Genomic DNA, 72,089 nt, shown 5'->3' on the forward strand with positions numbered 1-72,089 from the left:
AGGAATGTGCCTAAAAACTATTATATGCTGCTTAATGTCACTGTTCCACCAGTGGAACACTTGAGGTTTATTTCAATATATTGCAATAAAATTCCATCCTAATCATGACAAACTATATATTTTTGGAAAGCTCTAAGCCTCTAGAATACAAATCTGACAAGTATTTGACTATATATATTATATAGCTGCAGTAATTGATTCATTTATCACTAGAGTGTGCATAAAGTGCCTGTTCCACCAGTGGAACAGTGATAATTATTTCAATAAAATTCCATCCTAATCATGACAAACTATATATTTTTGGAAAGCTCTAAGCCTCCAGAATACAAATATTACCAGTGTTTGTCAATATAAATTATGTAGCTGCAGTAATTGATTCATTTACAACAGGAGTATGCATACGAAATATATGGTACTTATTATCAATGTACCACCAGTTGAACACTGATGCTTATTTCAATATTTTGCAATAAAATTCCATCCTAATCATGTATTTGTCATAAATCAAAATAAAAAAATCATTTTGTAATAAAATTTATTTTATGTCATTACTTGTCTTGTCATTGCCAACTCTAAATTTCCTAAAATGGGAAGACAAGACTGTCTCTGTCACCAAACAGTCTCTGTCACCAAACATCCACGGTTACCAAGACTCTCTTTACTTTAGCATATGACATTCAGCCAATGATCCTTTGGCTGACAAAAACATCATCAAATCAAATCACCTGTATAACAAAACGATCACACCGGTTTGAAGTCCCACTGATTGTTTGTAAACGTGGGCAGCTGAAAGCCCTGATGCAGACTGCACATTTCATTCTGCTCTTCACACAAGATGGCTTCAAGACCTAAAAAGCGTTACACTGTTTTGGAAGTTATTGAGGAATTGTACAGGTCGAGCGATGAAGCACAAGCTCAGTCCAGTGATGATGAGGCAGATATGCTTGTACCAGATGAGGAGACTGATTCAGCTCCAGAATGGTGAGTGTCTTGGGCTCTAAAAGTCTGTACTTATTTTAGTGGGCTATCAGTAAATGTGAAATACACTATGAAATCATATTATTATGTGAATTTATCAAACGCAATGTATACTAGATCTGTGTATATTGAAAACATGTATTACATGTCCTATTAGCTACTATATTCAGTTTGTACTGTATTTTTGCAGTGGGAATGAAGATGGAGATTTGGGTGAGGCCTCTGCTGAACCTTCATCTTCCTCAGCATCGACATCAGGCCTTTTCAGCAGTTTAGGAAATTATGGAAGAGGCATAAGGAAAGCACATATGACAGAGAAGAGACAAAGCAGCAGAACAAGAGAAAACCGATTGAAAGAAAGAGGCAGTGGAGGAACGAGCAGTATAGGCAGAGGCAGAGGCAGAGGCAGAGGAAGAGGAAGGCAGACTCCACCTGTGGCCTTGAATACTGCTGAAGTAAGATGGAAAACTGCTGATGAAGCTGACATTCCACCAGCCGAAACCATTTTCAGACCAGCTCGAAATCCTGGACCTCAACTCATCATGACTGAAGTCTACAGTCCTCTGCAACTGTTCCAGCTGTTCTTTTCATCCGATGTATGCCACACCATCATTCGGAACTCAAATGCTTATGCAGCCGAGCATCAGGATACCATAAGAAAACCCTGGCAGAACATGTCCCTGAAAGACCTATATTCATATCTGGCTCTGGTAATATATATGGGTCTGGTAAAGTTGCCAGCAATGTCTGACTACTGGAATGGGTCAAGGCTTTACAGTATTGTCTTTCCTCCAACTGTAATGTCGAGCAGGAAGTTTCATGCCATATCTGCAGCACTTCATCTAAGTGACCCTAAGGTGGATGCTGAAAATATGAAGAAGAAAGGGACCCCTCATTATGATCGGCTTGGGAAATTGAAGCCAGTGTATCAGAAGATACAGGATGCCTGCAAGACCTTCCACCATCCACATCAAAACATCGCCATAGACGAAAGGATGGTGGCATCCAAGGCAAGAATCGGTATAAAGCAATACCACAAAGAAAAACCGACAAAGTGGGGCTACAAACTTTTTGTTTTAGCCGACTCCCTCCATGCCTATACATGGAATTCCACATGGACTTCGTGGATATCGGAGTGGTGAATGCGTTCATCCTTCATCGTCAGATGGCTGAAATACGGAACCAGAGGCCAAAAACCCAAAAGGAATTCCGTGAAGCGTTGGTCCTGGAACTTGTGGACTGGATGCCTCACAACGACACCTGCTCCAGTTCTGCTCCTCCTCCAGATCCACACAAGAGGCCTACAGCAGGACACCACAGGCCAAAGCACATCCCACAGTCAAGGAGACGATGCAGAGTGTGCCATCAGAAAACCACTGTTTTCTGCCAAGACTGTGACCTGTTTTTATGTTTTCAGGCTACACGGGATTGCTTCAACCCCTATCATGATGATAATTTGTTGTAAATATTTTTATATAGATTCATGATACTTGTGAAGTGTTATAAATATGTAAATAGTTTCATTTTTCTCATACATGTTTCAGTTTTCTGATAGGATTTTTGTTTCTTTTTCCTATTTATATTTAAATTTTTACTGTAGGTTTGTGTTTTATAAATTGGGTTTATGCATGAGAAAGTAAAAAAAGTGAAAAAAGCTTCTCAGCATGTGTTGTGTTGTCTAGGAAGTATTGATGCATTCATGTCCCCCAAGTGGACACTTACGGTACATCAGTTTAAAGTGTTACAGAGATTACAGATTTTATCAAAACAAGCTCAAATTCAGTACACAACTTTGTTACACTTGTGGCTTGGAATTTCAAGAATTTTTTTGCTGAAACAAATATTTATTTACATAAATATATATGTATAAATACCTATATATAAATATTAATTTTCATTACCATCATATTTAACTTACAATAACTTAAATTTTTTTATATTTTATTTAAATGATTCCACTTTAGCAATATTCTACTAAATGTCTTCTTTCAAACAAGACCAACCTTAGGTCTGTACTCCAAAGCATTCATGATTTATAACCATTTTAGCTTGGATAGTGCATTTTCAAGAAAATGCTCAAAAAGGGCTATGACGCTGAACAGGTTAAATCGTACCTTACAAACAGAACTTTTTCTATCAATATAGGTGATCATTCATCTAAAAGTGCTGTCTTAACATGTGGGGTTCCCCAAGGATCGATTTTGGCTCCCATTTTATTTTCTTTATATATGCTCCCATTGGGTTCAATTTTTAGAAAATATGGACTGGATTTTCACTGTTATGCGGATGACACGCAAATTTATCTGCCTATTAAACGAAACTCTAATGGTGTCGATGCCCTTCTTGCCTGTCTGTGTGATGTAAGGGTATGGCTATCGATGAACTTTCTGAATTTTAATGAAGATAAGACCGAAATCACTATATTTGGACCGTCTGACTCTGTGGCTGCCCCCAATATAAATCTCGGTGGGCTGTCCACTTGTGTCAAGCACCATGTAAAATATCTGGGTGTTATCTTTGATGAACACTTGAAGTTTGATAGGCAGATAAATGTAGTGGTAAAATCATCATTTTTCCAGCTGAGACTCCTGTCAAAGGTAAAGACTTTTCTCTCGTTTAAAAACCTTGAGAAAGTCATTCATGCTTTTATTACGTCAAGACTGGACTATTGTAACTCACTATATTTTGGGATCAGTCAATCTTCTATGTCCCGGCTACAATTGGTCCAAAATGCAGCAGCTAGATTTTTAACTGGAACCCATAAACGTGCTCATATTACTCCTGTTTTAAGATCTCTGCATTGGTTGCCCGTGTGCCATAGAGTAGTTTTTAAACTCTTGCTTATTGTTTTAAAATCTTTAAATGGTCTGGGTCCCTCCTACATTGATGATCTACTGGTTGAGAGAAAGACTTGTAGATCTCTTCGGTCTTCCAACGATCAGACTCTGTCTGTTCCCAAGATGAAACGAAAGCGTATGGGCTTCCGAGCCTTCTCATATGTTGCTCCTCAACTTTGGAACTCACTGCCAATGACAATAAAAAATGCTCCATCTGTGTCTTCTTTTAAGACTAGGCTAAAGACCTATCTCTTTGATAAGGCTTTTGATAGTTGATTTGTGTATCTTTATTATTATTTCTTTCTTATCACACTGTATAATATTGCCTCTTTTTTGTTAAAGCACATTGGTCAACCTTTGGTTGAAATTAATAGTGCTATATAAATATTGCCATTGCCATTGTAATTGCAGACACGCTTTGCGGACAGCTGTCTGCTGCGGTCAGTATTTTCGTGACCCAAAAAACGAACAACTTGTTTTGCCAGCTGGACTTTGGAGACATTTACTTTGTGTTTTTTTTTTTCTCTTATCTTTTAAACTGGAAACAAAGGCCTGCGCACCGGTAAATTTGGACATGGCACAACTATGCCTCTTTTTTCTTTTTTTATCTTTTTAAACTCATTAAATATTGGCCTTATGCCATTGAGGTCTTCTGATTTGAGGCTTCTGTTTTGAGGGGGAATTGCTGTTTGCGTGGATGGAAATTACCCTTGGGCGTTATCACAACAGGTTCACAGTTCCTAATCAACCCAACATAATATTTTCCTGTTCCCCGAAGTTGTACGGGCACCTTCCCAAAATTTCTTCATTAATCTTTTTGTGTGTGAAAACACTTCAAGTCCCCTTGTTGCTGACAGACAGGCATGATTCTCACGATGGGCGTGCAACAAATTTGAATATTGCACGTCGTCCCTTTTAACCCATTCTATGGCGTGCGCATATTTGGCAGCAAAACACCCACAGCTCCCCACACCATTGCAATCAACGTCATGAGGCTCTGTGAGGCAATACATTCTACATCATACTTACGTAATTCAATATTACATCGTACAGCTGTACGAGCGCTGCACACGGGTCGTGTTGGTATCATGCTCAATCTGTCTTCATACACATTATGACTCTGCACAGCAAATCAATCGGGCAGCAGTCAGACATGAGAAACCTGTGTTGAAATTTGACACTCCCCAACTCGCATTGCACCCTTTTGACATAAATTATTCTACATTAGAGCCACTAGCATTTAGGGAAAACACAGCTAGTTTAGACTCTGGCAAATTTAAACACTTCTTGTGAATCACAGTAGGCTATTTGTTGCCCCCGAATCTATCAAAAAATCAAGCAGTTTGTTGCACACGAGCATTGTGCATTTTAGCAAAGTTCAGAAAGCGTTTTCATTCATCATGGAATGTGAGCTAAGCAGATCTTCATTGCATACAGTAGGAAAAAGCATTTCTTCATTGCATATGCTAAGGGAAATCATACTCACCACCCTCGGAATGATGCCTCACCTCCTCACTTCCATCTACCTTTTCTCTTGACCTCCGCGATCTCAGAGGCTCAGGACAATCATTTCGCCAGTGCCCCGTCTTTCCGCAATTGAAACATTTCTCTGGATCATAGGTGCTAGAGGGTTTAAAACCTCCTCTTCCACGTCCACCCCACTGACCTCCTCTCCTCCCGTTTCCTCTTCCTCCATGCTCTACTCCGATATTCATTAGAGCCATGTGGAGTTCTTCATCTTGTGTGTTTTTCTTCTGAAGCTCTTTCTTGCCTGTTTGTCTTTCGGCGTGTACAGCATGACGGACGATCTCGCTCATTCTCGCACGATCTGGCTCGATGCACGATTTTTCCACTTCTCGTCTCAGCTCTTCTCTGAGATTCGCAGAAAAGTGGATCTGAGATGTCCTATGAACGGACCAATGTCCGGTCCGTCTGAATCAGGTTGAAGTCCAGAATGTTCTTTAAATACTTCCTCCACAGGCCATTTACCCTGTAACTTTCTTAGGTCAGATGGTTTCAGTTTGACTTTCAACAGTCTCTCTAATTCTTTCATTGAGGGTGAGAATTCTTTGCAAAATGTCAAAAGTTCTTTATACGTCGGTGCTGGTTGCGCTCTTTCCTGCTTTTGACACACCACGGGCTGTGGCATGTGTGGCACTGGTGCTGGTGGAGACACTGGTGGGGGCACTGGAGCTGCCTCAATCGGGTTCAGATGTCGGTGAGGAGGGACACAATCATCCTCCGGTTGGTGTTTGTAACAAGTCATAGATGGGGGTAAAGAAGTGTGGGAATTAAGATCAATATATAGATCGATATAAAATTGGATGATTAATTTTGTTTAAATCAGATGTATTTTCGTACATGACATGATTGTGAACAAAAGCTTGAAGTTGAGAGTCCTACAGTTGCTAGATGTTGCCTGAGATCGGAATTTGGTCAGTAAGTGGGGGGTTGCATGTTCTGCTTATGTGTGTGTGTAATAAGAACTACATTTTCTTTTTGGGGAAGAAATGGGTACACTTAAGGATCTTATTGTGGTATTAAACATGCCTTTAAATTTAATATGCTTATGATTCCATTGTTGATTAAAACTATGCATAAAATGTTGAAAATATAACCAAGTGTGTTAGTTGGTGTTAACCTAGAATTCAGCGCTGATTCTGTGGGATACTGTGGGGTTTTTTCCACAGGAAATTGCTATGTGTGTGTGTAAAGATTAGATTACACGGGGAGCCCCATGGAATGGGTGAGGGTCTTGTGTGCAAATTTGTTACAGATGTCGGGTTTGAAAAACAAGGCAGTGAGCTAGTTGGCTGAGACAGGACAAAGAAGGGAAAGCGGATTGGACCCAGGCTGAAGAAGAGATTCGGCGTGAAATATAAAACCATGTGTATGTGTTTTCTGGTGGTCGATCCTTTGTGAGACGTTTTTGTGTCTGAGGATCCACCGAAACAGCTGTTTGTTTGAGACTTCTGATCAATAAATTTCAACGTTTTCTGAACTGGCCTCTCTCCAATTTTTGAACGCGCAGAACATTGTTTTAATGTTCATCAGAAGACAGAGGGGTTAAATCATTATATTCAAGCAAAACAGGGTACAATGGAGTTTTCGGTGGTGGCAGTTCTTCCAATGCCTTTTCTTTAAAAACATAGTCACGTCTATTTGCTTCCCTCTCCCATAACTCTAAACATTTACACGCTTCATCATATTTTTCCCTTTCTTTTTTGGACATTTTAAATGTCTTTTTTCCCCATATGTTCTCTTATTTTCTCTAATTTTGTGGTACTAAATGTACCGTTTTCTGGAAAGTTAGCTTTTTCTATTAAATAGGGTACACCTTGTAAACTTCCCGTTCCCCAATTTTTCCTCATTTCTCTGTATGTTGGTTTATCCATATCATTTCTTAGTAGTCCCCCAGACTGTTTAGAATCTCTCTCGATTCTGAGTAGTCTCCCCTCTTTAACCAGAGTGTTTTAAGCAGTCCCCCAGACTGTTTAGAATCTCTCGATTCTAAGTAGTCTCCCCTCTTTAACCAGACTGTTTTAAGCAGTCCCCCAGACTGTTTAGCGCTAAGTAGTCTCCCCTTTTGTTCCAGACTGTTCAGAAATCTATCTGACTCACCACTTTTCCTTTTTGTGCCTTGCACTGAGTTCTTTTGGGATCACGTCAGCTTGGGGTCCGGAGTAGATTTCTCTCGTCCCTGTATGGGGTTAGAGCTGGATTTGCTATGTCCAGGATGATCAGTCAACTCTAGTCCGTTCTCCGTCAGCCTTGTGATCCCATACTTCGTCGCCAAATTGTTGTGGAATTTTCTTATTCCTTAATCAAGGTGAGTCAATTTTGACAAACGCAATATACAGAGACATCAAGTACTTTGCAAAGTATTTTATTGTCGTTTAATCTGCATCATGAGCAATGAGCATGGTGCAGAGCAAAGGTGCTCTTTCCTCCTGCACCCAGAGTATATGTATGATTAAAACGTGACACCCCCTCCCTTTGCCCCCTAACAAGAATCCCGAGCTGGTTTACGGGAAGTTCCGTTATTCCAAACAGAACATCTTGGCCTCTGCTCGAGGGCAAAGGCAGATTGGTATGACGTGTTTAGAGAAAAACATGATAACATTAGAAAAGAAAACATAGATAAACACTTCGTAAACATATAGACAGACACATCAAGAAGCTAGACTAGAAAATTTCCATTACAATGACTAAATGTAAATTTTATGAAATGTGTAATGTCATGTGTAATGTGTAATGTGTAGTGTGTGGCCTTGAAATTTTAGCATGTCTACGTAATCATGAATAAATGCTTCTTGAGACACACAGTGTTGCTTCTTTGCATGCATCAAATGAATTGTTTCTGGCTATATCCATCCATGCATTAGTTTGATAAGGGTGGAAATGGGACACTTGGGTGAAACAAAACTGCCCCCCACTTTAAATACAGTTTTTTCTAAGTCAATTTGGTACATTTCTCTGATCCGATTTGAAATTCTCAAAACTTCTTGTTCAATCCTTACATCCTTGTGTCACGTGTGCACATCAAACAAGCATTTTCTAATTTCTTTGAACAAGTTGCAAATGCTTTGGTACATCCATGCAAATGATTATGACAAAATTCTGTGCAGATTCCTACATTATCAATTGCTTATGTCATGTTGATCAAAATGCATTATAATGGGTCTCTGTAGAATAGTATAATCCCCACGACATTTAAGCACTAGTTTTACAATATACAGTAAGTATACTTTAAGTAAACAGTGGCATTTTATTTTACTCAATTTAGTGTTTTGCATTGCTATATTCTTTCCACATAGGACTGCAAGACAACTTCACTGTGTTGCAGACGGCCCCTTTTCAAACCTAAACAGTCTTTTGACACTCTCTACAGAGATCTCATCCCTGAACAAGAGAGGGGGCAGATTGGAGATGACCTGCCAAAGTACGTGTAAGTTTGGGACAATGTCAGTTTCCATTGCTCCAACATCATCAGGCAATGGTTTGCGGCCCACAACAGGATGCTGGTGGAGTTCCTCTCACCCTACTCAACCCCGTTGAGGAATTTTTCTCAGCATGAAGATTAAAAGTATATGATGGCCAGCCGCATACACAGATGACCCTTCTGGCTGCCATGGATGTAACGTGTGATGACATCACAGCTGATGCCTGCAGAGGCTGGTTTAGACACTCTGAAAGATGATTTTCACGCTGCATCGCAAGAGAAGATATTTGTTGTGATGTGGATGAGAATCCGTTGCCCAAAAGACAGGAACGTCAGGAGGTGTAGGAAGACTGCACTGTAATTCCACTGCACTGCATGTACAGTTTTCCCTAAGGAGATTGTCTTATGTTCAGATTTCTACATTTGTTTGTGCTATGCAGTGCTGTCTTTTCCTGTCTGCATCACAATGACACTGTCTGTCAATAAATTATTGTACAAACAGTAAAAGCGTTAACGTGAATCATGTGCCGTCTCTTGCAATCAAACAATCAAAACCAGAAATGCACTTACTGTTTTGCAAATGACAAGGATGATTCGAGAAATGCTCCACTCATCACTCTCAGGTCACTCCGCTGCACACGTCTGATCACTTCTTTGTCACGCCCGACCTCACCGCTCCAGACAACGCAGATGTCTTACCGCTGGTCACTTTCCGGCGCTACCTACGGTCCCTCCCTCCTGCTTTTCCTCTGCTGTCTTGTCTGCACTCCCCCCCTCTGAGGAGCTCTCTCTTTTGAATACCAACAGTGCCAAAGACACTCTGTGTTCCACGCTTACATCCTGCTTGGACAACATATGCCCTCTTACATCTGGACCAGCCCGTGCATCCCTGTCTGCCCCCTGGTTATCGGATGTACCACGTGAGCATCGCACCAGCCTCCGGTCAGCTGAGAGAAAATGACACAAGTCAAAAGACCATACTGACCTCTCTCTCTCTACTTTCTCCGTTGACGTCACCTCTGCAAAAACTGATTATAACCACTCGAAGATCAGCAACTCTCCTGACTCTCGCACACTCTTAAAAACCTTCTCTGCTCTCCTCTGTCCGCCTGCTCCCACACCTTCATCGGAGTTAACGGCTGATGATTTTGCATCGTTCTTCGTAAAGAAAACTACCGACATCAACAGCCAATTTTCTACACCACCATCACCCGCCTTTTCTCCTATGTCTGAAGATGATGTTTCCAAGGTCATTGGTTCCAACCACCCTACCACCTGCCCACTGGATCCCATCCCCACCCATCTCCTCCATGCCATCTCTCCAGCAGTTGTGCCTGGTCTGAACCGCATCATCAACTCTTTGCTCACCACTGGGACATTTCCCACTGCTTTCAAAGAGGCCTGCATCACACCGCTACTGAAGAAACTCACTCTCAACCTTATACTGCTAGAACACTACAGGCCGGTGTAGTGTTTGAAAATGCATATCTTCCGTCAAAATGTAGATGACTGATTTTAACCTCTTATTATTTTCTGTCTTCTTAAAAAAATATTTTTTTACTTACCTCACTATTCTTAGCTTTGTATACTGTGCTAGGCTAAGATGGACTGGATTTAATTAACTTATGCATTTTGTTGCCTATATTGTTATAATTGCTTCCAATGATTCCTCGTCTGTAAGTCGCTTTGGATAAAAACGTCTGCTAAATGACTAAATTTAATTTTTATGAAATGTGTAATGTCATGTGTAATGTATAATGTGTAGTGTGTGGCCTTGACATTTTAGCATGTCTACGTAATCATGAATAAATGCTTCTTGAGACACACAGTGTTGCTTCTTTGCATGCATCAAATGAATTGTTTCTGGCTATATGCATCCATGCATTAGTTTGAGAGGGGTGGAAATGGGACACTTGGGTGAAACAAAACTGCCCCAAAAGTACCCCCCCCCACTTTAAATACAGTTTTATCTAAGTCAATTTGGTACATTTCTCTGATCCGATTTGAAATTCTCAAAACTTCTTGTTCAATCCTTACATCCTTGTGTCACGTGTGCACATCAAACAAGCATTTTCTCATTTCTTTGAACAAGTTGCAAATGCTTTGGTACATCCATGCAAATGATTATGACAAAATTCTGTGCAGAGTCCTACATTATCAATTGCTTATGTCATGTTGATCAAAATGCATTATAATGGGTCTCTGTAGAATAGTATAATCCCCACGACATTTAAGCACTAGTTTTACAATATACAGTAAGTATACTTTAAGTAAACGGTGGCATTTTATTTTACTCAATTTAGTGTTTTGCATTGCTATATTCTTTCCACATAGGACTGCAAGACAACTTCACTGTGTTGCAGACGGCCCCTTTTCACACCTAAACAGTCTTTTGACACTCTCTACAGGGATCTCATCCCTGAACAAGAGAGGGGGCAGATTGGAGATGACCTGCCAAAGTACGTGTTAGTTTGGGACAATGTCAGTTTCCATCGCTCCAACATCATCAGGCAATGGTTTGCGGCCCACAACAGGATGCTGGTGGAGTTCCTCTCACCCTACTCAACCCCGTTGAGGAATTTTTCTCAGCATGAAGATTAAAAGTATATGATGGCCAGCCGCATACACAGATGACCCTTCTGGCTGCCTTGGATGTAACGTGTGATGACATCACAGCTGATGCCTGCAGAGGCTGGATTAGACACTCTGAAAGATGATTTTCACGCTGTATCGCAAGAGAAGATATTTGTTGTGATGTGGATGAGAATCCGTTGCCCAAAAGACAGGAACGTCAGGAGGTGTAGGAAGACTGCACTGTAATTCCACTGCACTGCATGTACAGTTTTCCCTAAGGAGATTGTCTTATGTTCAGATTTCTACATTTGTTTGTGCTATGCAGTGCTGTCTTTTCCTGTCTGCATCACAATGACACTGTCTGTCAATAAATTATTGTACAAACAGTAAAAGCGTTAACGTGAATCATGTGCCGTCTCTTGCAATCAAACAATCAAAACCAGAAATGCACTTACTGTTTTGCAAATGACAAGGATGATTCGAGAAATGCTCCACTCATCACTCTCAGGTCACTCCGCTGCACACGTCTGATCACTTCTGTGTCACCCCCGACCTCACCGCTCCAGACAACGCAGATGTCTTACCGCTGGTCACTTTCCGGCGCTACCTACGGTCCCTCCCTCCTGCTTTTCCTCTGCTGTCTTGTCTGCACTCCCCCCCTCTGAGGAGCTCTCACTTTTGAATACCAACAGTGCCACAGACACTCTGTGTTCCACGCTTACATCCTGCTTGGACAACATATGCCCTCTTGCATCTGGACCAGCCCTTGCATCCCTGTCTGCCCCCTGGTTATCGGATGTATCACGTGAGCATCGCATCAGCCTCCGGTCAGCTGAGAGAAAATGGCACAAGTCAAAAGACCATTCTGACCTCTCTCTCTCTACTTTCTCCGTTGACGTCACTTCTGCAAAAACTGATTATAACCACTCGAAGATCAGCAACTCTCCTGACTCTCGCACACTCTTAAAAACCTTCTCTGCTCTCCTCTGTCCGCCTGCTCCCACACCTTCATCGGAGTTAACGGCTGATGATTTTGCATCGTTCTTCGTAAAGAAAACTACCGCCATCAACAGCCAATTTTCTACGCCACCATCACCCGCCTTTTCTCCTATGTCTGAAGATGATGTTTCCAAGGTCATTGGTTCCAACCACCCTACCACCTGCCCACTGGATCCCATCCCCACCCATCTCCTCCATGCCATCTCTCCAGCAGTTGTGCCTGGTCTGACCCGCATCATCAACTCTTTGCTCACCACTGGGACATTTCCCACTGCTTTCAAAGAGGCCTGCATCACACCGCTACTGAAGAAACTCACTCTCAACCTTACACTGCTAGAACACTACAGGCCGGTGTAGTGTGTGAAAATGCATATCTTCCGTCAAAATGTAGATGACTGATTTTAACCTCTTATTATTTTCTGTCTTCTTAAAAAAATATTTTTTTACTTACCTCACTATTCTTAGCTTTGTATACTGTGCTAGGCTTTAATGGACTGGATTTAATTAACTTATGCATTTTGTTGCCTATATTGTTATAATTGCTTCCAATGATTCCTCGTCTGTAAGTCGCTTTGGATAAAAACGTCTGCTAAATGACTAAATTTAATTTTTATGAAATGTGTAATGTCATGTGTAATGTGTAATGTGTAGTGTGTGGCCTTGACATTTTAGCATGTCTACGTAATCATGAATAAATGCTTCTTCAGACACACAGTGTTGCTTCTTTGCATGCATCAAATGAATTGTTTCTGGCTATATGCATCCATGCATTAGTTTGAGAGGGGTGGAAATGGGACACTTGGGTGAAACAAAACTGCCCCAAAAGTACCCCCCCCCACTTTAAATACAGTTTTATCTAAGTCAATTTGGTACATTTCTCTGATCCGATTTGAAATTCTCAAAACTTCTTGTTCAATCCTTACATCCTTGTGTCACGTGTGCACATCAAACAAGCATTTTCTCATTTCTTTGAACAAGTTGCAAATGCTTTGGTACATCCATGCAAATGATTATGACAAAATTCTGTGCAGATTCCTACATTATCAATTGCTTATGTCATGTTGATCAAAATGCATTATAATGGGTCTCTGTAGAATAGTATAATCCCCACGACATTTAAGCACTAGTTTTACAATATACAGTAAGTATACTTTAAGTAAACGGTGGCATTTTATTTTACTCAATTTAGTGTTTTGCATTGCTATATTCTTTCCACATAGGACTGCAAGACAACTTCACTGTGTTGCAGACGGCCCCTTTTCACACCTAAACAGTCTTTTGACACTCTCTACAGGGATCTCATCCCTGAACAAGAGAGGGGGCAGATTGGAGATGACCTGCCAAAGTACGTGTTAGTTTGGGACAATGTCAGTTTCCATCGCTCCAACATCAAGTCAAGTCAAGTCAGCTTTATTTATATAGCGCTTTTTACAATTTTCATTGTTACAAAGCAGCTGTACAAGAAAAAATGACTATAAGTAAAACATAAAAGGTTATGGAATTCAAAACACAGGTCAAATATCAGACACACAATAAATTCCTATATGCAGTGTTAATTAAATAAGACTACCAAATTCTAGCAGCCCCCCCGGCCAGGCAAAACAGTGCAAAACAGTATGCAAACGGTGGCGAGGAACCCAAAACTCCATTGGAGGAGAAAAAAAACCTCGGAGGGAAACCAGGCCTAACCAGGGGATTCCAGTTCCCCTCTGGCAAAAACTGCAGCCTCTGCACAAGCTCAACAGTGCTGCACAACAAGGCGAAAATAAAAAATAAAAATTAGATTTAAAATTATCATTAATAATCTAATAGTGGCTGAAGTTTTGTAGGGACGTCACTTCCTTCGTCCAGCATTTGTCAGGTCTAGGAATGGATTGCGCCCTGCCCGCTCCGCTCTTGTAACCTTGGAACAATGAGACAAGACTGGCTGAGAGTAGAGTACTGTTCTGCACTCTTTGATGCAACAAATGCATCAGTTGTTATTGGAAGTGTCCCTGGTTCCGGTTGATCTAACTAGTGCAGCCTAGATCTTTGAAATACATATATTATGATAATCTAGTGTATGCAAGATTAAAAAGATGCGTCTTTAGTCTAGATTTAAACTGACAGAGTGTGTCCGCCTCCCGGACATTGCAGGGAAGACTGTTCCAAAGTTTAGGCGCTAGATAGGAAAAGGATCTGCCGCCTGCACTTGATTTTGAAATTCTAGGTATTACCAACTGACCTGACGCCTGAGAGCGTAGTGCACGTGATGGACTATAATACGTAAGAAGTTCTCTCAAGTAGTGAGGAGCTAAACCATGCAAGGCTTTATAGGTAATAAGCAAGATTTTAAAATTTATGCGATGCTTTATAGGTAACCAGTGCAAGGTTGACAGAACCGGGCTAATATGCTCATACTTTTTTGTACGTGTAAGAACTCGAGCTGCCGCATTTTGGACCAGTTGGAGTTTTTGTAATAGGCCTGCAGGGCAACCACCTAATAGTGCATTACAGTAATCTAGTCTTGATGTCATAAAGGCATGTATAAGCTTCTCCGCATCTGATGATGACAGCATATGACGTAATTTAGATATATTTTTAAGATGGAAAAACGCAATCTTACAGGTTTTGGCGACCTGGTTCTCAAATGACAGAGTACTATCGAATATAAAGCCAAGATTCTTAGCTGAAGATGAGGGTTTTATGGAACATCCATCAATAGTTAAGCAGTATTCTTGGTTGTTACGTAGGGCGGTTTTCGGTCCGATAAGTAACACTTCAGTTTTGTCCGAGTTCAGTAATAAAAAATTGCTACTCATCCACTTTTTTATATCGACAATGCATTCCACTATTCGATGGAATTGCTGTGTTTCGTGAGGCTTCGAGGAAATATAAAGTTGCGTATCATCAGCATAGCAGTGAAAGCTTATTCCGTGTCGCTTTATTATATCTCCTAGGGGTAACATGTATAATGCGAAGAGCATAGGCCCTAGTACTGAGCCCTGTGGTACACCGTACTGGACTTGCGATTTGCGTGATACCTCATTGTTTATTTTTACATATTGGAAACGGTCGCATAAATAAGATCTAAGCCATTTCAAAGCTATTTCCTTAATACCGACATCATTTTCAAGTCTATGTAGGAGCATGCTGTGGTCAATGGTGTCGAATGCAGCACTAAGATCTAGCAGCACCAATAAGGAGATACAACCTCGGTCGGACGCCATAAACAGATCATTTGTAACTCTAATCAGAGCAGTCTCTGTACTGTAATGTGCTCTAAATCCAGACTGGAAATCTTCATTAATCTCATTCCTTTGGAGGAAGGAACATATTTGAGTTGAGACTACTTTTTCCAGAACTTTAGATAAGAAAGGTAGATTCGAAATAGGTCTATAGTTAACTAGTTCTCCAGGGTCCAGATGGGGTTTTTTGACAAGGGGCCTTATAACAGCCACCTTATATGCTTTAGGCACATGTCCTAATGTCAGAGATGAGTTAATAATGCTAAGTAGAGGATCTATAATTTCTGGGAGCATCTCTTTCAGAAGATTTGTAGGTATAGGGTCTAGCATGCATGTAGTCGATTTAGATGATCTAATGATTTTCGATAGTTCATCGTGATCTATAGTAGAAAATAAACATAATTTCTCCTTAGGGGTGCTGTAGTAAGTCGTTTGTTCAGCGGGTTTCGCATCTGGTTGCATAGTTATAATTTTCTCTCGAATATCTTGGATTTTATTTGTGAAATAGTTCATAAAATCATCACTGCTATGCTGGTATACAGCATCAGAAGTCGCTGACGATTTATTTTTGGTTAATTTAGCCATTGTATCAAATAAAAACCTAGGGTTATGCTGGTTTTCTTCTATTAGTGATGAAATGTAGGCGGATCGAGACGTTTTTAGGGCTTTCCTGTATTTTTTTGTACTATCCTTCCAGGCAGTACGAAATACCTCTAATTTAGTCTTTTTAAAGTTGCGCTCCATTTTTCGTGCCGCTTTCTTTAGAGCCTGAGTGTGTTCATTTTTCCACGGTGTCGGTCTGTCATTTTTAATCTTCTTTAAGCGCAAGGGAGCAACTATGTCTAGCGTTTCCGAGAAGGTGGCATTAATATTTTCAATAGTAAAGTCAAGATCTTCAACGTTATTACTCATGCTAGAGATTTGAGACAATTCAGACAAATTATCAAGAAACGCACCTTTTGTAGTCGAAGTTATTGTTCTACAATATTTGTAACTTGGAGTTTGATTTGCCACCATTGGGTATTGAAGCAAGCATGATACCAGATAATGATCTGAGATGTCTTCGCTCTGCTGAAGGATTTTAACATCGACCACGTTTATACCGTAAGACAAAATTAAATCTAAAGTATGATTACGAAGGTGAGTAGGTCCTGACACATGTTGACTAACGCCCATGGAGTTAAGAGTGTCTTTAAAAGCCATTCCTAAAGCATCGTTATCATTATCTACATGAATGTTAAAGTCACCAGCAACAAGGACTCTGTCTGCAGACAGTACTAGTTCTGATAAGAACCCACCAAAATCTTTAATAAAATCTGTGTGGTGCCCTGGAGGCCTATATACAATAGCCAGAATAAATTTTAAAGATGTTTTGTCCTTAATATTAGGTATTGATGCATCAAGTACCATGACTTCAAAAGAATTATATTTAGGATTAGACTTCTGGGAAATGCTAAAAGAGTTACGGTAAAGTGCAGCAACACCTCCCCCTCTGCCTTTTAGGCGAGGCTCGTGTGTATAATAATAATCTTGGGGGACAGACTCATTTAACGCAATATAATCATCTGGCTTTAGCCATGTTTCTGTTAGACAGAGCATGTCTATTTTATGATCTGTTATCATATCGTTAACAAAAAGTGCTTTATTAGAGAGAGATCTAATATTTAGCAATCCGAGTCGTAACAGTTGATTATCTGTATTATGTTCATGTTTAGTTAGTTTAACGTTAATTAAATTACCTTTGAGAGGTTTACGCTTTATTTTATGTTTACTAATCCGGGGGACAGACACAGTCTCTATTTTATGATGTTTGTGAGAAAGTATTATCGCATGTAGTGTATTATGTGTGTTCTGCAACGTGAGACGGCAAGCAGACCGTTGGTTAAGCCATTCTGTCTGCTCCCTGACCTGGGCCCCAGTGAGTCAAGTTTTAGCATTAAGACTATGTGCCATATTTCTAGAGAGTAGAGAAGCTCCAGCCCAGGAGGGGTGGAGACCATCTCTTTTCAACAGGTCAGGTCTGCCCTCAAAACTCTTCCAGTTATTTATAAAAACAATATCATTCTGCAGGCACCACTCAGACAACCAGCCATTTAGTGATGATACTCTGCTATGTATCTCATCACCACGATAAGTGGGGAGGGGGCCAGAGAATATTACAGTTTCTGACATCGTGCTTGCGAGCTCACACACCTCTTTAATATTATCTCTAGTGATCTCCGATTGACGGAGTCGAACATCATTTGTGCCGACGTGAATAACAATCTTACTGAATTTACGATTAGCCTTAGCCAGCACATTTAAATTTGACTTGATGTCAGGCGCTCTGGCTCCCGGTAAACATTTGACTATGGTGGCTGGTGCCTCTATGTTAACGTTCCGAACAATAGAATCACCGATAACTCATCAGGCAATGGTTTGCGGCCCACAACAGGATGCTGGTGGAGTTCCTCTCACCCTACTCAACCCCGTTGAGGAATTTTTCTCAGCATGAAGATTAAAAGTATATGATGGCCAGCCGCATACACAGATGACCCTTCTGGCTGCCTTGGATGTAACGTGTGATGACATCACAGCTGATGCCTGCAGAGGCTGGATTAGACACTCTGAAAGATGATTTTCACGCTGTATCGCAAGAGAAGATATTTGTTGTGATGTGGATGAGAATCCGTTGCCCAAAAGACTGGAACGTCAGGAGGTGTAGGAAGACTGCACTGTAATTCCACTGCACTGCATGTACAGTTTTCCCTAATGAGATTGTCTTATTTTCAGATTTCTACATTTGTTTGTGCTATGCAGTGCTGTCTTTTCCTGTCTGCATCACAATGACACTGTCTGTCAATAAATTATTGTACAAACAGTAAAAGCGTTAACGTGAATCATGTGCCGTCTCTTGCAATCAAAACCAGAAATGCACTTACTGTTTTGCAAATGACAAGGATGATTCGAGAAATGCTCCACTCATCACTCTCAGGTCACTCCGCTGCACACGTCTGATCACTTCTTTGTCACCCCCGACCTCACCGCTCCAGACAACGCAGATGTCTCACCGCTGGTCACTTTCCGGCGCTACCTACGGTCCCTCCCTCCTGCTTTTCCTCTGCTGTCTTGTCTGCACTCCCCCCCTCTGAGGAGTTCTCTCTTTCGAATACCAACAGTGCCACAGACACTCTGTGTTCCACTCTTACATCCTGCTTGGACAACATATGCCCTCTTGCATCTGGACCAGCCCGTGCATCCCTGTCTGCCCCCTGGTTATCGGATGTACCACGTGAGCATCGCACCAGCCTCCGGTCAGCTGAGAGAAAATGGCACAAGTCAAAAGACCATACTGAACTCTCTCTCTCTACTTTCTCCGTTGACGTCACCTCTGCAAAAACTGATTATAACCACTCGAAGATCAGCAACTCTCCTGACTCTCGCACACTCTTAAAAACCTTCTCTGCTCTCCTCTGTCCGCCTGCTCCCACACCTTCATCGGAGTTAACGGCTGATGATTTTGCATCGTTCTTCGTAAAGAAAACTACCGCCATCAACAGCCAATTTTCTACGCCACCATCACCCGCCTTTTCTCCTATGTCTGAAGATGATGTTTCCAAGGTCATTGGTTCCAACCACCCTACCACCTGCCCACTGGATCCCATCCCCACCCATCTCCTCCATGCCATCTCTCCAGCAGTTGTGCCTGGTCTGACCTGCATCATCAACTCTTTGCTCACCACTGGGACATTTCCCACTGCTTTCAAAGAGGCCTGCATCACACCGCTACTGAAGAAACTCACTCTCAACCTTACACTGCTAGAACACTACAGGCCGGTGTAGTGTGTGAAAATGCATATCTTCCGTCAAAATGTAGATGACTGATTTTAACCTCTTATTATTTTCTGTCTTCTTAAAAAAATATTTTTTTACCTACCTCACTATTCTTAGCTTTGTATACCGTGCTAGGCTTTAATGGACTGGATTTAATTAACTTATGCATTTTGTTGCCTATATTGTTATAATTGCTTCCAATGTTTCCTCGTCTGTAAGTCGCTTTGGATAAAAACGTCTGCTAAATGACTAAATGTAAATTTTATGAAATGTGTAATGTCATGTGTAATGTGTAATGTGTAGTGTGTGGCCTTGAAATTTTAGCATGTCTACGTAATCATGAATAAATGCTTCTTGAGACACACAGTGTTGCTTCTTTGCATGCATCAAATGAATTGTTTCTGGCTATATGCATCCATGCATTAGTTTGAGAGGGGTGGAAATGGGACACTTGGGTGAAACAAAACTGCCCCAAAAGTACCCCCCACTTTAAATATAGTTTTTTCTAAGTCAATTTGGTACATTTCTCTGATCCGATTTGAAATTCTCAAAACTTCTTGTTCAATCCTTACATCCTTGTGTCACGTGTGCACATCAAACAAGCATTTTCTCATTTCTTTGAACAAGTTGCAAATGCTTTGGTACATCCATGCAAATGATTATGACAAAATTCTGTGCAGATTCCTACATTATCAATTGCTTATGTCATGTTGATCAAAATGCATTATAATGGGTCTCTGTAGAATAGTATAATCCCCACGACATTTAAGCACTAGTTTTACAATATACAGTAAGTATACTTTAAGTAAACAGTGGCATTTTATTTTACTCAATTTAGTGTTTTGCATTGCTATATTCTTTCCACATAGGACTGCAAGACAACTTCACTGTGTTGCAGACGGCCCCTTTTCACACCTAAACAGTCTTTTGACACTCTCTACAGGGATCTCATCCCTGAACAAGAGAGGGGGCAGATTGGAGATGACCTGCCAAACTACGTGTTAGTTTGGGACAATGTCAGTTTCCATCGCTCCAACATCATCAGGCAATGGTTTGCGGCCCACAACAGGATGCTGGTGGAGTTCCTCTCACCCTACTCAACCCCGTTGAGGAATTTTTCTCAGCATGAAGATTAAAAGTATATGATGGCCAGCCGCATACACAGATGACCCTTCTGGCTGCCATGGATGTAACGTGTGATGACATCACAGCTGATGCCTGCAGAGGCTGGATTAGACACTCTGAAAGATGATTTTCACGCTGTATCGCAAGAGAAGATATTTGTTGTGATGTGGATGAGAATCCGTTGCCCAAAAGACAGGAATGTCAGGAGGTGTAGGAAGACTGCACTGTAATTCCACTGCACTGCATGTACAGTTTTCCCTAAGGAGATTGTCTTATGTTCAGATTTCTACATTTGTTTGTGCTATGCAGTGCTGTCTTTTCCTGTCTGCATCACAATGACACTGTCTGTCAATAAATTATTGTACAAACAGTAAAAGCGTTAACGTGAATCATGTGCCGTCTCTTGCAATCAAACAATCAAAACCAGAAATGCACTTACTGTTTTGCAAATGACAAGGATGATTCGAGAAATGCTCCACTCATCACTCTCAGGTCACTCCGCTGCACACGTCTGATCACTTCTTTTTCACCCCCGACCTCACCGCTCCAGACAACGCAGATGTCTTACCGCTGGTCACTTTCCGGCGCTACCTACGGTCCCTCCCTCCTACTTTTCCTCTGCTGTCTTGTCTGCACTCCCCCCCTCTGAGGAGCTCTCTCTTTTGAATACCAACAGTGCCACAGACACTCTGTGTTCCACGCTTACATACTGCTTGGACAACATATGCCCTCTTACATCTGGACCAGCCCGTGCATCCCTGTCTGCCCCCTGGTTATCGGATGTACCACGTGAGCATCGCACCAGCCTCCGGTCAGCTGAGAGAAAATGACACAAGTCAAAAGACCATACTGACCTCTCTCTCTCTACTTTTTCCGTTGACGTCACCTCTGCAAAAACTGATTATAACCACTCGAAGATCAGCAACTCTCCTGACTCTCGCACACTCTTAAAAACCTTCTCTGCTCTCCTCTGTCCGCCTGCTCCCACACCTTCATCGGAGTTAACGGCTGATGATTTTGCATCGTTCTTCGTAAAGAAAACTACCGACAACAACAGCCAATTTTCTACGCCACCATCACCCGCCTTTTCTCCTATGTCTGAAGATGATGTTTCCAAGGTCATTGGTTCCAACCACCCTACCACCTGCCCACTGGATCCCATCCCCACCCATCTCCTCCATGCCATCTCTCCAGCAGTTGTGCCTGGTCTGACCCGCATCATCAACTCTTTGCTCACCCCTGGGACATTTCCCACTGCTTTCAAAGAGGCCTGCATCACACCGCTACTGAAGAAACTCACTCTCAACCTTATACTGCTAGAACACTACAGGCCGGTGTAGTGTGTGAAAATGCATATCTTCCGTCAAAATGTAGATGACTGATTTTAACCTCTTATTATTTTCTGTCTTCTTAAAAAATTATTTTTTTACTTACCTCACTATTCTTAGCTTTGTATACTGTGCTAGGCTTTAATGGACTGGATTTAATTAACTTATGCCTTTTGTTGCCTATATTGTTATAATTGCTTCCAATGTTTCCTTGTCTGTAAGTCGCTTTGGATAAAAACGTCTGCTAAATGACTAAATGTAAATTTTATGAAATGTGTAATGTCATGTGTAATGTGTAGTGTGTGGCCTTGAAATTTTAGCATGTCTACGTAATCATGAATAAATGCTTCTTGAGACACACAGTGTTGCTTCTTTGCATGCATCAAATGAATTGTTTCTGGCTATATGCATCCATGCATTAGTTTGAGAGGGGTGGAAATGGGACACTTGGGTGAAACAAAACTGCCCCAAAAGTACCCCCCCCCCCACTTTAAATACAGCTTTTTCTAAGTCAATTTGGTACATTTCTCTGATCCGATTTGAAATTCTCAAAACTTCTTGTTCAATCCTTACATCCTTGTGTCACGTGTGCACATCAAACAAGCATTTTCTCATTTCTTTGAACAAGTTGCAAATGCTTTGGTACATCCATGCAAATGATTATGACAAAATTCTGTGCAGATTCCTACATTATCAATTGCTTATGTCATGTTGATCAAAATGCATTATAATGGGTCTCTGTAGAATAGTATAATCCCCACGACATTTAAGCACTAGTTTTACAATATACAGTAAGTATACTTTAAGTAAACGGTGGCATTTTATTTTACTCAATTTAGTGTTTTGCATTGCTATATTCTTTCCACATAGGACTGCAAGACAACTTCACTGTGTTGCAGACGGCCCCTTTTCACACCTAAACAGTCTTTTGACACTCTCTACAGGGATCTCATCCCTGAACAAGAGAGGGGGCAGATTGGAGATGACCTGCCAAAGTACGTGTTAGTTTGGGACAATGTCAGTTTCCATCGCTCCAACATCATCAGGCAATTGTTTGCGGCCCACAACAGGATGCTGGTGGAGTTCCTTTCACCCTACTCAACCACGTTGAGGAATTTTTCTCAGCATGAAGATTAAAAGTATATGATCGCCAGCCGCATACACAGATGACCCTTCTGGCTGCCATGGATGTAACGTGTGATGACATCACAGCTGATGCCTGCAGAGGCTGGATTAGACACTCTGAAAGATGATTTTCACGCTGTATCGCAAGAGAAGATATTTGTTGTGATGTGGATGAGAATCCGTTGCCCAAAAGACAGGAACGTCAGGAGGTGTAGGAAGACTGCACTGTAATTCCACTGCACTGCATGTACAGTTTTCCCTAAGGAGATTGTCTTATGTTCAGATTTCTACATTTGTTTGTGCTATGCAGTGCTGTCTTTTCCTGTCTGCATCACAATGACACTGTCTGTCAATAAATTATTGTACAAACAGTAAAAGCGTTAACGTGAATCATGTGCCGTCTCTTGCAATCAAACAATCAAAACCAGAAATGCACTTACTGTTTTGCAAATGACATGGATGATTCGAGAAATGCTCCACTCATCACTCTCAGGTCACTCCGCTGCACACGTCTGATCACTTCTTTGTCACCCCCGACCTCACCGCTCCAGACAACGCAGATGTCTTACCGCTGGTCACTTTCCGGCGCTACCTACGGTCCCTCCCTCCTGCTTTTCCTCTGCTGTCTTGTCTGCACTCCCCCCCTCTGAGGAGCTCTCTCTTTTGAATACCAACAGTGCCACAGACACTCTGTGTTCCACGCTTACATCCTGCTTGGACAACATATGCCCTCTTACATCTGGACCAGCCCGTGCATCCCTGTCTGCCCCCTGGTTATCGGATGTACCACGTGAGCATCGCACCAGCCTCCGGTCAGCTGTGAGAAAATGGCACAAGTCAAAAGACCATACTGACCTCTCTTCTCTCTACTTTCTCCGTTGACGTCACCTCTGCAAAAACTGATTATAACCACTCGAAGATCAGCAACTCTCCTGACTCTCGCACACTCTTAAAAACCTTCTCTGCTCTCCTCTGTCCGCCTGCTCCCACACCTTCATCGGAGTTAACGGCTGAAGATTTTGCATCGTTCTTCGTAAAGAAAACTACCGCCATCAACAGCCAATTTTCTACGCCACCATCACCCGCCTTTTCTCCTATGTCTGAAGATGATGTTTCCAAGGTCATTGGTTCCAACCACCCTACCACCTGCCCACTGGATCCCAGCCCCACCTATCTCCTCCATGCCATCTCTCCAGCAGTTGTGCCTGGTCTGACCCGCATCATCAACTCTTTGCTCACCACTGGGACATTTCCCACTGCTTTCAAAGAGGCCTGCATCACACCGCTACTGAAGAAACTCACTCTCAACCTTACACTGCTAGAACACTACAGGCCGGTGTAGTGTGTGAAAATGCATATCTTCCGTCAAAATGTAGATGACTGATTTTAACCTCTTATTATTTTCTGTCTTCTTAAAAAAATATTTTTTTACTTACCTCACTATTCTTAGCTTTGTATACTGTGCTAGGCTTTAATGGACTGGATTTAATTAACTTATGCATTTTGTTGCCTATATTGTTATAATTGCTTCCAATGATTCCTCGTCTGTAAGTCGCTTTGGATAAAAACGTCTGCTAAATGACTAAATTTAATTTTTATGAAATGTGTAATGTCATGTGTAATGTGTAATGTGTAGTGTGTGGCCTTGACATTTTAGCATGTCTACGTAATCATGAATAAATGCTTCTTGAGACACACAGTGTTGCTTCTTTGCATGCATCAAATGAATTGTTTCTGGCTATATGCATCCATGCATTAGTTTGAGAGGGGTGGAAATGGGACACTTGGGTGAAACAAAACTGCCCCAAAAGTACCCCCCCCCACTTTAAATACAGTTTTATCTAAGTCAATTTGGTACATTTCTCTGATCCGATTTGAAATTCTCAAAACTTCTTGTTCAATCCTTACATCCTTGTGTCACGTGTGCACATCAAACAAGCATTTTCTCATTTCTTTGAACAAGTGGCAAATGCTTTGGTACATCCATGCAAATGATTATGACAAAATTCTGTGCAGATTCCTACATTGTCAATTGCTTATGTCATGTTGATCAAAATGCATTATAATGGGTCTCTGTAGAATAGTATAATCCCCACGACATTTAAGCACTAGTTTTACAATATACAGTAAGTATACTTTAAGTAAACGGTGGCATTTTATTTTACTCAATTTAGTGTTTTGCATTGCTATATTCTTTCCACATAGGACTGCAAGACAACTTCACTGTGTTGCAGACGGCCCCTTTTCACACCTAAACAGTCTTTTGACACTCTCTACAGGGATCTCATCCCTGAACAAGAGAGGGGGCAGATTGGAGATGACCTGCCAAAGTACGTGTTAGTTTGGGACAATGTCAGTTTCCATCGCTCCAACATCATCAGGCAATGGTTTGCGGCCCACAACAGGATGCTGGTGGAGTTCCTCTCACCCTACTCAACCCCGTTGAGGAATTTTTCTCAGCATGAAGATTAAAAGTATATGATGGCCAGCCGCATACACAGATGACCCTTCTGGCTGCCTTGGATGTAACGTGTGATGACATCACAGCTGATGCCTGCAGAGGCTGGATTAGACACTCTGAAAGATGATTTTCACGCTGTATCGCAAGAGAAGATATTTGTTGTGATGTGGATGAGAATCCGTTGCCCAAAAGACAGGAACGTCAGGAGGTGTAGGAAGACTGCACTGTAATTCCACTGCACTGCATGTACAGTTTTCCCTAAGGAGATTGTCTTATGTTCAGATTTCTACATTTGTTTGTGCTATGCAGTGCTGTCTTTTCCTGTCTGCATCACAATGACACTGTCTGTCAATAAATTATTGTACAAACAGTAAAAGCGTTAACGTGAATCATGTGCCGTCTCTTGCAATCAAAACCAGAAATGCACTTACTGTTTTGCAAATGACAAGGATGATTCGAGAAATGCTCCACTCATCACTCTCAGGTCACTCCGCTGCACACGTCTGATCACTTCTTTGTCACCCCCGACCTCACCGCTCCAGACAACGCAGATGTCTTACCGCTGGTCACTTTCCGGCGCTACCTACGGTCCCTCCCTCCTACTTTTCCTCTGCTGTCTTGTCTGCACTCCCCCCCTCTGAGGAGCTCTCTCTTTTGAATACCAACAGTGCCACAGACACTCTGTGTTCCACGCTTACATCCTGCTTGGACAACATATGCCCTCTTACATCTGGACCAGCCCGTGCATCCCTGTCTGCCCCCTGGTTATCGGATGTAACACGTGAGCATCGCACCAGCCTCCGGTCAGCTGAGAGAAAATGACACAAGTCAAAAGACCATACTGACCTCTCTCTCTCTACTTTTTCCGTTGACGTCACCTCTGCAAAAACTGATTATAACCACTCGAAGATCAGCAACTCTCCTGACTCTCGCACACTCTTAAAAACCTTCTCTGCTCTCCTCTGTCCGCCTGCTCCCACACCTTCATCGGAGTTAACGGCTGATGATTTTGCATCGTTCTTCGTAAAGAAAACTACCGACATCAACAGCCAATTTTCTACGCCACCATCACCCGCCTTTTCTCCTATGTCTGAAGATGATGTTTCCAAGGTCATTGGTTCCAACCACCCTACCACCTGCCCACTGGATCCCATCCCCACCCATCTCCTCCATGCCATCTCTCCAGCAGTTGTGCCTGGTCTGACCCGCATCATCAACTCTTTGCTCACCCCTGGGACATTTCCCACTGCTTTCAAAGAGGCCTGCATCACACCGCTACTGAAGAAACTCACTCTCAACCTTATACTGCTAGAACACTACAGGCCGGTGTAGTGTGTGAAAATGCATATCTTCCGTCAAAATGTAGATGACTGATTTTAACCTCTTATTATTTTCTGTCTTCTTAAAAAATTATTTTTTTACTTACCTCACTATTCTTAGCTTTGTATACTGTGCTAGGCTTTAATGGACTGGATTTAATTAACTTATGCATTTTGTTGCCTATATTGTTATAATTGCTTCCAATGTTTCCTCGTCTGTAAGTCGCTTTGGATAAAAACGTCTGCTAAATGACTAAATGTAAATTTTATGAAATGTGTAATGTCATGTGTAATGTGTAGTGTGTGGCCTTGAAATTTTAGCATGTCTACGTAATCATGAATAAATGCTTCTTGAGACACACAGTGTTGCTTCTTTGCATGCATCAAATGAATTGTTTCTGGCTATATGCATCCATGCATTAGTTTGAGAGGGGTGGAAATGGGACACTTGGGTGAAACAAAACTGCCCCAAAAGTACCCCCCCCCACTTTAAATACAGTTTTTTCTAAGTCAATTTGGTACATTTCTCAGATCCGATTTGAAATTCTCAAAACTTCTTGTTCAATCCTTACATCCTTGTGTCACGTGTGCACATCAAACAAGCATTTTCTCATTTCTTTGAACAAGTTGCAAATGCTTTGGTACATCCATGCAAATGATTATGACAAAATTCTGTGCAGATTCCTACATTATCAATTGCTTATGTCATGTTGATCAAAATGCATTATAAAGGGTCTCTGTAGAATAGTATAATCCCCACGACATTTAAGCACTAGTTTTACAATATACAGTAAGTATACTTTAAGTAAACAGTGGCATTTTATTTCACTCAATTTAGTGTTTTGCATTGCTATATTCTTTCCACATAGGACTGCAAGACAACTTCACTGTGTTGCAGACGGCCCCTTTTCACACCTAAACAGTCTTTTGACACTCTCTACAGGGATCTCATCCCTGAACAAGAGAGGGGGCAGATTGGAGATGACCTGCCAAAGTACGTGTTAGTTTGGGACAATGTCAGTTTCCATCGCTCCAACATCATCAGGCAATGGTTTGCGGCCCACAACAGGATGCTGGTGGAGTTCCTCTCACCCTACTCAACCACGTTGAGGAATTTTTCTCAGCATGAAGATTAAAAGTATATATCGCCAGCCGCATACACAGATGACCCTTCTGGCTGCCATGGATGTAACGTGTGATGACATCACAGCTGATGCCTGCAGAGGCTGGATTAGACACTCTGAAAGATGATTTTCACGCTGTATCGCAAGAGAAGATATTTGTTGTGATGTAGATGAGAATACGTTGCCCAAAAGACAGGAACGTCAGGAGGTGTAGGAAGACTGCACTGTAATTCCACTGCACTGCATGTACAGTTTTCCCAAAGGAGATTGTCTTATGTTCAGATTTCTACATTTGTTTGTGCTATGCAGTGCTGTCTTTTCCTGTCTGCAACACATTGACACTGTCTGTCAATAAATTATTGTACAAACAGTAAAAGCGTTAACGTGAATCATGTGCCGTCTCTTGCAATCAAACAATCAAAACCAGAAATGCACTTACTGTTTTGCAAATGACAAGGATGATTCGAGAAATGCTCCACTCATCACTCTCAGGTCACTCCGCTGCACACGTCTGATCACTTCTTTGTCACCCCCGACCTCACCGCTCCAGACAACGCAGCTGTCTTACCGCTGGTCACTTTCCGGCGCTACCTACGGTCCCTCCCTCCTGCTTTTCCTCTGCTGTCTTGTCTGCACTCCCCCCCTCTGAGGAGCTCTCTCTTTTGAAAACCAACAGTGCCACAGACACTCTGTGTTCCACGCTTACATCCTGCTTGGACAACATATGCCCTCTTACATCTGGACCAGCCCGTGCATCCCTGTCTGCCCCCTGGTTATCGGATGTACCACGTGAGCATCGCACCAGCCTCCGGTCAGCTGAGAGAAAATGGCACAAGTCAAAAGACCATACTGACCTCTCTCTCTCTACTTTCTCCGTTGACGTCACCTCTGCAAAAACTGATTATAACCACTCGAAGATCAGCAACTCTCCTGACTCTCGCACACTCTTAAAAACCTTCTCTGCTCTCCTCTGTCCGCCTGCTCCCACACCTTCATCGGAGTTAACGGCTGATGATTTTGCATCGTTCTTCGTAAAGAAAACTACCGCCATCAACAGCCAATTTTCTACGCCACCATCACCCGCCTTTTCTCCTATGTCTGAAGATGATGTTTCCAAGGTCATTGGTTCCAACCACCCTACCACCTGCCCACTGGATCCCATCCCCACCCATCTCCTCTATGCCATCTCTCCAGCAGTTGTGCCTGGTCTGACCGCATCATCAACTCTTTGCTCACCACTGGGACATTTCCCACTGCTTTCAAAGAGGCCTGCATCACACCGCTACTGAAGAAACTCACTCTCAACCTTACACTGCTAGAACACTACAGGCCGGTGTAGTGTGTGAAAATGCATATCTTCCGTCAAAATGTAGATGACTGATCTTAACCTCTTATTATTTTCTGTCTTCTTAAAAATTTATTTTTTTACTTACCTCACTATTCTTAGCTTTGTATACTGTGCTAGGCTTTAATGGACTGGATTTAATTAACTTATGCATTTTGTTGCCTATATTGTTATAATTGCTTCCAATGTTTCCTCGTCTGTAAGTCACTTTGGATAAAAACGTCTGCTAAATGACTAAATGTAAATTTTATGAAATGTGTAATGTCATGTGTAATGTGTAATGTGTAGTGTGTGGCCTTGAAATTTTAGCATGTCTACGTAATCATGAATAAATGCTTCTTGAGACACACAGTGTTGCTTCTTTGCATGCATCAAATGAATTGTTTCTGGCTATATGCATCCATGCATTAGTTTGAGAGGGGTGGCAATGGGACACTTGGGTGAAACAAAACTGCCCCAAAAGTACCCCCCCACTGTAAATACAGTTTTTTCTAAGTCAATTTGGTACATTTCTCTGATCCGATTTGAAATTCTCAAAACTTCTTGTTCAATCCTTACATCCTTGTGTCACGTGTGCACATCAAACAAGCATTTTCTAATTTCTCTGAACAAGTTGCAAATGCTTTGGTACATCCATGCAAATGATTATGACAAAATTCTGTGCAGATTCCTACATTATCAATTGCTTATGTCATGTTGATCAAAATGAATTATAATGGGTCTCTGTAGAATAGTATAATCCCCACGACATTTAAGCACTAGTTTTACAATATACAGTAAGTATACTTTAAGTAAACGGTGGCATTTTATTTTACTCAATTTAGTGTTTTGCATTGCTATATTCTTTCCACATAGGACTGCAAGACAACTTCACTGTGTTGCAGACGGCCCCTTTTCACACCTAAACAGTCTTTTGACACTCTCTACAGGGATCTCATCCCTGAACAAGAGAGGGGGCAGATTGGAGATGACCTGCCAAAGTACGTGTTAGTTTGGGACAATGTCAGTTTCCATCGCTCCAAAATCATCAGGCAATGGTTTGCGGCCCACAACAGGATGCTGGTGGAGTTCCTCTCACCCTACTCAACCACGTTGAGAAATTTTTCTCAGCATGAAGATTAAAAGTATATGATCGCCAGCCGCATATACAGATGACCCTTCTGGCTGCCATGGATGTAACGTGTGATGACATCACAGCTGATGCCTGCAGAGGCTGGATTAGACACTCTGAAAGATGATTTTCACGCTGTATCGCAAGAGAAGATATTTGTTGTGATGTGGATGAGAATCCGCTGCCTAAAAGACAGGAACGTCAGGAGGTGTAGGAAGACTGCACTGTAATTCCACTGCACTGCATGTACAGTTTTCCCAAAGGAGATTGTCTTATGTTCAGATTTCTACATTTGTTTGTGCTATGCAGTGCTGTCTTTTCCTGTCTGCATCACATTGACACTGTCTGTCAATAAATTATTGTACAAACAGTAAAAGCGTTAACGTGAATCATGTGCCGTCTCTTGCAATCAAACAATCAAAACCAGAAATGCACTTACTGTTTTGCAAATGACAAGGATGATTCGAGAAATGCTCCACTCATCACTCTCAGGTCACTCCGCTGCACACGTCTGATCACTTCTTTGTCACCCCCGACCTCACCGCTCCAGACAACGCAGCTGTCTTACCGCTGGTCACTTTCCGGCGCTACCTACGGTCCCTCCCTCCTGCTTTTCCTCTGCTGTCTTGTCTGCACTCCCCCCCTCTGAGGAGCTCTCTCTTTTGAAAACCAACAGTGCCACAGACACTCTGTGTTCCACGCTTACATCCTGCTTGGACAACATATGCCCTCTTACATCTGGACCAGCCCGTGCATCCCTGTCTGCCCCCTGGTTATCGGATGTACCACGTGAGCATCGCACCAGCCTCCGGTCAGCTGAGAGAAAATGGCACAAGTCAAAAGACCATACTGACCTCTCTCTCTCTACTTTCTCCGTTGACGTCACCTCTGCAAAAACTGATTATAACCACTCGAAGATCAGCAACTCTCCTGACTCTCGCACACTCTTAAAAACCTTCTCTGCTCTCCTCTGTCCGCCTGCTCCCACACCTTCATCGGAGTTAACGGCTGATGATTTTGCATCGTTCTTCGTAAAGAAAACTACCGCCATCAACAGCCAATTTTCTACGCCACCATCACCCGCCTTTTCTCCTATGTCTGAAGATGATGTTTCCAAGGTCATTGGTTCCAACCACCCTACCACCTGCCCACTGGATCCCATCCCCACCCATCTCCTCTATGCCATCTCTCCAGCAGTTGTGCCTGGTCTGACCCGCATCATCAACTCTTTGCTCACCACTGGGACATTTCCCACTGCTTTCAAAGAGGCCTGCATCACACCGCTACTGAAGAAACTCACTCTCAACCTTACACTGCTAGAACACTACAGGCCGGTGTAGTGTGTGAAAATGCATATCTTCCGTCAAAATGTAGATGACTGATCTTAACCTCTTATTATTTTCTGTCTTCTTAAAAATTTATTTTTTTACTTACCTCACTATTCTTAGCTTTGTATACTGTGCTAGGCTTTAATGGACTGGATTTAATTAACTTATGCATTTTGTTGCCTATATTGTTATAATTGCTTCCAATGTTTCCTCGTCTGTAAGTCACTTTGGATAAAAACGTCTGCTAAATGACTAAATGTAAATTTTATGAAATGTGTAATGTCATGTGTAATGTGTAATGTGTAGTGTGTGGCCTTGAAATTTTAGCATGTCTACGTAATCATGAATAAATGCTTCTTGAGACACACAGTGTTGCTTCTTTGCATGCATCAAATGAATTGTTTCTGGCTATATGCATCCATGCATTAGTTTGAGAGGGGTGGCAATGGGACACTTGGGTGAAACAAAACTGCCCCAAAAGTACCCCCCCCACTGTAAATACAGTTTTTTCTAAGTCAATTTGGTACATTTCTCTGATCCGATTTGAAATTCTCAAAACTTCTTGTTCAATCCTTACATCCTTGTGTCACGTGTGCACATCAAACAAGCATTTTCTAATTTCTTTGAACAAGTTGCAAATGCTTTGGTACATCCATGCAAATGATTATGACAAAATTCTGTGCAGATTCCTACATTATCAATTGCTTATGTCATGTTGATCAAAATGAATTATAATGGGTCTCTGTAGAATAGTATAATCCCCACGACATTTAAGCACTAGTTTTACAATATACAGTAAGTATACTTTAAGTAAACGGTGGCATTTTATTTTACTCAATTTAGTGTTTTGCATTGCTATATTCTTTCCACATAGGACTGCAAGACAACTTCACTGTGTTGCAGACGGCCCCTTTTCACACCTAAACAGTCTTTTGACACTCTCTACAGGGATCTCATCCCTGAACAAGAGAGGGGGCAGATTGGAGATGACCTGCCAAAGTACGTGTTAGTTTGGGACAATGTCAGTTTCCATCGCTCCAAAATCATCAGGCAATGGTTTGCGGCCCACAACAGGATGCTGGTGGAGTTCCTCTCACCCTACTCAACCACGTTGAGAAATTTTTCTCAGCATGAAGATTAAAAGTATATGATCGCCAGCCGCATATACAGATGACCCTTCTGGCTGCCATGGATGTAACGTGTGATGACATCACAGCTGATGCCTGCAGAGGCTGGATTAGACACTCTGAAAGATGATTTTCACGCTGTATCGCAAGAGAAGATATTTGTTGTGATGTGGATGAGAATCCGCTGCCTAAAAGACAGGAACGTCAGGAGGTGTAGGAAGACTGCACTGTAATTCCACTGCACTGCATGTACAGTTTTCCCAAAGGAGATTGTCTTATGTTCAGATTTCTACATTTGTTTGTGCTATGCAGTGCTGTCTTTTCCTGTCTGCATCACATTGACACTGTCTGTCAATAAATTATTGTACAAACAGTAAAAGCGTTAACGTGAATCATGTGCCGTCTCTTGCAATCAAACAATCAAAACCAGAAATGCACTTACTGTTTTGCAAATGACAAGGATGATTCGAGAAATGCTCCACTCATCACTCTCAGGTCACTCCGCTGCACACGTCTGATCACTTCTTTGTCACCCCCGACCTCACCGCTCCAGACAACGCAGCTGTCTTACCGCTGGTCACTTTCCGGCGCTACCTACGGTCCCTCCCTCCTGCTTTTCCTCTGCTGTCTTGTCTGCACTCCCCCCCTCTGAGGAGCTCTCTCTTTTGAAAACCAACAGTGCCACAGACACTCTGTGTTCCACGCTTACATCCTGCTTGGACAACATATGCCCTCTTACATCTGGACCAGCCCGTGCATCCCTGTCTGCCCCCTGGTTATCGGATGTACCACGTGAGCATCGCACCAGCCTCCGGTCAGCTGAGAGAAAATGGCACAAGTCAAAAGACCATACTGACCTCTCTCTCTCTACTTTCTCCGTTGACGTCACCTCTGCAAAAACTGATTATAACCACTCGAAGATCAGCAACTCTCCTGACTCTCGCACACTCTTAAAAACCTTCTCTGCTCTCCTCTGTCCGCCTGCTCCCACACCTTCATCGGAGTTAACGGCTGATGATTTTGCATCGTTCTTCGTAAAGAAAACTACCGCCATCAACAGCCAATTTTCTACGCCACCATCACCCGCCTTTTCTCCTATGTCTGAAGATGATGTTTCCAAGGTCATTGGTTCCAACCACCCTACCACCTGCCCACTGGATCCCATCCCCACCCATCTCCTCTATGCCATCTCTCCAGCAGTTGTGCCTGGTCTGACCCGCATCATCAACTCTTTGCTCACCACTGGGACATTTCCCACTGCTTTCAAAGAGGCCTGCATCACACCGCTACTGAAGAAACTCACTCTCAACCTTACACTGCTAGAACACTACAGGCCGGTGTAGTGTGTGAAAATGCATATCTTCCGTCAAAATGTAGATGACTGATCTTAACCTCTTATTATTTTCTGTCTTCTTAAAAATTTATTTTTTTACTTACCTCACTATTCTTAGCTTTGTATACTGTGCTAGGCTTTAATGGACTGGATTTAATTAACTTATGCATTTTGTTGCCTATATTGTTATAATTGCTTCCAATGTTTCCTCGTCTGTAAGTCACTTTGGATAAAAACGTCTGCTAAATGACTAAATGTAAATTTTATGAAATGTGTAATGTCATGTGTAATATGTAATGTGTAGTGTGTGGCCTTGAAATTTTAGCATGTCTACGTAATCATGAATAAATGCTTCTTGAGACACACAGTGTTGCTTCTTTGCATGCATCAAATGAATTGTTTCTGGCTATATGCATCCATGCATTAGTTTGAGAGGGGTGGCAATGGGACACTTGGGTGAAACAAAACTGCCCCAAAAGTACCCCCCCCACTGTAAATACAGTTTTTTCTAAGTCAATTTGGTACATTTCTCTGATCCGATTTGAAATTCTCAAAACTTCTTGTTCAATCCTTACATCCTTGTGTCACGTGTGCACATCAAACAAGCATTTTCTAATTTCTTTGAACAAGTTGCAAATGCTTTGGTACATCCATGCAAATGATTATGACAAAATTCTGTGCAGATTCCTACATTATCAATTGCTTATGTCATGTTGATCAAAATGAATTATAATGGGTCTCTGTAGAATAGTATAATCCCCACGACATTTAAGCACTAGTTTTACAATATACAGTAAGTATACTTTAAGTAAACGGTGGCATTTTATTTTACTCAATTTAGTGTTTTGCATTGCTATATTCTTTCCACATAGGACTGCAAGACAACTTCACTGTGTTGCAGACGGCCCCTTTTCACACCTAAACAGTCTTTTGACACTCTCTACAGGGATCTCATCCCTGAACAAGAGAGGGGGCAGATTGGAGATGACCTGCCAAAGTACGTGTTAGTTTGGGACAATGTCAGTTTCCATCGCTCCAAAATCATCAGGCAATGGTTTGCGGCCCACAACAGGATGCTGGTGGAGTTCCTCTCACCCTACTCAACCACGTTGAGAAATTTTTCTCAGCATGAAGATTAAAAGTATATGATCGCCAGCCGCATATACAGATGACCCTTCTGGCTGCCATGGATGTAACGTGTGATGACATCACAGCTGATGCCTGCAGAGGCTGGATTAGACACTCTGAAAGATGATTTTCACGCTGTATCGCAAGAGAAGATATTTGTTGTGATGTGGATGAGAATCCGCTGCCTAAAAGACAGGAACGTCAGGAGGTGTAGGAAGACTGCACTGTAATTCCACTGCACTGCATGTACAGTTTTCCCAAAGGAGATTGTCTTATGTTCAGATTTCTACATTTGTTTGTGCTATGCAGTGCTGTCTTTTCCTGTCTGCATCACATTGACACTGTCTGTCAATAAATTATTGTACAAACAGTAAAAGCGTTAACGTGAATCATGTGCCGTCTCTTGCAATCAAACAATCAAAACCAGAAATGCACTTACTGTTTTGCAAATGACAAGGATGATTCGAGAAATGCTCCACTCATCACTCTCAGGTCACTCCGCTGCACACGTCTGATCACTTCTTTGTCACCCCCGACCTCACCGCTCCAGACAACGCAGCTGTCTTACCGCTGGTCACTTTCCGGCGCTACCTACGGTCCCTCCCTCCTGCTTTTCCTCTGCTGTCTTGTCTGCACTCCCCCCCTCTGAGGAGCTCTCTCTTTTGAAAACCAACAGTGCCACAGACACTCTGTGTTCCACGCTTACATCCTGCTTGGACAACATATGCCCTCTTACATCTGGACCAGCCCGTGCATCCCTGTCTGCCCCCTGGTTATCGGATGTACCACGTGAGCATCGCACCAGCCTCCGGTCAGCTGAGAGAAAATGGCACAAGTCAAAAGACCATACTGACCTCTCTCTCTCTACTTTCTCCGTTGACGTCACCTCTGCAAAAACTGATTATAACCACTCGAAGATCAGCAACTCTCCTGACTCTCGCACACTCTTAAAAACCTTCTCTGCTCTCCTCTGTCCGCCTGCTCCCACACCTTCATCGGAGTTAACGGCTGATGATTTTGCATCGTTCTTCGTAAAGAAAACTACCGCCATCAACAGCCAATTTTCTACGCCACCATCACCCGCCTTTTCTCCTATGTCTGAAGATGATGTTTCCAAGGTCATTGGTTCCAACCACCCTACCACCTGCCCACTGGATCCCATCCCCACCCATCTCCTCTATGCCATCTCTCCAGCAGTTGTGCCTGGTCTGACCCGCATCATCAACTCTTTGCTCACCACTGGGACATTTCCCACTGCTTTCAAAGAGGCCTGCATCACACCGCTACTGAAGAAACTCACTCTCAACCTTACACTGCTAGAACACTACAGGCCGGTGTAGTGCGTGAAAATGCATATCTTCCGTCAAAATGTAGATGACTTATTTTAACCTCTTATTATTTTCTGTCTTCTTAAAAAATTATTTTTTTACTTACCTCACTATTCTTAGCTTTGTATACTGTGCTAGGCTTTAATGGACTGGATTTAATTAACTTATGCATTTTGTTGCCTATATTGTTATGATTGCTTCCAATGTTTCCTCGTCTGTAAGTCGCTTTGGATAAAAACGTCTGCTAAATGACTAAATGTAAATTTTATGAAATGTGTAATGTCATGTGTAATGTGTAATGTGTAGTGTGTGGCCTTGAAATTTTAGCATGTCTACGTAATCATGAATAAATGCTTCTTGAGACACACAGTGTTGCTTCTTTGCATGCATCAAATGAATTGTTTCTGGCTATATGCATCTATGCATTAGTTTGAGAGGGGTGGAAATGGGACACTTGGGTGAAACAAAACTGCCCCAAAAGTACCCCCCCCCCCACTTTAAATACAGTTTTTTCTAAGTCAATTTGGTACATTTCTCAGATCCGATTTGAAAATCTCAAAACTTCTTGTTCAATCCTTACATCCTTGTGTCACGTGTGCACATCAAACAAGCATTTTCTCATTTCTTTGAACAAGTTGCAAATGCTTTGGTACATCCATGCAAATGATTATGACAAAATTCTGTGCAGATTCCTACATTATCAATTGCTTATGTCATGTTGATCAAAATGAATTATAATGGGTCTCTGTAGAATAGTATAATCCCCACGACATTTAAGCACTAGTTTTACAATATACAGTAAGTATACTTTAAGTAAACGGTGGCATTTTATTTTACTCAATTTAGTGTTTTGCATTGCTATATTCTTTCCACATAGGACTGCAAGACAACTTCACTGTGTTGCAGACGGCCCCTTTTCACACCTAAACAGTCTTTTGACACTCTCTACAGGGATCTCATCCCTGAACAAGAGAGGGGGCAGATTGGAGATGACCTGCCAAAGTACGTGTTAGTTTGGGACAATGTCAGTTTCCATCGCTCCAACATCATCAGGCAATGGTTTGCGGCCCACAACAGGATGCTGGTGGAGTTCCTCTCACCCTACTCAACCCCGTTGAGGAATTTTTCTCAGCATGAAGATTAAAAGTATATGATGGCCAGCCCCATACACAGATGACCCTTCTGGCTGCCATGGATGTAACGTGTGATGACATCACAGCTGATGCCTGCAGAGGCTGGATTAGACACTCTGAAAGATGATTTTCACGCTGTATCGCAAGAGAAGATATTTGTTGTGATGTAGATGAGAATACGTTGCCCAAAAGACAGGAACGTCAGGAGGTGTAGGAAGACTGCACTGTAATTCCACTGCACTGCATGTACAGTTTTCCCAAAGGAGATTGTCTTATGTTCAGATTTCTACATTTGTTTGTGCTATGCAGTGCTGTCTTTTCCTGTCTGCAACACATTGACACTGTCTGTCAATAAATTATTGTACAAACAGTAAAAGCGTTAACGTGAATCATGTGCCGTCTCTTGCAATCAAACAATCAAAACCAGAAATGCACTTACTGTTTTGCAAATGACAAGGATGATTCGAGAAATGCTCCACTCATCACTCTCAGGTCACTCCGCTGCACACGTCTGATCACTTCTTTGTCACCCCCGACCTCACCGCTCCAGACAACGCAGCTGTCTTACCGCTGGTCACTTTCCGGCGCTACCTACGGTCCCTCCCTCCTGCTTTTCCTCTGCTGTCTTGTCTGCACTCCCCCCCTCTGAGGAGCTCTCTCTTTTGAAAACCAACAGTGCCACAGACACTCTGTGTTCCACGCTTACATCCTGCTTGGACAACATATGCCCTCTTACATCTGGACCAGCCCGTGCATCCCTGTCTGCCCCCTGGTTATCGGATGTACCACGTGAGCATCGCACCAGCCTCCGGTCAGCTGAGAGAAAATGGCACAAGTCAAAAGACCATACTGACCTCTCTCTCTCTACTTTCTCCGTTGACGTCACCTCTGCAAAAACTGATTATAACCACTCGAAGATCAGCAACTCTCCTGACTCTCGCACACTCTTAAAAACCTTCTCTGCTCTCCTCTGTCCGCCTGCTCCCACACCTTCATCGGAGTTAACGGCTGATGATTTTGCATCGTTCTTCGTAAAGAAAACTACCGCCATCAACAGCCAATTTTCTACGCCACCATCACCCGCCTTTTCTCCTATGTCTGAAGATGATGTTTCCAAGGTCATTGGTTCCAACCACCCTACCACCTGCCCACTGGATCCCATCCCCACCCATCTCCTCTATGCCATCTCTCCAGCAGTTGTGCCTGGTCTGACCCGCATCATCAACTCTTTGCTCACCACTGGGACATTTCCCACTGCTTTCAAAGAGGCCTGCATCACACCGCTACTGAAGAAACTCACTCTCAACCTTACACTGCTAGAACACTACAGGCCGGTGTAGTGTGTGAAAATGCATATCTTCCGTCAAAATGTAGATGACTGATCTTAACCTCTTATTATTTTCTGTCTTCTTAAAAATTTATTTTTTTACTTACCTCACTATTCTTAGCTTTGTATACTGTGCTAGGCTTTAATGGACTGGATTTAATTAACTTATGCATTTTGTTGCCTATATTGTTATAATTGCTTCCAATGTTTCCTCGTCTGTAAGTCACTTTGGATAAAAACGTCTGCTAAATGACTAAATGTAAATTTTATGAAATGTGTAATGTCATGTGTAATGTGTAATGTGTAGTGTGTGGCCTTGAAATTTTAGCATGTCTACGTAATCATGAATAAATGCTTCTTGAGACACACAGTGTTGCTTCTTTGCATGCATCAAATGAATTGTTTCTGGCTATATGCATCCATGCATTAGTTTGAGAGGGGTGGCAATGGGACACTTGGGTGAAACAAAACTGCCCCAAAAGTACCCCCCCACTGTAAATACAGTTTTTTCTAAGTCAATTTGGTACATTTCTCTGATCCGATTTGAAATTCTCAAAACTTCTTGTTCAATCCTTACATCCTTGTGTCACGTGTGCACATCAAACAAGCATTTTCTAATTTCTTTGAACAAGTTGCAAATGCTTTGGTACATCCATGCAAATGATTATGACAAAATTCTGTGCAGATTCCTACATTATCAATTGCTTATGTCATGTTGATCAAAATGAATTATAATGGGTCTCTGTAGAATAGTATAATCCCCACGACATTTAAGCACTAGTTTTACAATATACAGTAAGTATACTTTAAGTAAACGGTGGCATTTTATTTTACTCAATTTAGTGTTTTGCATTGCTATATTCTTTCCACATAGGACTGCAAGACAACTTCACTGTGTTGCAGACGGCCCCTTTTCACACCTAAACAGTCTTTTGACACTCTCTACAGGGATCTCATCCCTGAACAAGAGAGGGGGCAGATTGGAGATGACCTGCCAAAGTACGTGTTAGTTTGGGACAATGTCAGTTTCCATCGCTCCAAAATCATCAGGCAATGGTTTGCGGCCCACAACAGGATGCTGGTGGAGTTCCTCTCACCCTACTCAACCACGTTGAGAAATTTTTCTCAGCATGAAGATTAAAAGTATATGATCGCCAGCCGCATATACAGATGACCCTTCTGGCTGCCATGGATGTAACGTGTGATGACATCACAGCTGATGCCTGCAGAGGCTGGATTAGACACTCTGAAAGATGATTTTCACGCTGTATCGCAAGAGAAGATATTTGTTGTGATGTGGATGAGAATCCGCTGCCTAAAAGACAGGAACGTCAGGAGGTGTAGGAAGACTGCACTGTAATTCCACTGCACTGCATGTACAGTTTTCCCAAAGGAGATTGTCTTATGTTCAGATTTCTACATTTGTTTGTGCTATGCAGTGCTGTCTTTTCCTGTCTGCATCACATTGACACTGTCTGTCAATAAATTATTGTACAAACAGTAAAAGCGTTAACGTGAATCATGTGCCGTCTCTTGCAATCAAACAATCAAAACCAGAAATGCACTTACTGTTTTGCAAATGACAAGGATGATTCGAGAAATGCTCCACTCATCACTCTCAGGTCACTCCGCTGCACACGTCTGATCACTTCTTTGTCACCCCCGACCTCACCGCTCCAGACAACGCAGCTGTCTTACCGCTGGTCACTTTCCGGCGCTACCTACGGTCCCTCCCTCCTGCTTTTCCTCTGCTGTCTTGTCTGCACTCCCCCCCTCTGAGGAGCTCTCTCTTTTGAAAACCAACAGTGCCACAGACACTCTGTGTTCCACGCTTACATCCTGCTTGGACAACATATGCCCTCTTACATCTGGACCAGCCCGTGCATCCCTGTCTGCCCCCTGGTTATCGGATGTACCACGTGAGCATCGCACCAGCCTCCGGTCAGCTGAGAGAAAATGGCACAAGTCAAAAGACCATACTGACCTCTCTCTCTCTACTTTCTCCGTTGACGTCACCTCTGCAAAAACTGATTATAACCACTCGAAGATCAGCAACTCTCCTGACTCTCGCACACTCTTAAAAACCTTCTCTGCTCTCCTCTGTCCGCCTGCTCCCACACCTTCATCGGAGTTAACGGCTGATGATTTTGCATCGTTCTTCGTAAAGAAAACTACCGCCATCAACAGCCAATTTTCTACGCCACCATCACCCGCCTTTTCTCCTATGTCTGAAGATGATGTTTCCAAGGTCATTGGTTCCAACCACCCTACCACCTGCCCACTGGATCCCATCCCCACCCATCTCCTCTATGCCATCTCTCCAGCAGTTGTGCCTGGTCTGACCCGCATCATCAACTCTTTGCTCACCACTGGGACATTTCCCACTGCTTTCAAAGAGGCCTGCATCACACCGCTACTGAAGAAACTCACTCTCAACCTTACACTGCTAGAACACTACAGGCCGGTGTAGTGTGTGAAAATGCATATCTTCCGTCAAAATGTAGATGACTGATCTTAACCTCTTATTATTTTCTGTCTTCTTAAAAATTTATTTTTTTACTTACCTCACTATTCTTAGCTTTGTATACTGTGCTAGGCTTTAATGGACTGGATTTAATTAACTTATGCATTTTGTTGCCTATATTGTTATAATTGCTTCCAATGTTTCCTCGTCTGTAAGTCACTTTGGATAAAAACGTCTGCTAAATGACTAAATGTAAATTTTATGAAATGTGTAATGTCATGTGTAATGTGTAATGTGTAGTGTGTGGCCTTGAAATTTTAGCATGTCTACGTAATCATGAATAAATGCTTCTTGAGACACACAGTGTTGCTTCTTTGCATGCATCAAATGAATTGTTTCTGGCTATATGCATCCATGCATTAGTTTGAGAGGGGTGGCAATGGGACACTTGGGTGAAACAAAACTGCCCCAAAAGTACCCCCCCCACTGTAAATACAGTTTTTTCTAAGTCAATTTGGTACATTTCTCTGATCCGATTTGAAATTCTCAAAACTTCTTGTTCAATCCTTACATCCTTGTGTCACGTGTGCACATCAAACAAGCATTTTCTAATTTCTTTGAACAAGTTGCAAATGCTTTGGTACATCCATGCAAATGATTATGACAAAATTCTGTGCAGATTCCTACATTATCAATTGCTTATGTCATGTTGATCAAAATGAATTATAATGGGTCTCTGTAGAATAGTATAATCCCCACGACATTTAAGCACTAGTTTTACAATATACAGTAAGTATACTTTAAGTAAACGGTGGCATTTTATTTTACTCAATTTAGTGTTTTGCATTGCTATATTCTTTCCACATAGGACTGCAAGACAACTTCACTGTGTTGCAGACGGCCCCTTTTCACACCTAAACAGTCTTTTGACACTCTCTACAGGGATCTCATCCCTGAACAAGAGAGGGGGCAGATTGGAGATGACCTGCCAAAGTACGTGTTAGTTTGGGACAATGTCAGTTTCCATCGCTCCAAAATCATCAGGCAATGGTTTGCGGCCCACAACAGGATGCTGGTGGAGTTCCTCTCACCCTACTCAACCACGTTGAGAAATTTTTCTCAGCATGAAGATTAAAAGTATATGATCGCCAGCCGCATATACAGATGACCCTTCTGGCTGCCATGGATGTAACGTGTGATGACATCACAGCTGATGCCTGCAGAGGCTGGATTAGACACTCTGAAAGATGATTTTCACGCTGTATCGCAAGAGAAGATATTTGTTGTGATGTGGATGAGAATCCGCTGCCTAAAAGACAGGAACGTCAGGAGGTGTAGGAAGACTGCACTGTAATTCCACTGCACTGCATGTACAGTTTTCCCAAAGGAGATTGTCTTATGTTCAGATTTCTACATTTGTTTGTGCTATGCAGTGCTGTCTTTTCCTGTCTGCATCACATTGACACTGTCTGTCAATAAATTATTGTACAAACAGTAAAAGCGTTAACGTGAATCATGTGCCGTCTCTTGCAATCAAACAATCAAAACCAGAAATGCACTTACTGTTTTGCAAATGACAAGGATGATTCGAGAAATGCTCCACTCATCACTCTCAGGTCACTCCGCTGCACACGTCTGATCACTTCTTTGTCACCCCCGACCTCACCGCTCCAGACAACGCAGCTGTCTTACCGCTGGTCACTTTCCGGCGCTACCTACGGTCCCTCCCTCCTGCTTTTCCTCTGCTGTCTTGTCTGCACTCCCCCCCTCTGAGGAGCTCTCTCTTTTGAAAACCAACAGTGCCACAGACACTCTGTGTTCCACGCTTACATCCTGCTTGGACAACATATGCCCTCTTACATCTGGACCAGCCCGTGCATCCCTGTCTGCCCCCTGGTTATCGGATGTACCACGTGAGCATCGCACCAGCCTCCGGTCAGCTGAGAGAAAATGGCACAAGTCAAAAGACCATACTGACCTCTCTCTCTCTACTTTCTCCGTTGACGTCACCTCTGCAAAAACTGATTATAACCACTCGAAGATCAGCAACTCTCCTGACTCTCGCACACTCTTAAAAACCTTCTCTGCTCTCCTCTGTCCGCCTGCTCCCACACCTTCATCGGAGTTAACGGCTGATGATTTTGCATCGTTCTTCGTAAAGAAAACTACCGCCATCAACAGCCAATTTTCTACGCCACCATCACCCGCCTTTTCTCCTATGTCTGAAGATGATGTTTCCAAGGTCATTGGTTCCAACCACCCTACCACCTGCCCACTGGATCCCATCCCCACCCATCTCCTCTATGCCATCTCTCCAGCAGTTGTGCCTGGTCTGACCCGCATCATCAACTCTTTGCTCACCACTGGGACATTTCCCACTGCTTTCAAAGAGGCCTGCATCACACCGCTACTGAAGAAACTCACTCTCAACCTTACACTGCTAGAACACTACAGGCCGGTGTAGTGTGTGAAAATGCATATCTTCCGTCAAAATGTAGATGACTGATCTTAACCTCTTATTATTTTCTGTCTTCTTAAAAATTTATTTTTTTACTTACCTCACTATTCTTAGCTTTGTATACTGTGCTAGGCTTTAATGGACTGGATTTAATTAACTTATGCATTTTGTTGCCTATATTGTTATAATTGCTTCCAATGTTTCCTCGTCTGTAAGTCACTTTGGATAAAAACGTCTGCTAAATGACTAAATGTAAATTTTATGAAATGTGTAATGTCATGTGTAATATGTAATGTGTAGTGTGTGGCCTTGAAATTTTAGCATGTCTACGTAATCATGAATAAATGCTTCTTGAGACACACAGTGTTGCTTCTTTGCATGCATCAAATGAATTGTTTCTGGCTATATGCATCCATGCATTAGTTTGAGAGGGGTGGCAATGGGACACTTGGGTGAAACAAAACTGCCCCAAAAGTACCCCCCCCACTGTAAATACAGTTTTTTCTAAGTCAATTTGGTACATTTCTCTGATCCGATTTGAAATTCTCAAAACTTCTTGTTCAATCCTTACATCCTTGTGTCACGTGTGCACATCAAACAAGCATTTTCTAATTTCTTTGAACAAGTTGCAAATGCTTTGGTACATCCATGCAAATGATTATGACAAAATTCTGTGCAGATTCCTACATTATCAATTGCTTATGTCATGTTGATCAAAATGAATTATAATGGGTCTCTGTAGAATAGTATAATCCCCACGACATTTAAGCACTAGTTTTACAATATACAGTAAGTATACTTTAAGTAAACGGTGGCATTTTATTTTACTCAATTTAGTGTTTTGCATTGCTATATTCTTTCCACATAGGACTGCAAGACAACTTCACTGTGTTGCAGACGGCCCCTTTTCACACCTAAACAGTCTTTTGACACTCTCTACAGGGATCTCATCCCTGAACAAGAGAGGGGGCAGATTGGAGATGACCTGCCAAAGTACGTGTTAGTTTGGGACAATGTCAGTTTCCATCGCTCCAAAATCATCAGGCAATGGTTTGCGGCCCACAACAGGATGCTGGTGGAGTTCCTCTCACCCTACTCAACCACGTTGAGAAATTTTTCTCAGCATGAAGATTAAAAGTATATGATCGCCAGCCGCATATACAGATGACCCTTCTGGCTGCCATGGATGTAACGTGTGATGACATCACAGCTGATGCCTGCAGAGGCTGGATTAGACACTCTGAAAGATGATTTTCACGCTGTATCGCAAGAGAAGATATTTGTTGTGATGTGGATGAGAATCCGCTGCCTAAAAGACAGGAACGTCAGGAGGTGTAGGAAGACTGCACTGTAATTCCACTGCACTGCATGTACAGTTTTCCCAAAGGAGATTGTCTTATGTTCAGATTTCTACATTTGTTTGTGCTATGCAGTGCTGTCTTTTCCTGTCTGCATCACATTGACACTGTCTGTCAATAAATTATTGTACAAACAGTAAAAGCGTTAACGTGAATCATGTGCCGTCTCTTGCAATCAAACAATCAAAACCAGAAATGCACTTACTGTTTTGCAAATGACAAGGATGATTCGAGAAATGCTCCACTCATCACTCTCAGGTCACTCCGCTGCACACGTCTGATCACTTCTTTGTCACCCCCGACCTCACCGCTCCAGACAACGCAGCTGTCTTACCGCTGGTCACTTTCCGGCGCTACCTACGGTCCCTCCCTCCTGCTTTTCCTCTGCTGTCTTGTCTGCACTCCCCCCCTCTGAGGAGCTCTCTCTTTTGAAAACCAACAGTGCCACAGACACTCTGTGTTCCACGCTTACATCCTGCTTGGACAACATATGCCCTCTTACATCTGGACCAGCCCGTGCATCCCTGTCTGCCCCCTGGTTATCGGATGTACCACGTGAGCATCGCACCAGCCTCCGGTCAGCTGAGAGAAAATGGCACAAGTCAAAAGACCATACTGACCTCTCTCTCTCTACTTTCTCCGTTGACGTCACCTCTGCAAAAACTGATTATAACCACTCGAAGATCAGCAACTCTCCTGACTCTCGCACACTCTTAAAAACCTTCTCTGCTCTCCTCTGTCCGCCTGCTCCCACACCTTCATCGGAGTTAACGGCTGATGATTTTGCATCGTTCTTCGTAAAGAAAACTACCGCCATCAACAGCCAATTTTCTACGCCACCATCACCCGCCTTTTCTCCTATGTCTGAAGATGATGTTTCCAAGGTCATTGGTTCCAACCACCCTACCACCTGCCCACTGGATCCCATCCCCACCCATCTCCTCTATGCCATCTCTCCAGCAGTTGTGCCTGGTCTGACCCGCATCATCAACTCTTTGCTCACCACTGGGACATTTCCCACTGCTTTCAAAGAGGCCTGCATCACACCGCTACTGAAGAAACTCACTCTCAACCTTACACTGCTAGAACACTACAGGCCGGTGTAGTGCGTGAAAATGCATATCTTCCGTCAAAATGTAGATGACTGATTTTAACCTCTTATTATTTTCTGTCTTCTTAAAAATTTATTTTTTTACTTACCTCACTATTCTTAGCTTTGTATACTGTGCTAGGCTTTAATGGACTGGATTTAATTAACTTATGCATTTGTTGCCTATATTGTTATAATTGCTTCCAATGTTTCCTCGTCTGTAAGTCGCTTTGGATAAAAACGTCTGCTAAATGACTAAATGTAAATTTTATGAAATGTGTAATGTCATGTGTAATGTGTAATGTGTAGTGTGTGGCCTTGAAATTTTAGCATGTCTACGTAATCATGAATAAATGCTTCTTGAGACACACAGTGTTGCTTCTTTGCATGCATCAAATGAATTGTTTCTGGCTATATGCATCCATGCATTAGTTTGAGAGGGGTGGAAATGGGACACTTGGGTGAAACAAAACTGCCCCAAAAGTACCCCCCCACTGTAAATACAGTTTTTTCTAAGTCAATTTGGTACATTTCTCTGATCCGATTTGAAATTCTCAAAACTTCTTGTTCAATCCTTACATCCTTGTGTCACATGTGCACATCAAACAAGCATTTTCTAATTTCTTTGAACAAGTTGCAAATGCTTTGGTACATCCATGCAAATGATTATGACAAAATTCTGTGCAGATTCCTACATTATCAATTGCTTATGTCATGTTGATCAAAATGAATTATAATGGGTCTCTGTAGAATAGTATAATCCCCACGACATTTAAGCACTAGTTTTACAATATACAGTAAGTATACTTTAAGTAAACGGTGGCATTTTATTTTACTCAATTTAGTGTTTTGCATTGCTATATTCTTTCCACATAGAACTGCAAGACAACTTCACTGTGTTGCAGACGGCCCCTTTTCACACCTAAACAGTCTTTTGACACTCTCTACAGGGATCTCATCCCTGAACAAGAGAGGGGGCAGATTGGAGATGACCTGCCAAAGTACGTGTTAGTTTGGGACAATGTCAGTTTCCATCGCTCCAACATCATCAGGCAATGGTTTGCGGCCCACAACAGGATGCTGGTGGAGTTCCTCTCACCCTACTCAACCCCGTTGAGGAATTTTTCTCAGCATGAAGATTAAAAGTATATGATCGCCAGCCGCATACACAGATGACCCTTCTGGCTGCCATGGATGTAACGTGTGATGACATCACAGCTGATGCCTGCAGAGGCTGGATTAGACACTCTGAAAGATGATTTTCACGCTGTATCGCAAGAGAAGATATTTGTTGTGATGTGGATGAGAATCCGCTGCCTAAAAGACAGGAACGTCAGGAGGTGTAGGAAGACTGCACTGTAATTCCACTGCACTGCATGTACAGTTTTCCCAAAGGAGATTGTCTTATGTTCAGATTTCTACATTTGTTTGTGCTATGCAGTGCTGTCTTTTCCTGTCTGCATCACATTGACACTGTCTGTCAATAAATTATTGTACAAACAGTAAAAGCGTTAACGTGAATCATGTGCCGTCTCTTGCAATCAAACAATCAAAACCAGAAATGCACTTACTGTTTTGCAAATGACAAGGATGATTCGAGAAATGCTCCACTCATCACTCTCAGGTCACTCCGCTGCACACGTCTGATCACTTCTTTGTCACCCCCGACCTCACCGCTCCAGACAACGCAGCTGTCTTACCGCTGGTCACTTTCCGGCGCTACCTACGGTCCCTCCCTCCTGCTTTTCCTCTGCTGTCTTGTCTGCACTCCCCCCCTCTGAGGAGCTCTCTCTTTTGAAAACCAACAGTGCCACAGACACTCTGTGTTCCACGCTTACATCCTGCTTGGACAACATATGCCCTCTTACATCTGGACCAGCCCGTGCATCCCTGTCTGCCCCCTGGTTATCGGATGTACCACGTGAGCATCGCACCAGCCTCCGGTCAGCTGAGAGAAATGGCACAAGTCAAAAGACCATACTGACCTCTCTCTCTCTACTTTCTCCGTTGACGTCACCTCTGCAAAAACTGATTATAACCACTCGAAGATCAGCAACTCTCCTGACTCTCGCACACTCTTAAAAACCTTCTCTGCTCTTCTCTGTCCGCCTGCTCCCACACCTTCATCGGAGTTAACGGCTGATGATTTTGCATCGTTCTTCGTAAAGAAAACTACCGCCATCAACAGCCAATTTTCTACGCCACCATCACCCGCCTTTTCTCCTATGTCTGAAGATGATGTTTCCAAGGTCATTGGTTCCAACCACCCTACCACCATCCCACTGGATCCCATCCCCACCCATCTCCTCTATGCCATCTCTCCAGCAGTTGTGCCTGGTCTGACCCGCATCATCAACTCTTTGCTCACCACTGGGACATTTCCCACTGCTTTCAAAGAGGCCTGCATCACACCGCTACTGAAGAAACTCACTCTCAACCTTACACTGCTAGAACACTACAGGCCGGTGTAGAGTGTGAAAATGCATATCTTCCGTCAAAATGTAGATGACTGATTTTAACCTCTTATTATTTTCTGTCTTCTTAAAAATTTATTTTTTTACTTACCTCACTATTCTTAGCTTTGTATACTGTGCTAGGCTTTAATGGACTGGATTTAATTAACTTATGCATTTGTTGCCTATATTGTTATAATTGCTTCCAATGTTTCCTCGTCTGTAAGTCGCTTTGGATAAAAACGTCTGCTAAATGACTAAATGTAAATTTTATGAAATGTGTAATGTCATGTGTAATGTGTAATGTGTAGTGTGTGGCCTTGAAATTTTAGCATGTCTACGTAATCATGAATAAATGCTTCTTGAGACACACAGTGTTGCTTCTTTGCATGCATCAAATGAATTGTTTCTGGCTATATGCATCTATGCATTAGTTTGAGAGGGGTGGAAATGGGACACTTGGGTGAAACAAAACTGCCCCAAAAGTACCCCCCCACTGTAAATACAGTTTTTTCTAAGTCAATTTGGTACATTTCTCTGATCCGATTTGAAATTCTCAAAACTTCTTGTTCAATCCTTACATCCTTGTGTCACGTGTGCACATCAAACAAGCATTTTCTCATTTCTTTGAACAAGTTGCAAATGCTTTGGTACATCCATGCAAATGATTATGACAAAATTTTGTGCAGATTCCTACATTATCAATTGCTTATGTCATGTTGATCAAAATGAATTATAATGGGTCTCTGTAGAATAGTATAATCCCCACGACATTTAAGCACTAGTTTTACAATATACAGTAAGTATACTTTAAGTAAACGGTGGCATTTTATTTTACTCAATTTAGTGTTTTGCATTGCTATATTCTTTCCACATAGGACTGCAAGACAACTTCACTGTGTTGCAGACGGCCCCTTTTCACACCTAAACAGTCTTTTGACACTCTCTACAGGGATCTCATCCCTGAACAAGAGAGGGGGCAGATTGGAGATGACCTGCCAAAGTACGTGTTAGTTTGGGACAATGTCAGTTTCCATCGCTCCAACATCATCAGGCAATGGTTTGCGGCCCACAACAGGATGCTGGTGGAGTTCCTCTCACCCTACTCAACCCCGTTGAGGAATTTTTCTCAGCATGAAGATTAAAAGTATATGATGGCCAGCCCCATACACAGATGACCCTTCTGGCTGCCATGGATGTAACGTGTGATGACATCACAGCTGATGCCTGCAGAGGCTGGATTAGACACTCTGAAAGATGATTTTCACGCTGTATCGCAAGAGAAGATATTTGTTGTGATGTGAATGAGAATCCGTTGCCCAAAAGACAGGAACGTCAGGAGGTGTAGGAAGACTGCACTGTAATTCCACTGCACTGCATGTACAGTTTTCCCAAAGGAGATTGTCTTATGTTCAGATTTCTACATTTATTTGTGCTATGCAGTGCTGTCTTTTCCTGTCTGCATCACATTGACACTGTCTGTCAATAAATTATTGTACAAACAGTAAAAGCGTTAACGTGAATCATGTGCCGTCTCTTGCAATCAAACAATCAAAACAAGAAATGCACTTACTGTTTTGCAAATGACAAGGATGATTCGAGAAATGCTCCACTCATCACTCTCAGGTCACTCCGCTGCACACGTCTGATCACTTCTTTGTCACCCCCGACCTCACCGCTCCAGACAACGCAGCTGTCTTACCGCTGGTCACTTTCCGGCGCTACCTACGGTCCCTCCCTCCTGCTTTTCCTCTGCTGTCTTGTCTGCAGTCCCCCCCTCTGAGGAGCTCTCTCTTTTGAAAACCAACAGTGCCACAGACACTCTGTGTTCCACGCTTACATCCTGCTTGGACAACATATGCCCTCTTACATCTGGACCAGCCCGTGCATCCCTGTCTGCCCCCTGGTTATCGGATGTACCACGTGAGCATCGCACCAGCCTCCGGTCAGCTGAGAGAAAATGGCACAAGTCAAAAGACCATACTGACCTCTCTCTCTCTACTTTCTCCGTTGACGTCACCTCTGCAAAAACTGATTATAACCACTCGAAGATCAGCAACTCTCCTGACTCTCGCACACTCTTAAAAACCTTCTCTGCTCTCCTCTGTCCGCCTGCTCCCACACCTTCATCGGAGTTAACGGCTGATGATTTTGCATCGTTCTTCGTAAAGAAAACTACCGCCATCAACAGCCAATTTTCTACGCCACCATCACCCGCCTTTTCTCCTATGTCTGAAGATGATGTTTCCAAGGTCATTGGTTCCAACCACCCTACCACCTGCCCACTGGATCCCATCCCCACCCATCTCCTCTATGCCATCTCTCCAGCAGTTGTGCCTGGTCTGACCCGCATCATCAACTCTTTGCTCACCACTGGGACATTTCCCACTGCTTTCAAAGAGGCCTGCATCACACCGCTACTGAAGAAACTCACTCTCAACCTTACACTGCTAGAACACTACAGGCCGGTGTAGTGTGTGAAAATGCATATCTTCCGTCAAAATGTAGATGACTGATCTTAACCTCTTATTATTTTCTGTCTTCTTAAAAATTTATTTTTTTACTTACCTCACTATTCTTAGCTTTGTATACTGTGCTAGGCTTTAATGGACTGGATTTAATTAACTTATGCATTTTGTTGCCTATATTGTTATAATTGCTTCCAATGTTTCCTCGTCTGTAAGTCACTTTGGATAAAAACGTCTGCTAAATGACTAAATGTAAATTTTATGAAATGTGTAATGTCATGTGTAATGTGTAATGTGTAGTGTGTGGCCTTGAAATTTTAGCATGTCTACGTAATCATGAATAAATGCTTCTTGAGACACACAGTGTTGCTTCTTTGCATGCATCAAATGAATTGTTTCTGGCTATATGCATCCATGCATTAGTTTGAGAGGGGTGGCAATGGGACACTTGGGTGAAACAAAACTGCCCCAAAAGTACCCCCCCCACTGTAAATACAGTTTTTTCTAAGTCAATTTGGTACATTTCTCTGATCCGATTTGAAATTCTCAAAACTTCTTGTTCAATCCTTACATCCTTGTGTCACGTGTGCACATCAAACAAGCATTTTCTAATTTCTTTGAACAAGTTGCAAATGCTTTGGTACATCCATGCAAATGATTATGACAAAATTCTGTGCAGATTCCTACATTATCAATTGCTTATGTCATGTTGATCAAAATGAATTATAATGGGTCTCTGTAGAATAGTATAATCCCCACGACATTTAAGCACTAGTTTTACAATATACAGTAAGTATACTTTAAGTAAACGGTGGCATTTTATTTTACTCAATTTAGTGTTTTGCATTGCTATATTCTTTCCACATAGGACTGCAAGACAACTTCACTGTGTTGCAGACGGCCCCTTTTCACACCTAAACAGTCTTTTGACACTCTCTACAGGGATCTCATCCCTGAACAAGAGAGGGGGCAGATTGGAGATGACCTGCCAAAGTACGTGTTAGTTTGGGACAATGTCAGTTTCCATCGCTCCAAAATCATCAGGCAATGGTTTGCGGCCCACAACAGGATGCTGGTGGAGTTCCTCTCACCCTACTCAACCACGTTGAGAAATTTTTCTCAGCATGAAGATTAAAAGTATATGATCGCCAGCCGCATATACAGATGACCCTTCTGGCTGCCATGGATGTAACGTGTGATGACATCACAGCTGATGCCTGCAGAGGCTGGATTAGACACTCTGAAAGATGATTTTCACGCTGTATCGCAAGAGAAGATATTTGTTGTGATGTGGATGAGAATCCGCTGCCTAAAAGACAGGAACGTCAGGAGGTGTAGGAAGACTGCACTGTAATTCCACTGCACTGCATGTACAGTTTTCCCAAAGGAGATTGTCTTATGTTCAGATTTCTACATTTGTTTGTGCTATGCAGTGCTGTCTTTTCCTGTCTGCATCACATTGACACTGTCTGTCAATAAATTATTGTACAAACAGTAAAAGCGTTAACGTGAATCATGTGCCGTCTCTTGCAATCAAACAATCAAAACCAGAAATGCACTTACTGTTTTGCAAATGACAAGGATGATTCGAGAAATGCTCCACTCATCACTCTCAGGTCACTCCGCTGCACACGTCTGATCACTTCTTTGTCACCCCCGACCTCACCGCTCCAGACAACGCAGCTGTCTTACCGCTGGTCACTTTCCGGCGCTACCTACGGTCCCTCCCTCCTGCTTTTCCTCTGCTGTCTTGTCTGCACTCCCCCCCTCTGAGGAGCTCTCTCTTTTGAAAACCAACAGTGCCACAGACACTCTGTGTTCCACGCTTACATCCTGCTTGGACAACATATGCCCTCTTACATCTGGACCAGCCCGTGCATCCCTGTCTGCCCCCTGGTTATCGGATGTACCACGTGAGCATCGCACCAGCCTCCGGTCAGCTGAGAGAAATGGCACAAGTCAAAAGACCATACTGACCTCTCTCTCTCTACTTTCTCCGTTGACGTCACCTCTGCAAAAACTGATTATAACCACTCGAAGATCAGCAACTCTCCTGACTCTCGCACACTCTTAAAAACCTTCTCTGCTCTTCTCTGTCCGCCTGCTCCCACACCTTCATCGGAGTTAACGGCTGATGATTTTGCATCGTTCTTCGTAAAGAAAACTACCGCCATCAACAGCCAATTTTCTACGCCACCATCACCCGCCTTTTCTCCTATGTCTGAAGATGATGTTTCCAAGGTCATTGGTTCCAACCACCCTACCACCATCCCACTGGATCCCATCCCCACCCATCTCCTCTATGCCATCTCTCCAGCAGTTGTGCCTGGTCTGACCCGCATCATCAACTCTTTGCTCACCACTGGGACATTTCCCACTGCTTTCAAAGAGGCCTGCATCACACCGCTACTGAAGAAACTCACTCTCAACCTTACACTGCTAGAACACTACAGGCCGGTGTAGTGTGTGAAAATGCATATCTTCCGTCAAAATGTAGATGACTGATTTTAACCTCTTATTATTTTCTGTCTTCTTAAAAATTTATTTTTTTACTTACCTCACTATTCTTAGCTTTGTATACTGTGCTAGGCTTTAATGGACTGTATTTTAATTAACTTATGCATTTGTTGCCTATATTGTTATAATTGCTTCCAATGTTTCCTCGTCTGTAAGTCGCTTTGGATAAAAACGTCTGCTAAATGACTAAATGTAAATTTTATGAAATGTGTAATGTCATGTGTAATGTGTAATGTGTAGTGTGTGGCCTTGAAATTTTAGCATGTCTACGTAATCATGAATAAATGCTTCTTGAGACACACAGTGTTGCTTCTTTGCATGCATCAAATGAATTGTTTCTGGCTATATGCATCTATGCATTAGTTTGAGAGGGGTGGAAATGGGACACTTGGGTGAAACAAAACTGCCCCAAAAGTACCCCCCCACTGTAAATACAGTTTTTTCTAAGTCAATTTGGTACATTTCTCTGATCCGATTTGAAATTCTCAAAACTTCTTGTTCAATCCTTACATCCTTGTGTCACGTGTGCACATCAAACAAGCATTTTCTCATTTCTTTGAACAAGTTGCAAATGCTTTGGTACATCCATGCAAATGATTATGACAAAATTTTGTGCAGATTCCTACATTATCAATTGCTTATGTCATGTTGATCAAAATGAATTATAATGGGTCTCTGTAGAATAGTATAATCCCCACGACATTTAAGCACTAGTTTTACAATATACAGTAAGTATACTTTAAGTAAACGGTGGCATTTTATTTTACTCAATTTAGTGTTTTGCATTGCTATATTCTTTCCACATAGGACTGCAAGACAACTTCACTGTGTTGCAGACGGCCCCTTTTCACACCTAAACAGTCTTTTGACACTCTCTACAGGGATCTCATCCCTGAACAAGAGAGGGGGCAGATTGGAGATGACCTGCCAAAGTACGTGTTAGTTTGGGACAATGTCAGTTTCCATCGCTCCAACATCATCAGGCAATGGTTTGCGGCCCACAACAGGATGCTGGTGGAGTTCCTCTCACCCTACTCAACCCCGTTGAGGAATTTTTCTCAGCATGAAGATTAAAAGTATATGATGGCCAGCCCCATACACAGATGACCCTTCTGGCTGCCATGGATGTAACGTGTGATGACATCACAGCTGATGCCTGCAGAGGCTGGATTAGACACTCTGAAAGATGATTTTCACGCTGTATCGCAAGAGAAGATATTTGTTGTGATGTGAATGAGAATCCGTTGCCCAAAAGACAGGAACGTCAGGAGGTGTAGGAAGACTGCACTGTAATTCCACTGCACTGCATGTACAGTTTTCCCAAAGGAGATTGTCTTATGTTCAGATTTCTACATTTATTTGTGCTATGCAGTGCTGTCTTTTCCTGTCTGCATCACATTGACACTGTCTGTCAATAAATTATTGTACAAACAGTAAAAGCGTTAACGTGAATCATGTGCCGTCTCTTGCAATCAAACAATCAAAACAAGAAATGCACTTACTGTTTTGCAAATGACAAGGATGATTCGAGAAATGCTCCACTCATCACTCTCAGGTCACTCCGCTGCACACGTCTGATCACTTCTTTGTCACCCCCGACCTCACCGCTCCAGACAACGCAGCTGTCTTACCGCTGGTCACTTTCCGGCGCTACCTACGGTCCCTCCCTCCTGCTTTTCCTCTGCTGTCTTGTCTGCAGTCCCCCCCTCTGAGGAGCTCTCTCTTTTGAAAACCAACAGTGCCACAGACACTCTGTGTTCCACGCTTACATCCTGCTTGGACAACATATGCCCTCTTACATCTGGACCAGCCCGTGCATCCCTGTCTGCCCCCTGGTTATCGGATGTACCACGTGAGCATCGCACCAGCCTCCGGTCAGCTGAGAGAAAATGGCACAAGTCAAAAGACCATACTGACCTCTCTCTCTCTACTTTCTCCGTTGACGTCACCTCTGCAAAAACTGATTATAACCACTCGAAGATCAGCAACTCTCCTGACTCTCGCACACTCTTAAAAACCTTCTCTGCTCTCCTCTGTCCGCCTGCTCCCACACCTTCATCGGAGTTAACGGCTGATGATTTTGCATCGTTCTTCGTAAAGAAAACTACCGCCATCAACAGCAAATTTTCTACGCCACCATCACCCGCCTTTTCTCCTATGTCTGAAGATGATGTTTCCAAGGTCATTGGTTCCAACCACCCTACCACCTGCCCACTGGATCCCATCCCCACCCATCTCCTCTATGCCATCTCTCCAGCAGTTGTGCCTGGTCTGACCCGCATCATCAACTCTTTGCTCACCACTGGGACATTTCCCACTGCTTTCAAAGAGGCCTGCATCACACCGCTACTGAAGAAACTCACTCTCAACCTTACACTGCTAGAACACTACAGGCCGGTGTAGTGTGTGAAAATGCATATCTTCCGTCAAAATGTAGATGACTGATCTTAACCTCTTATTATTTTCTGTCTTCTTAAAAATTTATTTTTTTACTTACCTCACTATTCTTAGCTTTGTATACTGTGCTAGGCTTTAATGGACTGGATTTAATTAACTTATGCATTTTGTTGCCTATATTGTTATAATTGCTTCCAATGTTTCCTCGTCTGTAAGTCACTTTGGATAAAAACATCTGCTAAATGACTAAATGTAAATTTTATGAAATGTGTAATGTCATGTGTAATGTGTAATGTGTAGTGTGTGGCCTTGAAATTTTAGCATGTCTACGTAATCATGAATAAATGCTTCTTGAGACACACAGTGTTGCTTCTTTGCATGCATCAAATGAATTGTTTCTGGCTATATGCATCCATGCATTAGTTTGAGAGGGGTGGAAATGGGACACTTGGGTGAAACAAAACTGCCCCAAAAGTACCCCCCCACTGTAAATACAGTTTTTTCTAAGTCAATTTGGTACATTTCTCTGATCCGATTTGAAATTCTCAAAACTTCTTGTTCAATCCTTACATCCTTGTGTCACGTGTGCACATCAAACAAGCATTTTCTAATTTCTTTGAACAAGTTGCAAATGCTTTGGTACATCCATGCAAATGATTATGACAAAATTCTGTGCAGATTCCTACATTATCAATTGCTTATGTCATGTTGATCAAAATGAATTATAATGGGTCTCTGTAGAATAGTATAATCCCCACGACATTTAAGCACTAGTTTTACAATATACAGTAAGTATACTTTAAGTAAACGGTGGCATTTTATTTTACTCAATTTAGTGTTTTGCATTGCTATATTCTTTCCACATAGGACTGCAAGACAACTTCACTGTGTTGCAGACGGCCCCTTTTCACACCTAAACAGTCTTTTGACACTCTCTACGGGGATCTCATCCCTGAACAAGAGAGGGGGCAGATTGGAGATGACCTGCCAAAGTACGTGTTAGTTTGGGACAATGTCAGTTTCCATCGCTCCAAAATCATCAGGCAATGGTTTGCTTCCCACAACAGGATGCTGGTGGAGTTCCTCTCACCCTACTCAACCACGTTGAGAAATTTTTCTCAGCATGAAGATTAAAAGTATATGATCGCCAGCCGCATACACAGATGACCCTTCTGGCTGCCATGGATGTAACGTGTGATGACATCACAGCTGATGCCTGCAGAGGCTGGATTAGACACTCTGAAAGATGATTTTCACGCTGTATCGCAAGAGAAGATATTTGTTGTGATGTGGATGAGAATCCGCTGCCTAAAAGACAGGAACGTCAGGAGGTGTAGGAAGACTGCACTGTAATTCCACTGCACTGCATGTACAGTTTTCCCAAAGGAGATTGTCTTATTTTCAGATTTCTACATTTGTTTGTGCTATGCAGTGCTGTCTTTTCCTGTCTGCATCACATTGACACTGTCTGTCAATAAATTATTGTACAAACAGTAAAAGCGTTAACGTGAATCATGTGCCGTCTCTTGCAATCAAACAATCAAAACCAGAAATGCACTTACTGTTTTGCAAATGACAAGGATGATTCGAGAAATGCTCCACTCATCACTCTCAGGTCACTCCGCTGCACACGTCTGATCACTTCTTTGTCACCCCCGACCTCACCGCTCCAGACAACGCAGCTGTCTTACCGCTGGTCACTTTCCGGCGCTACCTACGGTCCCTCCCTCCTGCTTTTCCTCTGCTGTCTTGTCTGCACTCCCCCCCTCTGAGGAGCTCTCTCTTTTGAAAACCAACAGTGCCACAGACACTCTGTGTTCCACGCTTACATCCTGCTTGGACAACATATGCCCTCTTACATCTGGACCAGCCCGTGCATCCCTGTCTGCCCCCTGGTTATCGGATGTACCACGTGAGCATCGCACCAGCCTCCGGTCAGCTGAGAGAAAATGGCACAAGTCAAAAGACCATACTGACCTCTCTCTCTCTACTTTCTCCGTTGACGTCACCTCTGCAAAAACTGATTATAACCACTCGAAGATCAGCAACTCTCCTGACTCTCGCACACTCTTAAAAACCTTCTCTGCTCTCCTCTGTCCGCCTGCTCCCACACCTTCATCGGAGTTAACGGCTGATGATTTTGCATCGTTCTTCGTAAAGAAAAATACCGCCATCAACAGCCAATTTTCTACGCCACCATCACCCGCCTTTTCTCCTATGTCTGAAGATGATGTTTCCAAGGTCATTGGTTCCAACCACCCTACCACCTGCCCACTGGATCCCATCCCCACCCATCTCCTCTATGCCATCTCTCCAGCAGTTGTGCCTGGTCTGACCCGCATCATCAACTCTTTGCTCACCACTGGGACATTTCCCACTGCTTTCAAAGAGGCCTGCATCACACCGCTACTGAAGAAACTCACTCTCAACCTTACACTGCTAGAACACTACAGGCCGGTGTAGTGTGTGAAAATGCATATCTTCCGTCAAAATGTAGATGACTGATCTTAACCTCTTATTATTTTCTGTCTTCTTAAAAATTTATTTTTTTACTTACCTCACTATTCTTAGCTTTGTATACTGTGCTAGGCTTTAATGGACTGGATTTAATTAACTTATGCATTTTGTTGCCTATATTGTTATAATTGCTTCCAATGTTTCCTCGTCTGTAAGTCACTTTGGATAAAAACGTCTGCTAAATGACTAAATGTAAATTTTATGAAATGTGTAATGTCATGTGTAATGTGTAATGTGTAGTGTGTGGCCTTGAAATTTTAGCATGTCTACGTAATCATGAATAAATGCTTCTTGAGACACACAGTGTTGCTTCTTTGCATGCATCAAATGAATTGTTTCTGGCTATATGCATCCATGCATTAGTTTGAGAGGGGTGGAAATGGGACACTTGGGTGAAACAAAACTGCCCCAAAAGTACCCCCCCCACTGTAAATACAGTTTTTTCTAAGTCAATTTGGTACATTTCTCTGATCCGATTTGAAATTCTCAAAACTTCTTGTTCAATCCTTACATCCTTGTGTCACGTGTGCACATCAAACAAGCATTTTCTAATTTCTTTGAACAAGTTGCAAATGCTTTGGTACATCCATGCAAATGATTATGACAAAATTCTGTGCAGATTCCTACATTATCAATTGCTTATGTCATGTTGATCAAAATGAATTATAATGGGTCTCTGTAGAATAGTATAATCCCCACGACATTTAAGCACTAGTTTTACAATATACAGTAAGTATACTTTAAGTAAACGGTGGCATTTTATTTTACTCAATTGAGTGTTTTGCATTGCTATATTCTTTCCACATAGGACTGCAAGACAACTTCACTGTGTTGCAGACGGCCCCTTTTCACACCTAAACAGTCTTTTGACACTCTCTACGGGGATCTCATCCCTGAACAAGAGAGGGGGCAGATTGGAGATGACCTGCCAAAGTACGTGTTAGTTTGGGACAATGTCAGTTTCCATCGCTCCAAAATCATCAGGCAATGGTTTGCGGCCTACAACAGGATGCTGGTGGAGTTCCTCTCACCCTACTCGACCACGTTGAGAAATTTTTCTCAGCATGAAGATTAAAAGTATATGATCGCCAGCCGCATACACAGATGACCCTTCTGGCTGCCATGGATGTAACGTGTGATGACATCACAGCTGATGCCTGCAGAGGCTGGATTAGACACTCTGAAAGATGATTTTCACGCTGTATCGCAAGAGAAGATATTTGTTGTGATGTGGATGAGAATCCGCTGCCTAAAAGACAGGAACGTCAGGAGGTGTAGGAAGACTGCACTGTAATTCCACTGCACTGCATGTACAGTTTTCCCAAAGGAGATTGTCTTATGTTCAGATTTCTACATTTGTTTGTGCTATGCAGTGCTGTCTTTTCCTGTCTGCATCACATTGACACTGTCTGTCAATAAATTATTGTACAAACAGTAAAAGCGTTAACGTGAATCATGTGCCGTCTCTTGCAATCAAACAATCAAAACCAGAAATGCACTTACTGTTTTGCAAATGACAAGGATGATTCGAGAAATGCTCCACTCATCACTCTCAGGTCACTCCGCTGCACACGTCTGATCACTTCTTTGTCACCCCCGACCTCACCGCTCCAGACAACGCAGCTGTCTTACCGCTGGTCACTTTCCGGCGCTACCTACGGTCCCTCCCTCCTGCTTTTCCTCTGCTGTCTTGTCTGCACTCCCCCCCTCTGAGGAGCTCTCTCTTTTGAAAACCAACAGTGCCACAGACACTCTGTGTTCCACGCTTACATCCTGCTTGGACAACATATGCCCTCTTACATCTGGACCAGCCCGTGCATCCCTGTCTGCCCCCTGGTTATCGGATGTACAACGTGAGCATCGCACCAGCCTCCGGTCAGCTGAGAGAAAATGGCACAAGTCAAAAGACCATACTGACCTCTCTCTCTCTACTTTCTCCGTTGACGTCACTTCTGCAAAAACTGATTATAACCACTCGAAGATCAGCAACTCTCCTGACTCTCGCACACTCTTAAAAACCTTCTCTGCTCTCCTCTGTCCGCCTGCTCCCACACCTTCATCGGAGTTAACGGCTGATGATTTTGCATCATTCTTCGTAAAGAAAACTACCGCCATCAACAGCAAATTTTCTACGCCACCATCACCCGCCTTTTCTCCTATGTCTGAAGATGATGTTTCCAAGGTCATTGGTTCCAACCACCCTACCACCTGCCCACTGGATCCCATCCCCACCCATCTCCTCTATGCCATCTCTCCAGCAGTTGTGCCTGATCTGACCCGCATCATCAACTCTTTGCTCACCACTGGGACATTTCCCACTGCTTTCAAAGAGGCCTGCATCACACCGCTACTGAAGAAACTCACTCTCAACCTTACACTGCTAGAACACTACAGGCCGGTGTAGTGTGTGAAAATGCATATCTTCCGTCAAAATGTAGATGACTGATTTTAACCTCTTATTATTTTCTGTCTTCTTAAAAATTTATTTTTTTACTTACCTCACTATTCTTAGCTTTGTATACTGTGCTAGGCTTTAATGGACTGGATTTAATTAACTTATGCATTTGTTGCCTATATTGTTATAATTGCTTCCAATGTTTCCTCGTCTGTAAGTCGCTTTGGATAAAAACGTCTGCTAAATGACTAAATGTAAATTTTATGAAATGTGTAATGTCATGTGTAATGTGTAATGTGTAGTGTGTGGCCTTGAAATTTTAGCATGTCTACGTAATCATGAATAAATGCTTCTTGAGACACACAGTGTTGGTTCTTTGCATGCATCAAATGAATTGTTTCTGGCTATATGCATCCATGAATTAGTTTGAGAGGGGTGGAAATGGGACACTTGGGTGAAACAAAACTGCCCCAAAAGTACCCCCCCCCAACTTTAAATACAGTTTTTTCTAAGTTAATTTGGTACATTTCTCTGATCCGATTTGAAATTCTCAAAACTTCTTGTTCAATCCTTACATCCTTGTGTCACGTGTGCACATCAAACAAGCATTGTCTCATTTCTTTGAACAAGTTGCAAATGCTTTGGTACATCCATGCAAATGATTATGACAAAATTCTGTGCAGATTCCTACATTATCAATTGCTTATGTCATGTTGATCAAAATGCATTATAATGGGTCTCTGTAGAATAGTATAATCCCCACGACATTTAAGCACTTGTTTTACAATATACAGTAAGTATACTTTAAGTAAACAGTGGCATTTTATTTTACTCAATTTAGTGTTTTGCATTGCTATATTCTTTCCACATAGGACTGCAAGACACTTTCACACTGTGTTGCAGACGGCCCCTTTTCACACCTTAACAGTCTTTTGACAATCTCTACAGGGATCTCATCCCTGAACAAGAGAGGGGGCAGATTGGAGATGACCTGCCAAAGTACGTGTTAGTTTGGGACAATGTCAGTTTCCATCGCTCCAACATCATCAGGCAATGGTTTGCGGCCCACAACAGGATGCTGGTGGAGTTCCTCTCACCCTACTCAACCCCGTTGAGGAATTTTTCTCAGCATGAAGATTAAAAGTATATGATGGCCAGCCGCATACACAGATGACCCTTCTGGCTGCCATGGATGTAACGTGTGATGACATCACAGCTGATGCCTGCAGAGGCTGGATTAGACACTCTGAAAGATGATTTTCACGCTGTATCGCAAGAGAAGATATTTGTTGTGATGTGGATGAGAATCCGTTGCCCAAAAGACAGGAACGTCAGGAGGTGTAGGAAGACTGCACTGTAATTCCACTGCACTGCATGTACAGTTTTCCCAAAGGAGATTGTCTTATGTTCAGATTTCTACATTTGTTTGTGCTATGCAGTGCTGTCTTTTCCTGTCTGCATCACAATGACACTGTCTGTCAATAAATTATTGTACAAACAGTAAAAGCGTTAACGTGAATCATGTGCCGTCTCTTGCAATCAAACAATCAAAACCAGAAATGCACTTACTGTTTTGCAAATGACAAGGATGATTCGAGAAATGCTCCATTCATCACTCTCAGGTCACTCCGCTGCACACGTCTGATCACTTCTTTGTCACCCCCGACCTCACCGCTCCAGACAACGCAGATGTCTTACCGCTGGTCACTTTCCGGCGCTACCTACGGTCCCTCCCTCCTGCTTTTCCTCTGCTGTCTTGTCTGCACTCCTCCCCTCTGAGGAGCTCTCTCTTTTGAATACCAACAGTGCCACAGACACTCTGTGTTCCACGCTTACATCCTGCTTGGACAACAAATGCCCTCTTACATCTGGACCAGCCCGTGCATCCCTGTCTGCCCCCTGGTTATCGGATGTACCACGTGAGCATCGCACCAGCCTCCGGTCAGCTGAGAGAAAATGGCACAAGTCAAAAGACCATACTGACCTCTCTCTCTCTACTTTCTCCGTTGACGTCACCTCTGCAAAAACTGATTATAACCACTCGAAGATCAGCAACTCTCCTGACTCTCGCAAACTCTTAAAAACCTTCTCTGCTCTCCTCTGTCCGCCTGCTCCCACACCTTCATCGGAGTTAACGGCTGATGATTTTGCATCGTTCTTCGTAAAGAAAACTACCGCCATCAACAGCCAATTTTCTACGCCACCATCACCCGCCTTTTATCCTATGTCTGAAGATGATGTTTCCAAGGTCATTGGTTCCAACCACCCTACCACCTGCCCACTGGATCCCAGCCCCACCCATCTCCTCCATGCCATCTCTCCAGCAGTTGTGCCTGGTCTGACCCGCATCATCAACTCTTTGCTCACCACTGGGACATTTCCCACTGCTTTCAAAGAGGCCTGCATCACACCGCTACTGAAGAAACTCACTCTCAACCTTACACTGCTAGAACACTACAGGCCGGTGTAGTGTGTGAAAATGCATATCTTCCGTCAAAATGTAGATGACTGATTCTAACCTCTTATTATTTTCTGTCTTCTTAAAAAAATTTTTTTTTACTTACCTCACTATTCTTAGCTTTGTATACTGTGCTAGGCTTTAATGGACTGGATTTAATTAACTTATGCATTTTGTTGCCTATATTGTTATAATTGCTTCCAATGATTCCTCGTCTGTAAGTCGCTTTGGATAAAAACGTCTGCTAAATGACTAAATTTAATTTTTATGAAATGTGTAATGTCATGTGTAATGTGTAATGTGTAGTGTGTGGCCTTGAAATTTTAGCATGTCTACGTAATCATGAATAAATGCTTCTTGAGACACACAGTGTTGCTTCTTTGCATGCATCAAATGAATTGTTTCTGGCTATATGCATCCATGCATTAGTTTGAGAGGGGTGGAAATGGGACACTTGGGTGAAACAAAACTGCCCCAAAAGTACCCCCCCCAGTTTAAATACAGTTTTTTCTAAGTCAATTTGGTACATTTCTCTGATCCGATTTGAAATTCTCAAAACTTCTTGTTCAATCCTTACATCCTTGTGTCACGTGTGCACATCAAACAAGCATTTTCTCATTTCTTTGAACAAGTTGCAAATGCTTTGGTACATCCATGCAAATGATTATGACAAAATTCTGTGCAGATTCCTACATTATCAATTGCTTATGTCATTTTGATCAAAATGCATTATAATGGGTCTCTGTAGAATAGTATAATCCCCACGACATTTAAGCACTAGTTTTACAATATACAGTAAGTATACTTTAAGTAAACGGTGGTATTTTATTTTACTCAATTTAGTGTTTTGCATTGCTATATTCTTTCCACATAGGACTGCAAGACAACTTCACTGTGTTGCAGACGGCCCCTTTTCACACCTAAACAGTCTTTTGACACTCTCTACAGGGATCTCATCCCTGAACAAGAGAGGGGGCAGATTGGAGATGACCTGCCAAAGTACGTGTTAGTTTGGGACAATGTCAGTTTCCATCGCTCCAACATCATCAGGCAATGGTTTGCGGCCCACAACAGGATGCTGGTGGAGTTCCTCTCACCCAACTCAACCACGTTGAGGAATTTTTCTCAGCATGAAGATTAAAAGTATATGATGGCCAGCCGCATACACAGATGACCCTTCTGGCTGCCATGGATGTAACGTGTGATGACATCACAGCTGATGCCTGCAGAGGCTGGATTAGACACTCTGAAAGATGATTTTCACGCTGTATCGCAAGAGAAGATATTTGTTGTGATGTGGATGAGAATCCGTTGCCCAAAAGACAGGAACGTCAGGAGGTGTAGGAAGACTGCACTGTAATTCCACTGCACTGCATGTACAGTTTTCCCAAAGGAGATTGTCTTATGTTCAGATTTCTACATTTGTTTGTGCTATGCAGTGCTGTCTTTTCCTGTCTGCATCACAATGACACTGTCTGTCAATAAATTATTGTACAAACAGTAAAAGCGTTAACGTGAATCATGTGCCGTCTCTTGCAATCAAACAATCAAAACCAGAAATGCACTTACTGTTTTGCAAATGACAAGGATGATTCGAGAAATGCTCCACTCATCACTCTCAGGTCACTCCGCTGCACACGTCTGATCACTTCTTTGTCACCCCCGACCTCACCGCTCCAGACAACGCAGATGTCTTACCGCTGGTCACTTTCCGGCGCTACCTACGGTCCCTCCCTCCTGCTTTTCCTCTGCTGTCTTGTCTGCACTCCTACCCTCTGAGGAGCTCTCTCTTTTGAATACCAACAGTGCCACAGACACTCTGTGTTCCACGCTTACATCCTGCTTGGACAACAAATGCCCTCTTACATCTGGACCAGCCCGTGCATCCCTGTCTGCCCCCTGGTTATCGGATGTACCACGTGAGCATCGCACCAGCCTCCGGTCAGCTGAGAGAAAATGGCACAAGTCAAAAGACCATACTGACCTCTCTCTCTCTACTTTCTCCGTTGACGTCACCTCTGCAAAAACTGATTATAACCACTCGAAGATCAGCAACTCTCCTGACTCTCGCAAACTCTTAAAAACCTTCTCTGCTCTCCTCTGTCCGCCTGCTCCCACACCTTCATCGGAGTTAACGGCTGATGATTTTGCATCGTTCTTCGTAAAGAAAACTACCGCCATCAACAGCCAATTTTCTACGCCACCATCACCCGCCTTTTCTCCTATGTCTGAAGATGATGTTTCCAAGGTCATTGGTTCCAACCACCCTACCACCTGCCCACTGGATCCCAGCCCCACCCATCTCCTCCATGCCATCTCTCCAGCAGTTGTGCCTGGTCTGACCCGCATCATCAACTCTTTGCTCACCACTGGGACATTTCCCACTGCTTTCAAAGAGGCCTGCATCACACCGCTACTGAAGAAACTCACTCTCAACCTTACACTGCTAGAACACTACAGGCCGGTGTAGTGTGTGAAAATGCATATCTTCCGTCAAAATGTAGATGACTGATTTTAACCTCTTATTATTTTCTGTCTTCTTAAAAAAATATTTTTTTACTTACCTCACTATTCTTAGCTTTGTATACTGTGCTAGGCTTTAATGGACTGGATTTAATTAACTTATGCATTTTGTTGCCTATATTGTTATAATTGCTTCCAATGATTCCTCGTCTGTAAGTCGCTTTGGATAAAAACGTCTGCTAAATGACTAAATGTAAATTTTATGAAATGTGTAATGTCATGTGTAATGTGTAATGTGTAGTGTGTGGCCTTGAAATTTTAGCATGTCTACGTAATCATGAATAAATGCTTCTTGAGACACACAGTGTTGCTTCTTTGCATGCATCAAATGAATTGTTTCTGGCTATATGCATCCATGCATTAGTTTGAGAGGGGTGGAAATGGGACACTTGGGTGAAACAAAACTGCCCCAAAAGTACCCCCCCCCCACTTTAAACACAGTTTTTTCTAAGTCAATTTGGTACATTTCTCTGATCCGATTTGAAATTCTCAAAACTTCTTGTTCAATCCTTACATCCTTGTGTCACGTGTGCACATCAAACAAGCATTTTCTCATTTCTTTGAACAAGTTGCAAATGCTTTGGTACATCCATGCAAATGATTATGACAAAATTCTGTGCAGATTCCTACATTATCAATTGCTTATGTCATGTTGATCAAAATGCATTATAATGGGTCTCTGTAGAATAGTATAATCCCCACGACATTTAAGCACTAGTTTTACAATATACAGTAAGTATACTTTAAGTAAACAGTGGCATTTTATTTTACTCAATTTAGTGTTTTGCATTGCTATATTCTTTCCACAGAGGACTGCAAGACAACTTCACTGTGTTGCAGACGGCCCCTTTTCACACCTAAACAGTCTTTTGACACTCTCTACAGGGATCTCATCCCTGAACAAGAGAGGGGGCAGATTGGAGATGACCTGCCAAAGTACGTGTTAGTTTGGGACAATGTCAGTTTCCATCGCTCCAACATCATCAGGCAATGGTTTGCGGCCCACAACAGGATGCTGGTGGAGTTCCTCTCACCCTACTCAACCACGTTGAGGAATTTTTCTCAGCATGAAGATTAAAAGTATATGATCGCCAGCCGCATACACAGATGACCCTTCTGGCTGCCATGGATGTAACGTGTGATGACATCACAGCTGATGCCTGCAGAGGCTGGATTAGACACTCTGAAAGATGATTTTCATGCTGTATCGCAAGAGAAGATATTTGTTGTGATGTGGATGAGAATCCGTTGCCAAAAGACAGGAACGTCAGGAGGTGTAGGAAGACTGCACTGTAATTCCACTGCACTGCATGTACAGTTTTCCCTAAGGAGATTGTCTTATGTTCAGATTTCTACATTTGTTTGTGCTATGCAGTGCTGTCTTTTCCTGTCTGCATCACAATGACACTGTCTGTCAATAAAATATTGTAAAAACAGTAAAAGCGTTAATGTGACTCATGTGCCGTCTCTTGCAATCAAACAATCAAAACCAGAAATGCACTTACTGTTTTGCAAATGACAAGGATGATTCGAGAAATGCTCCACTCATCACTCTCAGTTCACTCCGCTGCAAACGTCTGATCACTTCTTTGTCACCCCCGAACTCACCGCTCCAGACAACGCAGATGTCTTACCACTGGTCACTTTCCGGCGCTACCTACGGTCCCTCCCTCCTGCTTTTCCTCTGCTGTCTTGTCTGCACTCCCCCCCTCTGAGGAGCTCTCTCTTTTGAATACCAACAGTGCCACAGACACTCTGTGTTCCACGCTTACATCCTGCTTGGACAACATATGCCCTCTTGCATCTGGACCAGCCCGTGCATCCCTGTCTGCCCCCTGGTTATCGGATGTACCACGTGAGCATCGCACCAGCCTCCGGTCAGCTGAGAGAAAATGGCACAAGTCAAAAGACCATACTGACCTCTCTCTCTCTACTTTCTCCGTTGACGTCACCTCTGCAAAAACTAATTATAACCACTCAAAGATCAGCAACTCTCCTGACTCTCGCACACTCTTAAAAACCTTCTCTGCTCTCCTCTGTCCGCCAGCTCCCACACCTTCATCGGAGTTAACGGCTGATGATTTTGCATCGTTCTTCGTAAAGAAAACTACCGCCATCAACAGCCAATTTTCTACGCCACCATCACCCGCCTTTTCTCCTATGTCTGAAGATGATGTTTCCAAGGTCATTGGTTCCAACCACCCTACCACCTGCCCACTGGATCCCATCCCCACCCATCTCCTCTATGCCATCTCTCCAGCAGTTGTGCCTGTTCTGACCCGCATCATCAACTCTTTGCTCACCACTGGGACATTTCCCACTGCTTTCAAAGAGGCCTGCATCACACCGCTACTGAAGAAACTCACTCTCAACCTTACACAGCTAGAACACTACAGGCCGGTGTAGTGTGTGAAAATGCATATCTTCCGTCAAAATGTAGATGACTGATTTTAACCTCTTATTATTTTCTGTCTTCTTAAAAAAATATTTTTTTACTTACCTCACTATTCTTAGCTTTGTATACTGTGCTAGGCTTTAATGGACTGGATTTAATTAACTTATGCATTTTGTTGCCTATATTGTTATAATTGCTTGCAATGTTTCCTCGTCTGTAAGTCGCTTTGGATAAAAACGTCTGCTAAATGACTAAATGTAAATTTTATGAAATGTGTAATGTCATGTGTAATGTGTAATGTGTAGTGTGTGGCCTTGAAATTTTAGCATGTCTACGTAATCATGAATAAATGCTTCTTGAGACACACAGTGTTGCTTCTTTGCATGCATCAAATGAATTGTTTCTGGCTATATGCATCCATGCATTAGTTTGAGAGGGGTGGAAATGGGACACTTGGGTGAAACAAAACTGCCCCAAAAGTACCCCCCCCACTTTAAATACAGTTTTTTCTAAGTCAATTTGGTACATTTCTCTGATCCGATTTGAAATTCTCAAAACTTCTTGTTCAATCCTTACATCATTGTGTCACGTGTGCACATCAAACAAGCATTTTCTCATTTCTTTGAACAAGTTGCAAATGCTTTGGTACATCCATGCAAATGATTATGACAAAATTCTGTGCAGATTCCTACATTATCAATTGCTTATGTCATGTTGATCAAAATGCATTATAATGGGTCTCTGTAGAATAGTATAATCCCCACGACATTTAAGCACTAGTTTTACAATATACAGTAAGTATACTTTAAGTAAACGGTGGCATTTTATTTTACTCAATTTAGTGTTTTGCATTGCTATATTCTTTCCACAGAGGACTGCAAGACAACTTCACTGTGTTGCAGACGGCCCCTTTTCACACCTAAACAGTCTTTTGACACTCTCTACAGGGATCTCATCCCTGAACAAGAGAGGGGGCAGATTGGAGATGACCTGCCAAAGTACGTGTTAGTTTGGGACAATGTCAGTTTCCATCGCTCCAACATCATCAGGCAATGGTTTGCGGCCCACAACAGGATGCTGGTGGAGTTCCTCTCACCCTACTCAACCCCGTTGAGGAATTTTTCTCAGCATGAAGATTAAAAGTATATGATGACCAGCCGCATACACAGATGACCCTTCTGGCTGCCATGGATGTAACGTGTGATGACATCACAGCTGATGCCTGCAGAGGCTGGATTAGACACTCTGAAAGATGATTTTCACGCTGTATCGCAAGAGAAGAAATTTGTTGTGATGTGGATGAGAATCCGTTGCCCAAAAGACAGGAACGTCAGGAGGTGTAGGAAGACTGCACTGTAATTCCACTGCACTGCATGTACAGTTTTCCCTAAGGAGATTGTCTTATGTTCAGATTTCTACATTTGTTTGTGCTATGCAGTGCTGTCTTTTCCTGTCTGCATCACAATGACACTGTCTGTCAATAAATTATTGTACAAACAGTAAAAGCGTTAACGTGAATCATGTGCCGTCTCTTGCAATCAAACAATCAAAACCAGAAATGCACTTACTGTTTTGCAAATGACAAGGATGATTCGAGAAATGCTCCACTCATCACTCTCAGGTCACTCCGCTGCACAAGTCTGATCACTTCTTTGTCACCCCCGACCTCACCGCTCCAGACAACGCAGATGTCTTACCGCTGGTCACTTTCCGGCTCTACCTACGGTTCCTCCCTCCTGCTTTTCGTCTGCTGTCTTGTCTGCACTCCCCCCCTCTGAGGAGCTCTCTCTTTTGAATACCAACAGTGCCACAGACACTCTGTGTTCCACGCTTACATCCTGCTTGGACAACATATGCCCTCTTACATCTAGACCAGCCCGTGCATCCCTGTCTGCCCCCTGGTTATCGGATGTACCACGTGAGCATCGCACCAGCCTCCGGTCAGCTGAGAGAAAATGGCACAAGTCAAAAGACCATACTGACCTCTCTCTCTCTACTTTCTCCGTTGACGTCACCTCTGCAAAAACTGATTATAACCACTCGAAGATCAGCAACTCTCCTGACTCTCGCACACTCTTAAAAACCGTCTCTGCTCTCCTCTGTCCGCCTGCTCCCACACCTTCATCGGAGTTAACGGCTGATGATTTTGCATCGTTCTTCGTAAAGAAAACTACCGCCATCAACAGCCAATTTTCTACGCCACCATCACCCGCCTTTTCTCCTATGTCTGAAGATGATGTTTCCAAGGTCATTGGTTCCAACCACCCTACCACCTGCCCACTGGATCCCAGCCCCACCCATCTCCTCCATGCCATCTCTCCAGCAGTTGTGCCTGGTCTGACCCGCATCATCAACTCTTTGCTCACCACTGGGACATTTCCCACTGCTTTCAAAGAGGCCTGCATCACACCGCTACTGAAGAAACTCACTCTCAACCTTACACTGCTAGAACACTACAGGCCGGTGTAGTGTGTGAAAATGCATATCTTCCGTCAAAATGTAGATGACTGATTTTAACCTCTTATTATTTTCTGTCTTCTTAAAAAAATATTTTTTTTACTTACCTCACTATTCTTAGCTTTGTATACTGTGCTAAGCTTTAATGGACTGGATTTAATTAACTTATGCATTTTGTTGCCTATATTGTTATAATTGCTTCCAATGTTTCCTCGTCTGTAAGTCGCTTTGGATAAAAACGTCTGCTAAATGACTATATGTAAATTTTATGAAATGTGTAATGTCATGTGTAATGTGTAATGTGTAGTGTGTGGCCTTGAAATTTTAGCATGTCTACGTAATCATGAATAAATGCTTCTTGAGACACACAGTGTTGCTTCTTTGCATGCATCAAATGAATTGTTTCTGGCTATATGCATCCATGCATTAGTTTGAGAGGGGTGGAAATGGGACACTTGGGTGAAACAAAACTGCCCCAAAAGTACCCCCCCCACTTTAAATACAGTTTTTTCTAAGTTAATTTGGTACATTTCTCTGATCCGATTTGAAATTCTCAAAACTTCTTGTTCAATCCTTACATCCTTGTGTCACGTGTGCACATCAAACAAGCATTTTCTCATTTCTTTGAACAAGTTGCAAATGCTTTGGTACATCCATGCAAATGATTATGACAAAATTCTGTGCAGATTCCTACATCATCAATTGCTTATGTCATGTTGATCAAAATGCATTATAATGGGTCTCTGTAGAATAGTATAATCCCCACGACATTTAAGCACTAGTTTTACAATATACAGTAAGTATACTTTAAGTAAACGGTGGCATTTTATTTTACTCAATTTAGTGTTTTGCATTGCTATATTCTTTCCACATAGGACTGCAAGACAACTTCACTGTGTTGCAGACGGCCCCTTTTCACATCTAAACAGTCTTTTGACACTCTCTACAGGGATCTCATCCCTGAACAAGAGAGGGGGCAGATTGGAGATGACCTGCCAAAGTACGTGTTAGTTTGGGACAATGTCAGTTTCCATCGCTCCAACATCATCAGGCAATGGTTTGCGGCCCACAACAGGATGCTGGTGGAGTTCCTCTCACCCTACTCAACCCCGTTGAGGAATTTTTCT

Source organism: Barbatula barbatula, assembly GCF_947034865.1.
Source record: "Barbatula barbatula genome assembly, chromosome: 14".
Classification (NCBI taxonomy): Eukaryota; Metazoa; Chordata; class Actinopteri; order Cypriniformes; family Nemacheilidae; genus Barbatula; species Barbatula barbatula.